This window comes from Helicoverpa armigera, chromosome 21 (genome assembly GCF_030705265.1).
Source record: "Helicoverpa armigera isolate CAAS_96S chromosome 21, ASM3070526v1, whole genome shotgun sequence".
NCBI lineage: Eukaryota > Metazoa > Arthropoda > Insecta > Lepidoptera > Noctuidae > Helicoverpa > Helicoverpa armigera.
Genome location: NC_087140.1, coordinates 3,917,878 through 3,989,966, shown reverse-complemented (window position 1 = coordinate 3,989,966; position 72,089 = coordinate 3,917,878). Strand labels below are relative to the sequence as shown.

At 35.7% G+C, this 72,089-nt stretch overlaps 3 protein-coding genes and 2 long non-coding RNA genes across 5 annotated transcripts; 3 read left to right on the top strand and 2 right to left on the bottom strand.

The window, feature by feature from the left end:
- The first annotated feature begins 1,011 nt into the window (after positions 1-1,011).
- LOC135118375 (uncharacterized) lies at positions 1,012-1,809 on the top strand. Its single transcript, XR_010277541.1, has 2 exons — positions 1,012-1,299; positions 1,410-1,809. It is a non-coding gene; the product is annotated as an uncharacterized LOC135118375 (long non-coding RNA).
- A 340-nt stretch (positions 1,810-2,149) lies between these two features.
- LOC135118356 (uncharacterized) lies at positions 2,150-3,762 on the bottom strand. The gene is made up of 3 exons (XR_010277534.1): positions 3,156-3,762; positions 2,890-3,067; positions 2,150-2,324 (listed from the first exon to the last, which is right to left on the bottom strand). It is a non-coding gene; the product is annotated as an uncharacterized LOC135118356 (long non-coding RNA).
- Positions 3,763-25,054: 21,292 nt separating this feature from the next.
- On the bottom strand, positions 25,055-36,619 carry LOC110374309 (serine/threonine-protein kinase pelle). Its single transcript, XM_064040200.1, has 10 exons — positions 36,414-36,619; positions 35,805-36,036; positions 34,227-34,306; positions 30,833-30,916; positions 29,801-29,960; positions 29,172-29,309; positions 28,070-28,196; positions 27,495-27,659; positions 26,527-26,720; positions 25,055-25,791 (listed from the first exon to the last, which is right to left on the bottom strand). The coding sequence occupies exons 1-10, from the start codon at positions 36,531-36,533 to the stop codon at positions 25,613-25,615; spliced, it is 1,479 nt and encodes a 492-aa protein (XP_063896270.1). The 5' UTR covers positions 36,534-36,619; the 3' UTR covers positions 25,055-25,612.
- Positions 36,620-37,588: 969 nt separating this feature from the next.
- On the top strand, positions 37,589-44,061 carry LOC126056318 (serine/threonine-protein kinase pelle). The gene is made up of 9 exons (XM_064040190.1): positions 37,589-37,889; positions 38,619-38,894; positions 39,926-40,000; positions 40,420-40,576; positions 40,666-40,797; positions 42,454-42,580; positions 42,954-43,121; positions 43,352-43,554; positions 43,838-44,061. Exons 1-9 carry the CDS (start codon positions 37,770-37,772, stop codon positions 44,002-44,004), a joined length of 1,425 nt encoding a protein of 474 aa, XP_063896260.1. The 5' UTR covers positions 37,589-37,769; the 3' UTR covers positions 44,005-44,061.
- Positions 44,062-44,420: 359 nt separating this feature from the next.
- Positions 44,421-67,296, top strand: LOC110374302 (uncharacterized). Its single transcript, XM_064040216.1, has 5 exons — positions 44,421-44,727; positions 64,922-65,380; positions 65,941-66,108; positions 66,518-66,653; positions 67,111-67,296. Exons 2-5 carry the CDS (start codon positions 65,155-65,157, stop codon positions 67,244-67,246), a joined length of 666 nt encoding a protein of 221 aa, XP_063896286.1. The 5' UTR covers positions 44,421-44,727; positions 64,922-65,154; the 3' UTR covers positions 67,247-67,296.
- The last annotated feature ends 4,793 nt before the right edge of the window (positions 67,297-72,089 follow it).

Here is a 72,089-nt window from a genome sequence, read left to right as displayed (position 1 = left end):
AGGTTTTATGGCGTTAGGTACTTATAAGATGCTTTATTTTAATTGACTAAAGCTGGTGATTAAAAGTTGTGCGGTAATAAACCTTTAGGTGAATGTAGCTTGAATGGCGTAGGTATCTTCAATTTCAGAGAAGACAACCATTTAATCTGAATTTAAGGAAAATGCTGAGACACCTATTGGCAGCAGTACGAAACCTAAAACTATGTGTGAAACATTTTCATACCGCTTTAAGTCTTTATAAGGACATTGCTAGATCAACTAACAATACGATAGTTTACAACTAGTTTAATTCAATATTTTTATTGAACTTTAAAAAACGGCTTCTCTCTATGCAATTTTTATCAAAATGCAATATTTTGTTCAGCAGTTAAACATTAATTTCCATAGCTTTCCATAAAAACAATAAATGAAAGTTTTCAAAGTGAACACGATAAAAGATTTATTTTCGACCTAATCAGCAAAAAAAGAAAACTATCCATTCCACAGCAAAAAGGTTACATATCATTCTAAAGAACGGTTTATTTTAAATTTTCGAATAAAGAACGGCATGCGTACAGTCAGCCAGCTCCACTGAACATGTGTACTAAATAATTGTGATTCCAGACGGAGTTAATTGATCCTCAGTTCGTGCCAGTCGCGTCTGTATGCCAGTAATATGAAAGATAGCTTTGAATAAGACTCGCTGAAGTTCGTCTTGCAATTTCTGAGGGATTATGTAGATAGTAAGTGTGGTTAAACAAGGCATCAAAAAGGACACATTCAAAAGAAAAAAAAACTTAATTTTGCGTTTTTTTTTTTGGAGACCGCAAGTAATTTACACTGGGTTAGGTATTCAATCAACAATTAGGTACAGAAATCAGGTGTTGCTTATAGATTTTTTTTTAACTTAAATTAGGTACATGACATTAACGTACCAAATGACCACTCGCAACTCAAATAAACACTAACACTTCAAACTCGCGAACAGAAAGTAAAAAATAAAAATAATCAACTTTCAGAGCACATGCAGGGGTGCGATTCACTAAGGAAAAACATCTTTACAACCAAGAAATCATCGTTGTAACATCAGATGAACAGTCGGCGGTATTCATTAGTTAAAATTGCGCGATCCTAGCGCCTCAACGATGTTGACGGCGTGACATAGAACTAACATTTGGTGCCAAATGTATGAAAATCGGTATTCAGCAACACGAAACATCCTCGCCTGCAACGACAACCTCGCCTTCGCCCTCGATTTTATCTGTCAAACCGAAAAGCTTGTAAATTGTGGATGTTTTCTTGGATGAAGGCGATTAAAATGTAAGTAAAACAAGTTATTTAATAAAATGCAATGTGAAAATATGTTTTTATGATGTTTTGTCTATCTTACTTTAATTCCTGAAACGTTTACGTCTATTTTAATGTTTTAGATGGCAGTTCGCCTTTCCTGTATGATTTTTTTTGTTGGAAGAAACTAAACATCAAGATCATTAAATAAATAAGAAGTCAGGCCTCCGTGATACGTATTATGGATTTACTAACTTCTGATAGAAACTATATTAAGGTTGACTGAAGAACAGATAAGACAGTTGAAAGATTTCTCCTTTCCTAACTAAGGCGAATCGTTAAGGAGGAATTAGCAACCACACCAATATATTACACTTAATCAATATAATATAAATCATCTTACAGTACAGTGGATAGGTGCCTAAAACTTACTGTCCATCAACCTTATGTACCTGTATGTACTGTAAATTTTTTGGTTAGTGGGATTTATGTACCAAATAATGCTATGTGACATTGCAAGAACAATGTCTCACAGGCATCTGCCTCAGGACTCAACAATATACAGTAGATGCCATCAACCATCCAGATATTATTCATAAGTACGGTAGAAGCAATGTGACTCGGTTAACAAACAAGCGGACTCTAGCAGTGACTTGGACAGTGGACGTCATGCTAGAAGTTATTTAATAAACAATAATATGTGTGACACCTTCTAACAATACATATGTATTTTACCTGTGTATGTTAAATAGTAATATAAACATTTTTAACATTACACAATAGTGTGCAGGTATCGAGTAATTTTATAAAAATACTTAACTTTTCTGTAATCATTAATTAATAAAACAATATTTTAATTCAACATGTCTTTTATTATTTTTGTATTTTATAATGAACATGGATTTATTTATCTAAATTCAGATTCCAAAACATTCTCCTCGCATAATGGAATGTATTGTTAACTCAATTACACCGAGTTCTGACAAATTCTTCATGTTGCCTCGCAGCTGCTATAGAACTGGACTTCCTCTGAACTGCTCCCTTTTGTCCTTCTAGTGCTGCAACACAAGCAAAAATTATATGATAATAATATATAAAATAAATAAAACAACTATTTGCTTGGTGTGGTTTAACTTTCAGTTGCAATTTCAAATGCCTTTATGATTGAATTTGAAGGATAGAGTAAAATCATTGTATATGCCTGCTGTAAATACTGATTTAGTACCTAATACATACAAAACACAATGTAAAAGAGTACCTACTATACTTACCATGATTCAATGCAACAGTAAACACACACTATATCCAAACTAATATTATAAATGCAAAAGTAACTCTGTCTGTCTGTCTGTCTGTCTGTCTGTCCGTCTGTCTGTCTTTTCTTCACGCCTAAACTACTGAACCGATTTGTGTGAAATTTGGTACAGACATAGTTTGAAACTTGAGAAAGGACATAGGATAGTTTTTATTACAAAAAAAAATATTATTTTTATAATTAAAATTATTCCGGACATATAGCGCCATCTATTGGTCAAATCAAAAATCTGCTGGTAGTCACTATTCCACGCGAACGAAGTTGCGGGCAAAAGCTAGTAGGTTCATAAATGATTATTGATTACTAACCTTACACCACTGCTCCAATATTTTCATACACCCACTACGTCACTTGTTTTCGGATCGTGCCTGATGACTGCTCGCATTGCAGTACGATCATGGCCCATCATAATCAAACATGGTTTGCTTTCCAAAAAGCTTACTAGCTCTTCCAGCTGACTCAACGAAGGCAGTGCGTTGCGAGACACTAAAAGATAAATATTTTAGTTAATAGACGTAGTTCACAAAGACTGTATTGTATATTAAAATGTAAATGTTACGTACTGTGTACTTACCTTCGAAAGTTTTGGAACCAAACTAAAACACAGGACAAGTAGAATGCCGTTGGTCAGGGGTACAACTTTTTTTAAAGTCCACTTGACCGCTTAAAGCCATTTGGAGCTTTGAAATCTCGTATTTAGATAAATAAAGATATAATCCAGTTATGAGCAAAATGTTTGTTTTGATTTTGATTGAAAAGTTTTGAAATGACACAGACTATATATTATACTACATAACCTAGATTATAACAAATGTCAAAGATTTGAGTCATTATTTTCTATGTCGAAAATGATATGATTAATTAAATATTCGTTGCTTATCGAATAGAATGTGTTTTATACATACATATTATGCATTTACATTGATTTAAAATGTCGAAATAACGCCAAAAAACGTTAGTCGAGATTTTCTCGATTATACTTTAAATTGCTTTAGAAGAAATTTGGCAACACTGTAAACATCCTACCCGTCATCGTTGTTCGGCAGATCGTCGACGAGCTTTTGAGCTAAGCGAATACGGTTTTCATCAACGTTGTTTTTAAAAGCGATGTCTACGATGCGACATCTGTGAACTCGTCGTTGTTAGCATCGATGATGTGTTTGTTACAGAATCGCATAGCAGTTCTCAGCGCCGAGTAGCACATCTTCACTTTTATATTGCTCAATTGATCACATCCGCGCTCCAGATCTACGAATCTATTAGACCCGGCCATAGAGAACAAAATGATGCCGCGGCTGCAGGATTGTTCGAAAGATTTAACGCAGCCCTGGCACGTAGAGGGCTTAAGAAGGAACATGATGGGTTTTATTCAGTGAGAGTCTGACACTCTCTCACGCTGTTAGCCCACAGCGGGAGGGGTCATTTGATGATTAACCATGAAAAAATGCCTAAGAAAGTAGCGCGCCAAAATGCGGGTGATCAGACTAGGAACGTTACTGTCTCTGACCTTACACGCCTGCTCTGGACCCGACCATTATTGTAATACCAAAAATCGTTGACAGACGTCTCAAAGAACCCGAACGCCTTGTTAGTTCACTCGTGACTAATCGTTTGGTTTTGCCCACCGTACGAATTTGACCTTGAAGAAGGCGGCTGACCGACCTGCAATATGGTATCTCCACTCATCTTTCCTTACTCCTAAGACCTAACCCGCCTACGGCTACTCAGTTGAACGTTCAACTAGTGTTAATTCAACTAATCTGATCAATTGTTCGATGTGAGATTTAAACGGTGACACCCGCCCTAGGTTCGCTAATTGTTCTATCTGACCATTGATCAGAGAGACGTTATTATTTGTCAGTATTTTATTGAGATTTTTTTTCTGAAGTAAGTAGATTTGGTATTTTGTTTTCAATGTACATTTCTTTTTTGAGCCGGATTTGGAGTGTATTAGTTATTTATAATGAAAAAAAAGTTGTGGTTTCGATTTTTGACACCAGTTTTTTTTGTCATTCATTGTAATAATAAATAAATAATTATTAAATGGGTCATTGTACCATGTACATTATATATATGTATATTATGTCTATGAATTGCTAACGATTGTTTCGTCCAATATTTCTGACTAAATACTATTGTGCTAAGTAATGTTCGCGGGGGACTTGATAAACAAAAGGTTATCTTTTGCCCCAATAAGCTAGGTCTTGTCTTCTCCTTTAAAGTTCTAAACTTAATGTAGACTAAATTAATGTAAAATAAAGGATGATGGGCAATTTTGTATGAACCCTGGCCTGATAACCAATAAAGTTCTAATGTGAATTAGATTATTGCTTATACCCTACAGTTACTGAAATAAAACCGTTCATGTCAAGAATCGACCGGAAATAAGTACAGTCGGGCACAAAAGAGTTATACTTTTTGCACCATTTTTTTTTTGTTAAAATAATATCCATAGTAGTAAAATTCATTGCATGATGTATTTTCGTCAACTTATCACTTATTTAAATAAGCCTAGGGTAGATTATCAATTAAAATCGGTCTTAACTAGGCATAATTGTTTTAATAGCAAAACAAAACATAAAAACTTTTACTTCTACCACCGTATATTATTTCCATTATTGGAGATAGCATTTCCTCGTGTGATATGTCCTGACTAATATGGACAATAATATAATGCACTTAAACATCGCTCCCATACAAAATGAAGTGGTTCAAGTCCATAGGCTGTCCTATGCTATCAAGTGTCATATCTTCGTTCTCCGGTGGTTTACAAGGTTTTGGCCATAACAAAAAATGAAGCTTAGGGTATAAGCTATCATTTGATATGCGAATAGTTTTTATTGGATTTACCGGTTAGACTCACCAGAACGGCGGAATACGTACACCATACGTTGTAAATACTACCTGCTAAATAATCTTTTTTTTTTTCAATAAACTTGGAAAATATGGGCACAGATACCTTCTGTGACTCGTTCTGACAATTATTGACAATAATAATGCACTTAAACATCCCTCCCATACGCACTGAGGTGGTTCAAGTCCATGGGCTGTCCTATGCTATCAGGTGTTATATCTTCGTTCTCCGGTGGTTTTACAAGGTTGTGCCCATAACAAAAAATGAAGCTTAGGGTATAAGCTATCATTTGATATGCGAATAGTTTTTATTGGATTTACCGGTTAGACTCACCAGAACGGCGGAATACGTACACCATACGTTGTAAATACTACCTGCTAAATAATCTTTTTTTTTCAATAAACTTGGAAAATATGGGCACAGATACCTTCTGTGACTCGTTCTGACAATTATTGACAATAATAATGCACTTAAACATCCCTCCCATACGCACTGAGGTGGTTCAATTCCATGGGCTGTCCTATGCTATCAGGTGTTATATCTTCGTTCTCCGGTGGTTTACAAGGTTGTGCCCATAACAAAAAATGAAGCTTAGGGTATAAGCTATCATTTGATATGCGAATGGTTTTCATTGGATATACCGGCCAATTTTACCCATCATCCTTTTCCCAAATATGTCCCAAATAACTAAATATGTTGGGGACGGCTTCCAATCTAAACGGATTCAGCTGAGTACCAGTGTCTTACATGGAGCCCTATCTGATCTGCTCAACCCAGTTACCCGGGCAACCCTATACCCGTATCGACTGCCAAAGATGTTCAATGACAGCCGGTCATCTCAGTATTATTTTTCTCCCTAAACATTTTTTTTCTTTACTATAACCAGCCTGTAAACACAAAGTTCAACCTCTAACTCTAATCAACACAATATTATTCGTAGACACATACTTCTTCAAGAAACAAATCCATATGCAAATAACACACGTGGCCTGTCTATACATTATGTCAGCATCGTGCGCTCCCATATGGCCGCGGGATGAATGACCAGTTTTCGGTAGCGCCAACTCAACGCAATTAAAAAATACGTTTAAAAAGTTTCATTACTGCGGTTATGTAGCGTTTGAAATAAGGTTAGTAATGAAATTTTGTTTATGGTAGTGGTTGGTTTTATGTTCGAAATTTAAATTTTGTAGAGAATTTATGAAAAAAATAAAATAAGTAGGTTCTAGTAGGTACGCTGCGTTACAAACAAAATTATTAATGTTATTAATTCCTTGTGCGAAAAATAGGTACTGACCTAATTAAATAGGCTTTTTTCTGCTCGAATTTATCTCGTTTTGATAACCTTTTCGTTTTAAGTTAATTAATATATCTACATGTACACAATTAAATTATTGTAGATCTCACTTATAGGGATAAATTTTAATACGTTTTGTCATAGATAGGTGATTTAACTATAAATAACTGGCCCGAAATAATAGATAAGTAGAGCGTTTACTCATATCGGGCCTTCACAAAGAATAAGAAAAAAAAAACATTCAAAATATAAAAACAGATTTTCAAAATTCGAAAACCAAAACGTAATCATAGATCACGCACCCATTATGAAGTAAAACAATCCTTAAGGCGGAGTCTAAACAATGCCAGTCGTGAACTATAAATAAATAATAAAGTGCTGTTTACTTTGGCCGGCAAGTTCATCACACTGTCGCGTTACCGTTATCTGAATAATGCTCATCTTTGACATTTGCTCCTATCGGCCGGTCGAGTTACCCTTTATCAAACGCCCATAGACAGTCTTCAACTTATTTGTTCATTGACAGTTCTCACAATGGGCCAATTTATTTTTGAAAATAGAACACGGTCCATTCATACTTTTTTAATGCCATAGTGGTCTATTGAAGGCGAAGATGCGACAATATTGTGCCAATAATGAGACCTCTGTGTGAAGAGTCGAGTTTCTCGTGTCATTAATATAATTTATATTGATCTTGTATAATGCAGTTATTGTTACTTTGTTGATTGTGACTGAACATACCATTAAAATGTTCACAAACATCACTATCTTAAATCTTATTAGTCCTTTCGACCTTAGCGTAAAAGGACCAAAAAAAATTTCACTACATTTCAAAAGTTAACGTACAAAATACAACTGCTCTCTAGAATTCGAATACCCGCCATAGTCGTGCTGGCCCACTTAAATTAGTACCTAATTGGCTAATTAACAAATGGTTAAGTCATGATAACAGCGAAGAACTCTTCCTAGTTTTGTAAAATAGGCCTGCGGTTAAAGAAAAAATATCATCTGTTATTTTTTTGTATGATAAAGTAAATAGGAGATAGTTTAAAACAATTTTTTATAACTCAAAATAAATAAGTATAATTCTACCTACATATTGTATGGTCGATTATATCTAGGTAGTTTTATTTTATTTTTTCACTCAGGAAACCACTTTTTGAAAATGGGCATGAGTTTATTTGAAAATAAGTAGTAGTATTTTTAATAATATTTATTATTTTGATCGGGGAATTACTACTGCCAATTTATTATGAAAGTCATCATTGTGGTTAAAACAAATAATGTCGGAAGCTACTATAATTGACACATGATAGTGGCATTCCTTTAAATGAGCAAAGTCCTTTCCCTTATTCATAAATAACTAAATGCAATGTCCAAAGTCAGATCACCAACAAATAAATAATTAACTAATACGACAAATATTTGAAAAAGTGTATGACCATGCTTGCATACCATAATGCTTTCACACCATAATGCTTTCACAGTAAAGATTGAAACTAAAGAAATATTTGAACATATGAAAGGATATAGTGATGATGATTTTAAAAAACAGCGAGCGTAAAAAAATCGAAAGGAGTTTCAGAGATCGATAAAGATACTGAAACAACTGGTAAGCCAACAATCCAAAGAACACCCAAGCAGACTCACAAATTACATTCTTCGACTGTAGAACACCACTGCAAATTAGCGACCGCGAGCCTCAGCATTCTACCACACTGCAGACTAAACAGTCGGCCGACAGTTGCCCGATGGTTGTGATTTTTAAACATAATCTTTATACCAATCAAAATGACGTGTTCAAAGATCATGGTGGCCTAGTGTTTGGTAAAGAACCAACCTCTCAAGTATGAGTGTGGGTTCGATTCCAGGACTTTCTGAGTATATCTTGACAACAATGACTGATTTAAAGGTGAAGGAATAAGTACATCTCGAGGAATCCTGGACTATATCTCTGAAATCATCAACCCGCATTGAGAGCAAGCGTAGTGATCAACGCTCAATCCCTCTCTGCGTGAGAGGAGGCCTGTGCCCAGCAGTGGGGCGATAAAAAGTCTGATGATGAATCAAAGTTTTCATTCAGTCTGATACGGGTAAAATACCTGATCTTCGAAATGTACGAACTACCATTCATCCTCATACTGATTTATGAGCCCAAACAAACTATCGGCCGACTCAAAGTTTGCAGTCTACTTTAACTAAAGTTGATTGATGAATGATTCACAGTAACAGTCGTTGTAATGTTCTAAATGGTGTGATCACGTCATACAATCGTGGAGCATTGTGGATCAACTTGAATGGACATAGCATTCCATTAATTTATTTATCCTCAAAATATTTTTCCTTGTTTTTCTGTTTTAGCGTGAGTGACGTCGAATCTTTGGATTTCAGTTTTGTCTTTGAGTCTGGTTTTATTGTTTTCTATTTCATGTCTATTTTTTATTCTGTCCATCTGCTGCCTATTCTCTTCCATTCATTTAGTTTTCTGTACTATCTATTTTCTATTCTATTCTATTTATCATCTTTAATATTCCATCTGCGGTTATTCAGCTTCTGACTCATCGTTATTTGTTTCTAAATATGTTTTATTTACATCTTTATGATATTTTGCATTGGTATCTTCAAAAACTTCAACCACGTTCTTGAATTAACTTCGTTATCATTCATCGACGAAATATTCATGAATGCCGTGGCATATAACTGAGGGCTTTACATAGGTTATGCTATTGGTCCATCCGCAGTGGTCTTGCTATATGTCTCCAGGAGTCTTCTGTCTTATATGACTAACTCCTTGTGTCGTATTTGAATTCTGACAAAGGTCTCAAAACCTAAATCAGTTCAGCAGTTCTTGCGTGAAACAGCGATGGACAGGCCGAGTCACTTTTTAAATAAGAATCTACAGACAACTGAGAAATTGATAAGAGTGATGGAGAATACGAAGATCATTACACTACATATAGTAACATTAGAAATGCAAGCAATTAGTACCTACTAACCCTAAGTAACATGAGACAAGAAAACAAATAACCCTTATTGAAACTCGAGTAAAAAAAGTAAACAAGTAGCTCAAACAGATGTGTTAGTTAAGTCAAACATTATAAGTATAAATTAAATTCCTCTGTCGATAATGTTTCATATTACACCCCTGTAACTTTGTTTATATTCCCTTACGCCCGTTCCAATATCATATCAATCTGTTAATTTGCTAACTAGAGATAGGATTTTGAAATTAGCTCCTTGTGGGCTGCGGGATTGTTCGAAAGAGTTAGACGACCGCAGCCCCGGTACATGAAGGGCTCCAGAAGGAACATGGTGCGTTTTAGTCAGTAAGAGTCTGACACTCCCTCACGCTGCACCCACAGCGGGAGGGGTCATTTGATAATTTCCCACCAAAAAAGCCCCATACAAGTAATGTCAAACTCCTATCTCCAGTAAGTTAAACAATAGATAGCTCGATTATTGGAAACGGTCATTAGACACCCGCATACAGATAACGCTTTGAAGCATTAATATTGTAAATTTTGACGTTTATTAATGTTTCTTATGTTATTTTATATACAGCTGACTTTTTGACCTCTCCATGTTTGTACTATACTTATCGCTGCGAAGAATTATAGTATTCACTCGTAGGAAAGTTCTTAAGTATTGTGATAATGTATGTGCCTGTTTATCCTACTGTAGGGCAAAGGCCTGGAAAAGGAAAAATGAGAATTCTAGTTGTTTACGATTTAAAGACTCTGCTGAATCTCGTCTATGTATCTTTAGTTTTCCTTAATTAACAAGCCTGTAGCGATATGCAAACAAATTATTGGAATATATACTTTCAAAATTTCAAAATTTTTGAGCGTCGTGACATTCTTACAAGGTACTTATACAGTTTGAGATTGCCCTTTGTTTACCGTCTTGTCAACAACTGGTGATTAAAATTAATAAACAAGAGCATTTGGAGCGCATTAATGTAAACTTAAAAGAATAATTTTACAGCAAACTTATAAGAAATCGTACATATATGAAACTCGGCTTACAAAATAATATTAAGTGTGTAGAGATTATCCTCTCTTCTTAGCAATTAAAATTAAAGTCGCTATCAAAGAAATATAAAGCTGAACAAATTCTGAATACATTTACAAGTGCACTGCCCTTTAAACATGCAGGCCACAAAAAATTCTAACTCACCATTCAATAAAAAATAAAAAAGATGATGCATAAAGTATGTATATCCATTTCCAACTGTCACTGCTTAACGTCAAACTGAACACTTGAATTTAGAACGACCGCCACGTTCGCTATTTGAAATGAAACTGCATGAGAGCCAATATGGCTGCGCACGACGCGCGTCGCCTGCGCACGGATGCTGACTACTCCTTAACTAACTTTGATTAGCTTTAAATAGTGAAGCCCACATTATCTACTTATTCCATTGAGCTCTCGCGGGGAGGTGTGGGACTCCCTTTATTTTGTGAATCGTTATTCAAACTGTGTAAGTCGACTACTTAAATATGAACCCTGATGTTTGTGCCAGGTATACTTAGGAGGAAATTTTTGTTTTTATTTGATATCTCAAGGAAAACAAAAGGATTTCCTTCATTTAATACGGGCAAAGTCTTACTTTATTATAGGATTTTGTGTTATTATTTTTTCGAAGAATGGTTGAGTACCTAACTTAACAATTAAAACTGAATCTCAAACATTTGTTCCTTCAGCTTTAAAATAGACAAGCTACTCATTAATTGGACTCTGCCAACATGCTGATGTTAATCGCGTAGGCGCTTTGTCGATCTATTGCTGAAGTGATCTGATTTGATATAATTAACCTAATCAAAAACCATTTTACACAGAGAGTATAACAATCTTACTTACGTATGTTTCGTTAGCCAAAATTATTTCGTTATATTTTTTTTATCTATTTCATGTCCTGTTAATTGTACATATGTATTTTTTGACACAGATTTATTTAAGTAATTTAGTAAATTATAGTATTTAAGATTAAATAAAAGCTTGTAAAAAGAAGTGTTCATTGAAAATTGCAAAAAAAATATGTACTGAAAAAAAAAGAAAATAACTTTCACGTGTTCTCCACGAAGTTGTCGTGTTATACCAATCTTTCAAAGTATTAACGTATAACAATATAATTTACATGTTAGCTATTATTTCTATTAGATCAACGTATTTATTTAAGAAACAGTCAGACTGCTAATTTTGGTCCTTCGATCCGAAACAACTTAATTAAGAGATGCTTTTGGTAAAAATGTTATATAGGAATTAAAGAGGGCTCCAAAATTATCGAAGGTCGGTTTTATTAAGAGTCTGACACTCCTTTCTGCTGCACACACAGATGAGAGAGGTGATATTTGCCCAAGTCAAAAAACTGTCATAGCTCTCGAATTCCAGTCTACTTTGTGGATTCCATTTTGATCTCTTTTTATGGTAGAGTCTTAGGTATATTGCATACTCTAGTAGGTAGGTAATGGTCTTTCATTATTCTCTGAAAAGTAGGTCCCTATCTCTTTTATTACCTAAACATTGAAAATAATTCATCAGAAGAATGCAACATACGTGTTTTGAATTTGAGATAGAAATTCAAGGAAATAGACGCTGCAGTTCTATGTAGGTAGGGCTGCCATCCGTCCGGGTTTCCCCGGATTTGTCCTCGTTTGGAGGCCGTCCGGGGGCCGTCCGGGCGGGGTTTCAAAGTGTCGGGGAAAACCCGGACACTTTTACGTGATGACCAATGGTGCAGGGTCCCAAAACTCAAAAATTTTCGCGCTCGCTTCGCTCGCGGCTTCTTCACTCTGCGGTTTGCTTTTATTATTAAAGTTTAGGTGCTTTAGTGAACCAAAACTCATTTTTTTTGCGCTCGCTACGCTCGCGGCTACTTTCAATATTTTTTCTGTAACCTATCAAAAAGGGAGCACCGTTTTAAAGTCCTTTTATTAACAAGAAATTAACTCCTAGTTTCCATATGAGCTTTCTTATTTATGATCTTCGAAGTAGGTACTCTAAGGCATAATCTTTCAACACTACTACTACATGAGCTAGAGACGGCCCTGACTTTTCATGTAAAGAAGCACCTCATTGAATTTAAGTATATGGTAATAAATGTAATAGTAAATGGATTGAAAATTAGGTCTTGTTTTAAAAAAAAAACGGATTCGTCCGGGGAAAAAATACGATTTACGCCAAATGTCCGGGTTTTTTTTCATGTTTGTCCGGGTTTGGCGAAATTCGAGATGGCAGCCCTATATGTAGGTAAGTATAAAAATATTTTTTGCATCTGAGAATCGATTTTCTTATTTAGGTCAAGCTATATTAACATGGGCATTTTGCAATTGAGAATGACAACCTATGAATTGAAAGATTGCTTTGTGAGTACAGGGATGGAATTAACATGCAAACTTTGTGAAATAAGGGATGGTTATTTGGCGTTTTGTCATTCTGGACATAAGGGACCGAAAAAATTGTAATTTTTCTCCTAACGAGCGCTTACACTCGTTTCCCGTGGAAACAACTTCGCGAACCCTGATCAAAAGTAGCCTATTAAATTCCTTGATAAATTAGGTAACTAAAACTAAAAGTATTTTCCAAATCGGACTAGTACTTTCTGAGCTTAGGGCGTTCAAGCAAACATTTATAATTTTCGTTTTTTTTTCGGAGATAGCCAAATAATCATTTCTTGACTATCGATTTAAGAAAAAAATTGCTCGGTTTATTTGTGAGGCTTTATCAATTATATAATTTATTTCAGTTTCCAATAAAAACTTCTCGATGAACATAAACAGTTCTCATGACGAAATTACTCTCAAATCATAGATATCTACTGAAATATTACTGCTTCTAACCGAATACAAAAATTTAAATAATTTGGTCAACCATAACATCCTCCTCATATTGTCATTTCCGGCGGAAGTATCTCGCTTATTCTTACATACTTAATTGAATTTAATTCAATTAACTTGCTCACTATACACCAGTTAAACGATCCCGTCGTATTATTTCGAATAAGTATTTATTTACTGAACAAAATAGTCCTTTTTAACTACTAAAACCAGTAAGTAGACAGAAGCGAGAAACTACCACCACCCTGAAAATGCTGGATGGATTTTGACGAAACTTGGTTATTTAATTTAAATATCGAAATAACAAAAAGATTACTTTCTATCTACGTGCGGGAAGTAGCTAGGAACACGGGTGAAAATTGCAGAAGACATTTCCTCAAATAGACAGTATCTAACCAACAAGCTAGCATTCCAATTTATTAATTAGTATTTGAGAAAACTCTGGTAGCAGGGCTTCTTAGGTGACTAAAAACCCGTAGCTCATTTGATAAGGTAACCTAGGTATACAAAATGCTGCTTAAATTTTTTTTTTTTTCAAATGATTAGGTACTTAAATTGACATAATAATATTGTTTACCTAAGGGCCTTCTCAAATGGATTATACCGTAAGGTCACCCGTAGCCACACAAAATAAATTATGACGTTCCTTTTTACATTGAATCAGGATGAATAAGATTGACATCGGACCCCTGACCTTTCTCATTTAAAAATGCATTGTCGTATTAAGATTTGATTGGTCCGGATATTTTAAAAAGGGAATGGATTTGGACTTTCAATCAATCTGGAGTTTACTTTGATAAAATATCCATCTCTATTAATATAATACTTTTATTTCATTGTTATTAACGTAGGCTTAGTAGATATTTTACAAGAAGTAGGATTTTTACAAAATACCTATAGGTTTTAAAAATAGTTCGAATGAATGAGTTAAGAGCATTTTAATATAAAAAAGAATTCGCCTTTTGAATTCAAAAATAAAATAGAGAAAAACAATTGAAAATGGTCTTACGAGTCAAGAATTTGTCACGTCAGTTTTTTTTTTCAAAAAGTCGAATAATAAAAAAAACATCTAAGGGTCAAAAAAACATTTTAATAACAATTTTAAATTCCAAATCCTACTACACAAAATATACATAGACATAACATAGCTACGGACCGATTCACACCGTGCGTCGATTTAAATCCATTAGGCTTGGTGCACAATAAGTGCTAACTTCCTTATTTGGGAACCCCGAGGTCTTTGTGATTCGATGCATCGCACAATACTGGGTATATTCTAGAAGCTGTATTGCAATCTGGGTACTGGGAACTTTTCCATTGCTTTGCTTGAATGGTAATAGGTAATTGGTGTGTCGTTGACTTGACACCCTTTGATGAGCTGGGATTAAAGGTTAGACTTACTTAGGTACTCTCTGCTCGCTTCAACTCTTTGTAGAAATTGAATAATATAAGCTCGAGTTTGAATTTGAATGATATTTGTTTATTTTTATGTCTTCTTTTTATTTGGGGCAAGAAATAATGATAAATGAAAAAATATAATAATAAAACATGCAAAAAATGTCTAAATTGCACTAACTTGGAACGTGACATCAAATAATTAAATAATAGGTAGGTATATTTTATAAATAAAATATGTAACATACAAATCTAAATCACAAATCAACATGGCAATTTTGAAAATAAAAACAAATCTTTAAAAAAGGTTTCAATATGCGGGAATAGTTCGCCATCAACTAAAGTAAGCGACGAAGGGCTGTATTTCAAAAACAGCCGATCGAAACGTACTTAAATTGATAGTGAATTAATACCAACTGAAACCGAATTAAAATATTTTCATAGTTTTTCAGATCTCTACCGAATTGCCCGGTAAGTAGATGCTTTAACTGGCCGTGATGATAAATAGATTTTGAAGGGCTTTAATTTAAAAAAAAAGCCAGACAATATCTACTTATAACCACAACCAAGTTGGATCCATACGTATTGCTTAATATCAAAAAATAATATACAAAATAAAAAATATTCTAGTTTATGCTGTGAGGAAAGCTGAAAATTTTCCTGCTAGTACCTGTAAGCGATCTAATAGTTAAAAAAAAAAAAACAAAATAATAAAAAACTTTTTGCATGGCTTTAGAAGTCATTGTCTGTAGATTGTTGGTTTATTTTTATTCCAACAACAAAGATATTCGCGAATACTGAAAAAATATACGCAGTGAAATTGAAAATCTACTAACCTACTTTGTGGGTTATCTGTTAAAAAAATATTTCAAACTTGTAACTTTCTAGCATTGTAAGTAGCATATTTCTCTATGTAATTTACTGACGTAAATCTAAGCAGAATTTGCCAAGCTTTAATTAAAAAAAGCTGGACATAATCTACTTATATCCACAACAGTTGAATCAAGTTTTCGCACCTCAAAAGCCACCATTCTCGAACAATTATAAAAAATGCTTGTTATTGGTACTAAGTAGAAAGTGTTCAGGTTTAAATATTTTTCAAAAAAATCCAAACAAAATCTACTTATACCGATAGCAAGACAATCAGATATGCTGAAATAATAATTAGTTAAAAAAATTAAAAATAAATATTGTGTAAAAAATACAAAAAAAAAATTGTAAAAAATACAAAAAAAAATGTTTTGTTAAGTCAATGGTTTAGAATAAATCTTTTGCCGTAATTATAAGCAGGAATATTTCGGCTTTTAGTTAATTAACAAGCCGGAAAAATCCTACTTAAGATCACAACAAGATTTTAGAAGTATGTATCAACAATTAATTGGAAATATCCTCCATATACTTAGGTGCTTATTTTTCGATCCCGTAGTTTTATTTTCTAATCAAATGTAAGCAGACTTTGCATGGCTTTGATTTAGAAAAAGCCAAACAGAACCTACTTATATTCAACTGAAAACCATCAGAAATATATTGAGAACGCGAAGTTTCTTCTGTGTAAATTATAAGTACACATTGTAAAACTATAGTTTAAAAAATAGTGATACAATATCTACTTAATTTCACATCAAGAATATGCTGAAAGAAACCCTGGTAAAATGTACAGATGACCGAATTAACACACTAGCTCCCGCCAGCGGTTTCACCCGCGTCTTATAGAACCTACTTAACGCTCTCAGATGAAAAGTAGCCTATAGCCTTCCATGATAAATGGGCTATTAAACACTAAAAGAATTTTTCAAATCGAACTAATACTTTCTGAGATAAGCACGTTCAAATAACCAAACTCACGATACACGAACGAAACGAGATTTTTCAAACTTAACTTAATATATGACTTTACACCTTGTTAAAGTTAACACGATAAGACGATGTAGTGAACTGATACATATTTATTTAAACCAAACCTATTTATATAAAAACAAATAATAAGACAGCAGTAATGAGCTGTTGTTTTGGTCCTAGTAGCCGAAACGGTATCCTTAATCGATTTGTTTTCATTGTCATTAGTGTTAAGGTAGAAAGTTCTAATAATGTAGTCAATAATACCTCATTAATTAATTAGTTGCTTTTATAACAAAAGTTTTCTTTGGTTTTCTTAATTTTATTGTAACGTTATTTGTGTTTTTGTATCACGGAATATTTTTGTAGTTTGCAGATATAGGGAATATTGGTCCTTTGGTCTATCTAATTATATCTATCTAATATCTAAGTATCTATCTAATTATATATTGGTACTTTTATCTGTGCATAAGAATGTGTTAATAGACATAAACTATGGATACTGTTTCTGAGGTTACTGTAACGTCTTTTCATTTTCATTAAAGTTTCTTATAATTAGACCCAGAATTCTGGGACGCTACACTCCCGTGATGAGGATGAAGATGTTTTTGTTATTAATGATAAAATTTATTTTACTCACAGAAATAGAGTACTCTGTGTTAAAAAGCTATTTTACAATTAGGTAATCATGTTTAGTAGGTAAGTGTTAGCATTCTCATCTTCAGTAAATAGTACTATCTTCAGTAAAAGAAGGCCTTTCCAGACCTTATATGATTGTATTTTCAGAACAATATTTAACTAAGTAGTTGCAGTCTTACTTGATGCAACTGAGTAGGTAACAGTGTTTTACATGGAGTGACTGCATAGTTTACCCCCATAACATATTAAGAAAATTAAGATATGTTTTTAATATTTGTATGTGTATCTAAATAAATGTTAAGAAGTCGTAATCGTAGCTTGTTACTATCCAGTAAGAAAATTACTCCTTCGCTTTGCAATAGAGCAATGAGTTTTGTCTTGTGTTGTCTTCTCCTTGCTGTAACCATTTTTACTAGGATCTCCATCACACCTTGATGAACATCTAAAATATGACCTACTATTTATCATTCAGCATTTCATTATAATCATTCGGTATAAATCTTTCTACTGTCCCACTATGCAGGACTGCGGAGTTTTCTCATACAGGATGACTGAGTATTAATCACCACGCTTGATCAAGGCAGATTTGTGATCTTTTGAACATGGGTTGTTCGAGAGATCGAACTCTTAAAGGTTTTACTTATATGGGACTCGAACCCATGACTTTTAATACTTAGCACTTTTTTTCCAAACTCCTAATAAGTAATTGTTTATTTAGAATATTAGGTTTCAAAATTAAAGTCAGACTATGGTTTCATCATATTTTATTACTTCGAGTAAAAGGTAGAATTGCAAATAAGTATGACACAGCAGAAACACTTTGCAGCCATAATATTATAAATAACAAAGTCGGAAATATAATACGATCCAAATAATTGTGTTAAGTATACAAAGAATCAATTAATTTTACACTAGACACACTTTATAAAATTCATTATCATTAAATGTTTATAGTATCGGTAAATACATGCATCCTAAACAATTGAACCTATATAAATAAATTTTGGTACATAGATAGGTAGTCTAGTTAGAGCTTGAAAAGGAGCTACCTATCTAGCTGCTTTTTACCCAGGTGCAGCAAGATATACACTCGCGACGATATGAAGTTACAGGTCAAGAAACAGCTAGTACCTCGTTAAAAAAATAACTTATCCTAAACTAGTAATTTTCTGGTCCTTCCGTCCAACAGTCGCATATTCAAAATATCTTCATCATCTTCGTAGACTGTAGAATATAGTCAAGCGAGTTCATTTTGCGATCATCAAAACGAGCAAATATTCTCATCACTGCCCGTTAGTGACGGTCACAAACCAACTTCGCTTAACAGTTTACTTTCTTCAATATGATCTTGGTTTCTTCACTTTTCAAATGGCCATCATTGTCTTCATCATTTTCTCGTGCGGTCTGGAATCAGTCTTGTTCCCTGGATAAGCTTCTTAGCCTTGATTATAGTAAAAAGATAAAGTGATCTAGAATTACTATTAATCAATAACAACCAGTTTAGCTATATTTTGTTATGGACAATCGAAAGGGATTTTAATTTCCCCTCAAAATCACACAACTATGTATAATAGCACTGGAAAGTTAAATAATGTGAAGTTTTCTTATATGTATCCTTACGTAGTACTACAAGAACATAAAGGAAGATACATTAACGTAAGAAACATCATAAAAAACAAACAAACAGATGAGATATCTTTTGGTTATTTCTTACAAATTCTTCTTCACCTGCCTTGATCAAACACCAATGGAGAACCTACCTGAAAATAGTAAAAACAATACGTTTAATTACATCAATTTGGAAGGAAATCCAGTCACTCTAAAGCATGATCCAGTTCAGCTTAATCTTATGATGTCTGAAAAGATAGTCTGACTCTATGCTGCAAACCGTAAAAAAGAGGTAAAGGCAGTCTATCAGAACCTCAATGTTTACGCGGGTTTGTCAAAACCGATAAATTAGGGCTTATGAGATGATTGGAAACCTGCAGCTTGCACAATAAATGTAACAATTCTATTCATACACACTAATGTTTTAACATAGATATCTATGGAAACACAACCTTTCGGAATCATAACACCTTTTAAACTGTCTTCAAAAATAAAATGTAGGTACCTAATGTCGGTTACCATATCTTTGACTGGAAACAGAATACAGACAAAGTTACAATAGTGAGTATAACACTTGAACAAATACTAACAGCCTTTAAGTTTGACTCATGTTTGTACAATTCAATAACGATGAGCATTTTCACCTTGCAATGAGGTTAAAAATATGAGCTATATGTATATCCATTTGTTGCCACGGCGGCTGTTCGCTCTAAGATCAGCCAACTGCGGAGGACATATTATAGTGCACAAGCATTTGTGCAGACTCAGGTGCACTCTTAAAGCCCGATGGGACAGCAACCCGGCATAACAGCAGAAAAAAGATCAGGTGCAGGACCGATATGCTCTCTGGTGCACAAATAAATGTATTAATTTAGCCTGACTCGGGTGCGCTGTGAGTTTCTTAAAAGCCACAAAACGATTTGACCAGATCGGGAATTGAACCCGAAACTCCATGCCTAATTAACAAGGCAGTCGTGATTCTAAACGTGGACATGAGCATATATACAAGATTTGATTAAAACATATCAGAATTAGGACACAGTTGGATGTTATTTTATCAAATTAGGGATTGAAGCTGGATTTTCCATACATTTCCTATATCTAACTTACCTGCATTTATAAACAAGCATGTGTATGCAACTGCATCTACGATCCATAAATGGTTTAAATGTGCAATTAGGTCAATAGTTGCAATAATTACTTATGATATTAAAGGACCTGTCAATGAAGACATGGAAGAGAAGAGAATCATTGTTAATTTAAAATTTGGTGGAACCTTTTCTGATTGGACTTCATATTTCTTCGACGTCTCTATAAACCACCATGCACGTACATATAAGTGTGCTTCAAATACCACGTGCTCCTATCAATTCAAATGCATTGAGCTTCAAACAATGATCTCCTACGCCTATCAATGTAAAATACCAAAATATACACACATAAAACTTACCTGTTCTTGATTATAGGTGTCCATATTTTATCCAAAGTTGAATTTAATTATTGATTAACAATGAGAGATCCGTTTGAAGAGGTGATCGAGTGAGAACTGATCGGGATATCGTTTGTGGTCCGACAATGTAGGTCTTGCGAGCTATACCAAGCTGCCTTGTAGGTACAGGGCTGTATTAGGCTGGGGGTTTTAAAAATTTATGATTTTTTTTTTGTCCGTCTTAGGTAGAGCAAAATTTTCTTTCGAAAATATGCTGGCTTTTTCTCGCTTCAGAGGAAGTTCTTCTGTTACCGGTAAATTATAGCCTAGGATTACGGAGGCATTAACGGAGAAAGTGTAGTAAACCTACAAACAAAGAAACAAGGACAATTTTAATTATATAAAAAAGAATTCACGAATGAAAAAATATAAACATTGTGCACCAAATTAATGCTAATGATGCTTTCTTGTTTATCTGTACTTAAGTTATGAAAGAAACAATAAGTTAAAACCAATAATTTCGTCTCGTTAATGAGAAAATATTTACTTTCATCTAATGAGCTTAGTTAATTATCATAATTTGTTTACGTTGCTAGGTTCTATTATTACTAGGCATAAGATTATAGGGCTCCTTAATCTCGCCTTACTAATTACCTAACCGAAAAAAAACGGCCAAGAATATGTTATTTAAAATTATAAAAAAAATCTCCAGTACCTGTAAATAATAAAGTTAAATTGATACAATATTCGTGTCGAATGTGGCATTTTAAAACATTTAAATGTATCGAGTACAGCCCTGTGTTCATGTGGTTTCATGTGTGTTCAAGTGTCTCCTATATTTGTTCTAATTCCTGCGTAAGAGTAACTCGGACTACGTAACATAATTTCTGTCTTCGACAATGATATCAAACTGCTATGGATTTGCTTAAAAGCTTCTTAGGTTTCAAATTATTTCTGCTGGGCTGCGGGATTGTTCGAAAGAATTACGGTGGCGCTGGTACACAAAGGGTTGCAGAAGTAGCACGGTGGATTTTAGCCAGTAAGAGTCTGACACTCCCTCACGCTGCACCGACAGCTAGACATCTGATCATTTCCTTAGCAAAAAAAAAGTCTCAGATTCGCAGTGTAACTACAAGTTGGACTATATTCACAAGTTTCATGAGTGTCGAAGGCAGCATTTTTAAACTATTTATAAATCACTAGCTGTTGTCCGCAGCTCCACTCGTAACGCTAGGTAAAGTACCTCCATCCCGGAAAGCCTTTCTCAGATTCAATACTATGCGGGTACCTAACTTCAATTAAATCTGTTCAGTAGTTTTGGCTTCAAAGTCGGATAAAAAGATAGACTTAGGTACTTCTAATTTGACAAGTTTAGCAGTGGGTGGCGATTTGATGATATCGTTGATATGATTGATGGTGATGACTTGGAGATCAGCGGTAGCTAGGTACCCATTAGACAAAGATATGCTTATCCGATTGTAAACGAAGTCCAGAGCATATTCTAGAGGTAGTTAGAGTTTAGATGAAATTAAGTAACAGATTTTTGAAGAAAACATTGCAACAGAAATACATAGGTACTGCTGTTATTTGTGTCAGTCGCCATTAGTGAAAATTGGAATGATCGAAACCCACAATGAAAAACCGGCCAAGTGCGAGTCGGACTCGTGCACGAAGGGTTCCGTAAATTACAGTTAAATCAACCTATCTCAAAAACTATAAGAGATACTTTGATCAAACCAAAAATCGTTGAAAGAGTTAATTAGCATGCATCACCTCTATTTTTTTTAGAATTTTATACCCCGTAGTTATAAAAATAGAGGGGGGGGACATACTTTTTACGACTTTGAGAGCTGATATCTCAAAAACCGTTCACTTTAAGAAAAATGTTTTTTAGAAAACTTTATATCATTTTAAAGACCTTTCCATTGATACCCACACGGGTATGTACATCGAAAAAAATTTCATCCCTCAGTTACATGTATGGGGGGCCCCACCCCCAATTCTTTTTTTTACTATTTAGTGTCATATTTTTGTAGCGGTTCATACAACACATATTCCCATCAAATTTCATCACTGTAGTACTTATAGTTTCCGAGTAAATCGGCTGTGACAGACGGACAGACGGACAGACGGACATGACGAAAAGGGTTCCGTTTTTGCCATTTTGGCTACGGAACCCTAAAAAACTGTGCCAGAAGGTTAACCTCGTTTGAACTCAACCCAGTTACTCGACTACCTACCCTTTACCCCTTAGTTAGACTGGATGTCACTTTTCGGCTGCTGACAACCCGAAAAAAATGCTAACGGTGTTCAGGATCCACCATTTAATGTGAATTCTGAAATGAAGAACTCTTAGGTAATTCCAAGATGATCAGCCATCCACAGACCAACCATGCCATGCTTATTTATCTTCATTAAGTTAATACTCAGTAAGTCTGATGTTGATCTTCGTAACTTTTTCTGTGGTGTACAAGCCGAACTGTTTACATCGTAGGAGGTACAATTGAACAAATATTTCAGTATGTTTGCCTCCGAAATGTCCTCTTTCCCCTTCCAAGGTTCGCTTTTGTATGTTTTAATTACAAAATGTAACTTCTAACAATAGTTTGTAATTTTGCTATTGTCGTTGTGTGCCTAAATTTTACCAAATTAGAGCAGTGATGAAATAAGTTGCCCAAATTAGGAGGGCCTGGAACTGGCCTCCTCTGAAGCCACAATATTTTGTACCAAAGTTTTGTTAGTTTCCTGGTAGGTACCTAATACCGAAACTCATCTAGATAGTATTTTGTGAAATAAATTAGGTACCCGTAGTCTAATATCAACTAATAGTTCACACCATTCTTAATGGCGCGGTGGCTTGAAATATCGCGCAAATACATTTTTTAGGTAGGCATAACTGGCGAAGGAGGGTTTGTAAGGAGTATCGGGCCACATACTTGCACTCGGAAAATAGTAGAGCACCGCCAATAAGATTGGAGAGAACTACCTATTCAGCTTAGACCGGTCATTAGACATTTTGGAGTTTTTGGCCATTAAAGACATTGGAGTCTATACCTTGGATCTATTAGCATGATCTGATCAATAGGTAAGTAGTACTTATAACAAATTAGCACATGGCTACATTAGCTACTTCTTGCGTTACGCGGTTTCACTGAGCGACCGCAACTGGATATGGATTACTTTGTACCTATGTGAGTACTTCAAGTACAGACCTAGTACACGATTAAATACCTACCTTTTAGATATTCATTCACTGTCGAGAATTTTAAAAAATTCAACGGCAGCGTCCAGGGGCATGATTTTCATGCCTGGGCTGCGGGATTGTTCGAAAGAGCTACCGCGGCCCTGGTACATAAAAGGCCTACGACGGAACACGACGGTTTTTAGTCAGTAAGAGTCTGACACTCCCTTACCGCTGACAACCCACAGCGGGTGGAGTCATTTGATGATTTTTGACGTCCTTAAAGGAAAAGGGGGAGGGCGTGATTTTATCTCAGCCTAGATAAATAAATATTTGTAGACCTCAATATTTTATGATTTTTGCTTTTATGATATTAAACTGCTGGCAGAAGCTGGGTTACCTACGTTAATAATAAAAAATGAAACAACTTTATTAGAAAAGAACACTCTTTTTATTAATTAACACTTTCAACCCATAATTAAAATGCAGATTAATTTCATAAATATTATGAGATCTTACACTTAATTAAGGTAATATTATCGTTAATAAATAAAATGTACAAGTAGATATGTAACGTAGACAACGAAAGAAATTATAATGACCTATTATTTAATTACAAATAAAACATAAAAATCTTAAAAAAATATTATTAATATTTTTAAACTAACATTAATGTTTCAGTCATTTCGTTTGAATTAATAACAATTCCTGAATTCGCAAAAACAACATCAATTTCTTATTAAACTTAAAAAATACACATTCAATACATAGGTAATTCTTAATGTCTAAGTTATACAAAAACGTATAAAAATATATTTATTTATGCATTTATTTGTGCTGTACATAATTATTTTTATACAAACTTCACGGTATAACAAATGACAAACGTTCGAAATACAAATTGTTAAAAGACCTATTACTATAAATTATATTACTTATTGACTAACACAAACTTGACTATATGCTCTTTCATGTATCGCAAAAAAGAGGGTAGAAAAGTATAAGCAATTTTGAAAAAAAACATTATTGATAAGAACATAATTGAGTCGTGTTAAAATTTTTAATCAAGCAGAAAGGACGGTCGAAACGAAATACAAGTTTACAATAAATAGAAAAAAGTTGAGCAAAGAAAACAAGCTCTATTCACATAGAAAATGATTTTTTTATGCATGCAAGTTCGTCAAGTTCAAATTAAATTAACAACAATTAAAGACATACTATAGTTAATTTAAATATAGCTATATTGGCACGAATTTTAACATAAGTACAGTCAGCACCAAATAACTTTGCATTTCTAAAGTCATCCCTTTGATGCCTCACGAATGCCCCATATCTTTGAATATGCATATTTTTACTATTGTAATAATCAAGGTTTTCAGCAAGATCTGTGAAAACTGTGTGAGGAATCAAATAGAGTTCAGAAATGCAAAGTTATTTGGCGCATCCTTTTAAAAATTCTCATTTACCATAATACTGTACACTACAAACCAGGCACTTAAAATGACAATACTTACATTTCCATTTACACCTAGATTTGACTGGAAGACATAATTTAAAGTACAGACACCAAACCATCAAGCTACCCGTAAAATAATCCAACCAACATTGAACCTTAAATTATAGAGATAAAGTTGAAAATCTATTAAAGAAATCTGAGAAATTATAGTAGCTTGATATGCTGGCCACTATACGTACATATGACAGAAATATATAATCTACTTGAAAAATGCCACAAAGTAAATAGCAAATGGAGGGCTAACACTATGTTTTTGAAAATATTTTCCAACGTTTTAGTTAGTAAAATAGCAACCTCTATATTTTTGTTTTGGACGATTTGACAGATAAATGTTCATTATATTGGTTGGTCAATTCGTAATCTCCTTGTAGCTTTAATATACGTTTTTTATTTATATTTCTTTTTAATAATGTTAACACTCCATCCCCCAACCAAAATCCTCAAGTAAAATTATTATTATTAGGCACTTCCATTTCTTTAAGCTTCTTATACACATCCAACATGGTAGGTCTCTGTTGTCGCAGGAACTTGGTGCAGTGGAGCCCGATGGCGACGAAGGCACGACACATTGTAGGACTCGCGTGTACTGAACCACGGAGTACTGGGTCTTCTAGGGTTGCTGGAATTTAATTAAAGTTATTTTATTACAAGTTTTTAATATTTATTTATTAAAGGGTTCACCAACAGTTTCTGTATAGATATAAGGCCGGAAACAGTGCTCGACCGACACGGTCAGCGCTGACGTAGCTATATCTGTGCAAGTCTATGAATGCGCACATAGCTACGCTGACGGTACGCGCGTTATTTGGTATGTGATTCGGTCTGGACGTACGGTCAGCACTGACCGTCGCCGTCGGCCGAGCACTGTTTCCAGCCTAATATTAAAAAAAAGATCCAAAAACCACTTATGCATTTTATTTTAAGGAATAAAAAAGTGGTTCTGCGTAATAGGCGTCGACTGTACCTAACCGAATTTAAGTTGGTTAAAATGAAAAGTGTGTGTTAAATTGAAAAGAGTTTGAGAGAGCGATCGTTATAACTTACACTGATGCACTTTCGAAACTTCGACCTCATTTTCTGTCTAGAGCCTTTTCCCAACATAGTTGGGGTCGACTTCCAGTCTTAACTTTATGCAGCTGAGTCCTAGTGTTTTATAAGGATCCACTGCCTATCTGACCTCATCGACCCAGTTAATCAGGCAACCCAATACCCTTTGGTAAGACTGGTTGACAACTAGTAGCGAGTGCCGAAGATGTTCAAATGACAGCGGAGACCTATAGTTTATCGTGCTTTCCTAAACAAAAATGAACCTTTTGCTGTAAGAAATAAGATCTAAAATAGCCTACAAACTCACCCATATCCAAGCCCTGGTTATAGAGCTGATGCATGTACATGCTGAGCAGATGCTCGGGTCTTGCCTTGTCGATGGCAGGCAGGGCGGTGGCCACCTCCAGCATGACGACGCCGTAGCTGAACACGTCGACGGCGGGGGAGAGGGAGCGGGCGCGGAGGTACTCGTCGGGGAGGTAGGGTTTAGTGCCGTATACTCTGTGGGGTAAGGTGCGTTTTAGAATGGCAGGTACGTAGATAGAATGTTGTTAATGGCACACCAATATGTTAAAATTGGTAGGACGTAATAAAGATATATGTGTACAATAATTAATATTTTTTACAGACAAACTTTGAATGGATTCAATTCGATTGTATAGAATTTTTATTATTTCAACGTAGCCTATTAGAACTGCGTTATAATGTATAGGTAGCTAGTTGCACAGTTCTAAAGAGTCTTATGTAGAAACATAGACATGAAACTCCATGGAAACTTTCTCATTGATTCGTAAGTAAACAAAGGGGCAAAATTATACAATGGATGTTAAAACATAATGTTGTACTAGTCCTACTAATATTATAAACGCGAAAGTTTGTATGTATGGATGTATGGATGTTTGTTACTCTTTCACGCAAAAACTACTGAATGGATTTTAATGAAACTTTACAATAATATAGCTTATACATCAGAATAACACATAGGCTACAATTTGTAAACATATTGTTCGAAATACTAAACCTGCGCAGACGAAGTCGCGGGCACCAGCTAGTTAATCATAAAACGAACTAGCCATGCCAGTGACTTCACCCACGTCTCGCGAAATCTACCCCACGCGCCCTGATAAAAAAACCTAACCCAATAAATCTATCTAAAACTGAAATATTATTTTTTATTTGACCAGAAGTTCCTAAACGCACCCTCAAATAAGCAAACAGACTGTTCAGCTTTGTAATATAACTAAGTATTCAAGTTAGTAAATAACAGTAACTTACTTGGAAACCTTAACATCAGACCGCTCATCCCCATAAGGTCCCTTCCTGGCCAGTCCAAAGTCTCCAATCCTGGGCATGAGGCATGTATCCAGCAGTATGTTCGCTGGTTTTATATCCCCGTGTATTAGAGGAGTACCGGCCATTGTGTGTAGGAATGTTAGTCCTCTGGAAATGGGAAAGTTAAATTTGTGTTATGTATTTTTTTTATTTTTATTAAAAGTTGAATTGAAATAAGGGTAACTTAATTAGTACTTTTTCACGTGAAATTACATTGGATTGCACTCAAAACATGACCCCCTTTCACAGATTTCAAGGACAGAAATGTCAGAACAATTTCTGGGATTCATAAGAGTATACATGTAGGTTTAGGTTTCGATAAGCTAATTGTAATGATATTCGTATGGATAATCCGGAGGTTGACAAATCAATGCAAAGATATGGCATTTAAAGCAGGACTTGACTTTCAAAAACACATGAAGTATTCTAATTTGTAAAATATTTATATTCGTTATGGGAAGTGACTAGAATGTTGTTGCCATATAAATAAAACAAAATTCAAATGTCAAATTTCTTACCTAGCAACACCATGAACTATGTTATATCTTTGAGACCATGACAAGGGCGGGTGATGAGTTTTACCCCTTAATCTCTGTTCTAATGAACCGCCAGCCATTAACTGGTATACTAAGCACGCTTCAGGGCCTATAACAAAAAAAAATATTTTGGATTAACAAATCATAGAAGAAAGGTAAGATGAGCCGAAATGCCATAAGGCAGGTAGGTCAGACGCCTTCTTGTATGTCAAATAATGTAAGGTAATTTAATGTAAAATAATCACGCTTAACCAAAACGATCAGTTACTAGTAACCTAACGAGGCGTTTGGGTTCCTTGAGACATCTGTCAAAGATTGCACTTGATTCATTGGTAATTTGGTTTAATAAAAATAGGCGGGTTCTAAAGAAGGCGTATGAGGACGGAGCTAGTTACGTTCCTCGTCCCCTGAATACCCGCATTTTAACAACGCTACTTTCTAAGGAGATTTTCTATTATGAAATCTCCGCTCGTCATTTTGTTCTCCATGAAAAAAATACAGTATGTTGTCGTCTTATTGAGGTACATCTCGCTCGCCACTAGTACATAACTCAGTATGAAACAAGCTTACCTCCGAGCGAGTACCCGTAGAGCGGCAGTATGTTGTCGTGCCGGTACTGGTTGAGGCACATCTCGCTCGCCACTAGTACATAACTCAGTATGAAACAAGCACCTCCGAGCGAGTACCCGTAGAGCGGCAGTATGTTGTCGTGCCGGTACTGGTTGAGGCACATCTCGCTCGCCACTAGTACATAACTCAGTATGAAACAAGCTTACCTCCGAGCGAGTACCCGTAGAGCGGCAGTATGTTGTCGTGCCGGTACTGGTTGAGGCACATCTCGCTCGCCACTAGTACATAACTCAGTATGAAACAAGCACCTCCGAGCGAGTACCCGTAGAGCGGCGGTATGTTGTCGTGCCGGTACTGGTTGAGGCACATCGCTCGCCACTAGTACATAACTCAGTATGAAACAAGCTTACCTCCGAGCGAGTACCCGTAGAGCGGCAGTATGTTGTCGTGCCGGTACTGGTTGAGGCACATCTCGCTCGCCACTAGTACATAACTCAGTATGAAACAAGCTTACCTCCGAGCGAGTACCCGTAGAGCGGCAGTATGTTGTCGTGTCGGTACTGGTTGAGGCACATCTCGCGAATAAGTTCTTTGTTTCGGTCATTATTGTCGCGAAGACGCTTTACTGCTACCGTAAGATGCTTCCATTCGCCTGAAACCACCATAACTTTTATGTACGAGGAAAGAGAAATGTATTTTGCGTAGCCATCAATACTGCCCTCGTGTTGCGGGATTGGTATATAATCTAAAGAGTTACAGCTGCCCTGTGTAACATGGCAAACACAAATGGCTCCAGAAGGAACAATGGTAGGTTTTAGTAGGTAAAAGTCTGACACTGCAGACACAGTGTATAATTCATTTGATAATTTCTCAACAAATACAAAAAAAATATGTAGCACCGACTTCCAAAAACACTAAAAGGCCAAAAAAAAGAACTAATTTTAGGTGCATCGGCCTAGAAGTCGGTGTCTAATGGATATTCTATGTTAATTTCGCCACCGACTTCTTGTTTGGCTCAACCCATTCTGACGCGGATTTCAGAATAGTATTTTAAGAATTAGGAGAATGCTGAAATTATATTATTGAAGCAGTGTTTTAAACTTTTCTAAATACTTAATAATAAACCATAAGAATCAATCCTACCTTTAAAAACCTGCCCAAACCCGCCTCTCCCCAACAGGTTACTATCAGACCAGTTGCCCGTCGCCTCCTTCAACTCTTCATAACTGATCCGAGGTACGGCAGACACGTTGCGCATGATCTCATCATCTTCATTGCCTTTCTCGCCTTGCGTTGATGATGTCTGGATTTGGGAGATAGAAAATAGAATTTATTTGTGTATTCCACGGAATTCTGTTGTTGAACGATTTTGAACTTTATTGCGATGGATTTAAGGTTGATTTTTGAGTCTCAGTTGGTATGTTGTGTATTTGTAAAATTTTGTGTGGCAGTTATTGTGAATTGTTATTACAGATTTAGATTTGTGTTCATATTTTTAGTTGGATATACTTTGAAGTTACATGTTGAATAATCCTAACATTATTGAAGTAACCTAGCCACATACTAATTTAGAAATTAAACAATAGACATTAAATTTAAATGAAATAGTGAAGAAATGTTGTAAGAAAGCTACCATTTATATTCTGAGAACTTGGGCTAAACGAACAGGAAGTTAAAGTGTTCATGAGTACAACTTTAAGCATTTTAGTTCCAACGCAATTCAACTACAAAATACAAAGAATTTCAATTACTCATCAGACCACAACAATACCAGTACAAAATTACATACTTTACCTACATACATACAAACACAAAGCCATTGAACCGAATGATTCACTACAAATATGTATTTAAATAATTGAATTGAAATTCATTGAACAACAATGATATCATAGGATCAGTGAATGACTAGTGTGACCACGAGTTACCTCTGCCCTGGTACGGTAGACTGCACATCAGTGGTAATTGTCATGCACCTTAACTCAATAGTAATAAGTACGATTTTCCTATAAAAGTGTTACCACTGACCTGAAGTTGACTGTACATAAAGGGCTTAAGAAGGAACATGATGGGTTTTAGTCAGTAAGAGTCTGACACTCCCTCACGCTGCTCACCCATAGAGGGAGGGGTCATTTGATGATTTCCTATAAAGTAGTGTGACCACAAATGTCTTACCTTGCTTATGTCCGTGCTTGTTTCATAGTTAGGCGACGGTGAGTTGCCGTTCTGTATCCTGCTTGTCGTTGGAAGATGGACACCCTGGAATTTAAAACAAAAATATTAGACATACTTATAGAAATCGTGGTTATATCCACGCTCAATTGACCACCTCATCATGACGAGTTCGTTCGTGCTTCGAACGGAAGGTATGTTAAATTGGTTATTTAAATACTTTTGGCAGTCAAAAGCCAGAAGGTCTGAAAACCAGTCTTAGCAAGAAGAAACTGGACCGGGTTATTACTCTGGAGGTAGATACGAATATTCGAGAAAAAGGAAAGGCTGAAGATGAATTGGAGAAATGAACCCTTGGGTCTTATCTAAGGTTAAGCGAAGGACATTCCTACAGACAAACAATTATAGCTACATTGTTAGCAAAATACACTACCTACCATTATCTACTTGCATTATTCGATTAAAAAATAACGAGAATGACCATTGCATTTGTAAAGTATGCACTCATAATAACGATGTCATTGAACATATTTTATCTCTTCATGATACAAACAAACAGGCAGCTGTGTTTATTATAATCATCATAAATATATCATATACACTAATATTCGTATCAAAACAAAAAGAAAATGACAAACTCCTTAATAATAATTATTTTTAAGATGCCTTAAACCAGAAATCAGGTTATTAAGTTCAAAACTCAGGTAAAAATGGCTGATGCAATATTTTTCTCAATGTTTTTTGGTCGGATTTTGTGGTTGTATATTCTAAAGAGGGAATCTTATCATTTTATTAAGAACCTACATCATAGTTAATTTAAAGTATTGTACATTCGTGGTTTGTGGTCAGCGATGGTGAATTTAAATTTTTGGGTTTTTACTTTTAGGTACTCAAAAACATCCCAACAAGGCAAAAAAATCTAGCTAGCACAAAAAATGTTTGAAACTAGTCGTCTCCCCGCGGTTTCACTCGCGTCTAGTGGGAAATGTAGCCCGTACCCGGATAAAACAATATCTATACATTTTTTATTGGCAAACAATTTTGGTGGAATTTTTGAGAGAAACCTAGCTTGAACAAGTTCCTCTGCAGTATCCTTTACCTCTATATACGAGTATATAACCTATAATTATGTTTTATAACCGCCAATAACAGATAGTAAAGCTTTATTCCACGAACAGGTCAGGTCAACACAACAGGCTGTGGAATGACGCCATAGGCATTCCCAATTTCCTATTCTCTAATAGACAATAATGTTTTCCTATAAATACACATATCCGACTTCGAACCTAGGGTTTGTTGGGTGATTTAACCTGCAGCTCACTCGATTAGAATTGCATAATTTTGTTTGTTCTCAAGAAGAAAGAGATATTTATTTGCAGAGATGTGCATAAATCTTTTTTTATTATTTCACAATTAACTAGCTTTTTAACGCGGTTACAGATAAGTTTCGGGGCTGTTCTTCCCGTGCCCTGATAAAATATATGTTACTCGCAGAAAATGTAGCTTTTCAAGATTTTTTCAAATCAGTTCAGTAGTTTCGGAGCTTTTAGTGTACAAACAAAAAAATCTTTTAGTTTTAATTAATATATTAGTATACATTTTGGTTCCGCCCGTTCAGTGGTATCGTTGAGCGAAGAAAGTACATTGGTGGTATAAAAACTTCTCCGCTACGCTTTAGTCGAGTGTCATCCTTAGTAGGTGCACTTTTTTGCAAATGTGATCTCAAACATTAAACCGGTTTTGATTACTTGGATTTATCGCAAATTTTCCTGTTATGTTTTTGGAATGGCCTAAGGAAACTATCAATGTGTTTTACTGGCTTACAGCCAATTAGTTTACTGTGGTATAAACAATGATGTCAATGTGTTAGGGACGCTAGCTAGTAGATTTATTTTTTTACAAAGAACTTTTAGAGGTCTATAAGGTACTTTATACTAATACATAGAATTAAAGAATATTTTTTATTGTTTGTTTGTTTGAACCCTAAAGGCTCCAGAACTACAAAACCAATTTGAAAAAAAATCTGTAAATAACAAAGACTGTACCTACGCAACATTGCTAATCCACCGCTAGCATGTGTTCGCGCACAGTTTCACAAATGTTCGCACGCAATTTGTTACTGTTTGCTAGAGCGAGTAGACCAAAAGAAACATTTGTGTGCCTTGGCACCGATCGAATTTCAAAATACTAGAATCGTTTACCATATTTCGTAGAAATATTTTTGTCACTGACTTCCTTAGAAATACGTCAATACATACATAACATGAGTACCTATATACGTCATTTACCTATATCTTACATTTATATGTTCTGCTAAGGGAATACCAGCCTACAATTCTTTCCTGTATGATTCTGTAGAAATCAATGACACACTGGCTATCGCTGAAGACGTAAGTACAGTTTGCGTAAAATGAATTTATAAATAAAGCAGGATAAATGCAAGTATCAATGAACATAATTTACTATGTACATATTTATATGTAAGTACCTATTTGGATAATTTTCTACAAAGAGTTGTACCTACTTCCTACATGTAAGTAAATGGTTATTCTTCACGTTTCACCTTCGTTCAAAGGCAACTATTTCCAGCACATGGATAAAAAGTAGTCTTTATTTTACTCCGTTATGTATGTAAGCTATATTGTTGCCAAGTTTCATCGAAATTCTATCAGCCATTTGAGCGTGATGAAATAACAAATACGCACACACACAAACTTTCGCATTATAAAACATTACATAGTAGGATTTGCTGTTTAAAGAGGGTAGTACAGCTTACCAAATGTGAAATAATTTTTCAAATCGTTTCCATGAGCTTATGCAATCAAAACAAACAGATCTTTCCTTTATGTATATAATATTATTATGTAAATATAAATAAATATAACAAGTAGGTATCTAGATTTCAACCTGGCAACTCAGATTGAGTCAAAATACCACTTTCTCACCTTCATTTCATCTTGAGCAAACAGGTTTTAATGCCAGATGGGTAACTTGTTGGCGGGTTGACCTTCTTTTATTGTTTTAAGAAAATAATTATAAAGATTCATCCTTACTTTTTACTGCAGTTGTATAATTAATTTACAGTGGCTTTTCAAATCGTTATAATCAAATAAGAGATGGCTATGTTTAATTTCCATTTTTACCTAAACCTTTTTGTGAAAAAAAAATATATTACAAGAATTTTTTTTTTTGCTTTTTGGTCCCCAAAGGGTCTGAAACTACTGAACCGATTTGTCCCAAAAAGGTTTTATGTCAATAGAATTTAAAAATAATGTACAGAGGTACTATGTCAATAGGTTTCAGAAATAATACTGGTAATAATATTAATACCCTGGGATCCAGTTGCCTAATTAAGAATGGTGTAACTTTATTACTATTTAATAAACATAACACATACCTTTTCAATCAACATGACCGGCAGAGGAATTGAACCAAAGTTGCCATCACTTTTCTGTGAACTCTTCTTATATGAACTATCTGAAATTAAGAAACAAATTATATTTTTGGTAACTATCATTGTAAATATAAAAAAAACAATTGAAAATAGTTATGTGCTGGGAAAATAATGTTATTGCCCAAATAACTTGGGTACAGAGCAGCTAGAAGAACGTTATACCTAGTTATTATCATATAATTAATTATTAATTTAAGTTATAGCAATCTCCAAAACCTGTCTTCTGGCAAACATTACCGGATAACAGTGATATGAAGGAGTACTATATCATTTTATTTTTGTAAAATGTATTTCTATAGTGTGGATTTAATGTTTTACTTAAATAAAATATCTCCAAATGAGTAAATTTTTAAGCCCATAAAAATATTTTATATAAAAGTGTTTAGCACTTTCATGTTGAAAAAACAAATTTTCTAGTCCTATTAGATTTATTAGGAACATTTTTCAAATTATTTAAGTGGTGTGAACATACTTTATCATGTGGTAGAAAAATTTGTATTTATTAGCATAATTCCTGAGCCTAACAGTGATAATGAGTAAATAACATACTGATATATCTGTGGTCTGCTTGTTGTTATGTAATATATTCTGTTTATATATGTAATACATATCTACATTGTTAGTATAATTTTTTATCAACCACCTTTGGATATTGATATTATATTACTGTAACAGATTTTACATATCAATGCCTTAAGGTGAAAAAGTAAGAAATGCAATTCTGCTCAATATATTTTGTTTCTAGGAATGCAACATTGCAAAACATGTCCTACTTCTTCCTACTGAAAAGTTGAGATTTTTAGATTTATGTACCTACCTATATGGGATTTGACCTACATGCCTCTGTTTCTCCATCTATTGAATCAGTATCAGAGATGGTGTCATTACATTGCTAATTTAGGCCAAAAAATTATACATGATTTAAATATTACACAATACAGCATGATAACATTATTTTTTTCAACTATTCATCAAAACTTGCATTAACTTGTCTAATCATTTAAACCGAACTGAACACAAACATCAACATTATAAAATAACTGGAATATAGAGCTATATAATATTGATATGATATAATGATAATAATCTTTGTTTTGTCATGGGCCTTTGTTAGCCAATTTTTATCACCTAGTGATACACCTGAATTATCAGGAGTTCAATGTATGAACTCATTTTTTTGACTCTATTTATGATGTTTCTGTTTGACCAAATTAAAAAAAGGAGGTGTTAAGTTCGACCTGTATTAAGTGTGTGATTTGTCTTAGTTTGGTTGAACCAATTTTGATGCAGTGTTCAGCATAGTACTTGTCAAAGTTAGGAGGTATATTTTTATTTAACGCTCAGGTTTTACATATACTATTGAGAACAGTTTAATTTTTTTGTAGAAGTAACTCATATGTTTTCTACTGCTTACAAATTTAACAAAATAAAATTACTATTTTAATATTATTAGTGAAACTATACATGATGTACCTTTTTCAAACTGGTTTTTAGTAAATAAAAAAAATATAAGATACCTACCATGAATAACAGCAGTTTTCCTTTCCCTCGCACTGTTAGAGTTTATATGTTTACTTAATAATTTATGGAAGTCACTATTTACAACTGGCTTCAGGCAGATTAGCGCTGGCATGTGCTTCATTTTGTATAGTAAAATAAAAAGTTCTTCTACTCTATGGTTCAGCTGACCCCATCTTGTGAATAGCTGGTTAGTTGGCGATATAGCCTGGCGCCTTGCTGTTTGTTCTATGTCCTAAAAATGTATTTATTGGAATAAAAATATATAAAAATAACACATGACATGGTAAGTGGTCTAATTGCATAGAGTACATTTTTTTTATTTTTTTTTTCATGTTTCCAATCCAATTTAATCTATCAGTTTAAACTACTGAACTGATTCGCAGTGTGGGCTTCAATGAATATTGAGTGATAGGAACAGATATACATATGAGGTAATTAAGATAATAATCTACGTTTGGGTTTTTTGTCATACTTTAACCGCATGGATGTTCTCTAGCACCTCATGACGCACATAACATTAAAGCAGTTGGAAATTCCGAGAAAGCTCGTTTTAAAGACGTTTTGCAGCGAGGAAATACCCAATCTTTGCAATTTATGATCATTACTTACGTTTACTTCAAACGCCGAATATTGCATCCAATTGCCTGCTAACTCCTTCCAATAGTCTTCTATGTCGAGGAGTCTGCATAGTTCCTTATTAATCTCGAAAGGTAGCTCGTAAATGTACATTTTTGTTGCCACAAAACTACGTAATTTGACCGCAATAGGTCATCAACACAACCACCACACAAAATCACTTGTTGCACACTGTCAGTGTCACCTGTCACTGGCATGTATTTGACAATGACATTTGACGATGACACAACTGACTTTGACATTACATTACATGACAATAGTGACACTCAAAACATCGTTCAAAAACTCTAGAATGATCGCATGCGTGGAATGTTTTATACATATAGTGAGTATGAGCACTCTATTCGTTTTATTTAATTAAAACATACCAAAACAACAAAAATATTAAAATCTGTACGGTTTTGTGATACACGTCGTTCCGATTTTATTCACAAGAAACTTATGTACAATACAAAATGTCAGTGACATTATTTTAGGGGTCTGTATGTTAACACCAAATCCCTTGAAATTACCTTAAACTTCTAAGAAACTATAAAACATGAAATCAGTACCTGGCTAATACAATTTATTACAACAATCTTCCCGGACACATACGCCTAATATGTGTATTCACCGAACAAGTAAGTAAAAGAAAATGTTATTAACACGTTCGCGTAAGCAACGTCTTACAACGTCGTATTGATATAAGTATGAAAAGGCCCAACGTCGTACGACGGCCTCTAGATTGTCATATTTATTTTGACGGACCATGTCAGACCTATGTGGTGGCGACAACGTTTATAGACGTCGGACGTGAAATAACGTTGCGCCACATAACACAGATTATAAGACTACGTATAACGGCGGGACGTCTTAAGACTTGGTTTAATTTTGTGTGAGAAAAAGGTGCGCCACAGTACCAACATTTAAAAATGAGATTGCTCACGCGAACGTGTTAAGAACATACTTACATAATAGAAAACTTGCTTTTCAAACGATACACATATTAACAGAAAGTATGATGGGTAGGTAAAATGTTTAACCAAACCAAAAAAAACCCTAATAAATAATTTTAAAATAATTATAGACGGAACCTGCATTCGTCATACATTGACCTCATTTCGTAGGGTTGACTCATGACTAGTGATAATCATAATCGACTGTCAGTTAGTGTTCTATCAGCCCACTCGGGACTCCCTGTTACTCATACATAAGAAACTACGAGACCATAACAAACGCAATTTTTATTTATTTTTCGCAATATTTTTTGGAAAAAAAGTATCAAATTCTAATTATTCGGTAATAAAATTGACTTTGCTGCCCCTTAAATAGATGGGACAATAAATAAAAATGTACACTAACGAATTGCCGTACGAAATAAATAGGGAGTTATGCAGACTCCTGGATTTCGAAAATTTGTGGAAGGAGCTTGCAGGAATTTGGATGGAGTATTCTCCTTTTGAAATTACGGTGAGTACCTGTCATCAATTAGATTATTATCTGTATGTACACCGAATTTTAATAAATATGGGGCGTATTGGTGGGAATTTTGAACTTTCAATAAGTATCTCGTTTTTAATACCTAATGACACATATTAAAGAATACTAATGTGTAACAATAAATTTATCATACTGTGTGTTACTCAATATTAAATACCAAAGTACCTAACGTGGTCTGTCTGATCTCAGAGGCCCGGGAAGGAACAGCTGAATGAGGAATGGCCCAGGAATGACCCCTGTTTTAACAAAATATGTATGTTACGCAGTTAGCGCTGACTTTTTTTTTAGATTTAACGTCGAACAGTGAAGACTGATAAAAAAAAGAAATGATAACGTTGGGCAAGTGAAGCGAGCGCAAATATTATTTATTCTTAGGACAAAACTAAATTTGAAATCACTGCAAATGTAAAACTGGTCGACAACGTAGCAAGTGCGATTTTCTTTTTGTTAGTTTGAGGACTCAAAATGTCTAAGCACATTCGCTTTTAGGATTGTAATCAGGGGAATGCGAAGGCATTTGGGGGCACCCCAATACCGGAGGTCTGGGATGGGACTCCTCTTCCACATCCAGTAGTCTGCCACTGTTACCTACTGAATCGCGTTTATAAATAGGTACATAGGTCTTTTGCCGCGGTTCTCCGGGAAAAAAGAAAAATATCTACAAAAAAAAAACTGCTATAAATTATGTGCTTTTTTCAGTACATGGAACAAACAGCACATGGACAAGAGAGATCACCATCAGAATATTTATTACAAAAATGGGGACAAGGTGTACATAAAGTAGAAGAACTTTTTCTTTATTTGTACAAAATGCAATACCTGGATGCACTTGTGTGCCTAAAACCTGTCGTGAGAAAAGACTTGCATAGAAAAATTATTAAACTAAAAAAAAGTTTAAATGAAATGGATAAGGGCTCAGAACAGACAAATGGCAGTATTAACTCAATTCCTTGGATTGTAAAGCAAATAGAAAGGGTAAGTGCGAACGCGCATACATAAAAATTACTATTATCCAATTCGTTATTTTTCTCTCACATTTACGTCAATCATGATAAGCTAGAGCAGGAGGGGTGCCAAAGAGGTATTATATCACATCCCCCTTCCCCCTCGCTGCTCAAATACTTCATTCATACCAACAAAATATATTTAATCAGGGTTTTCCCATTTTTCGAAACAAGTCTCGTCACTTACATACTTAATGCTTCCTTATCTAATATGGGAATTATAAATAAATACTAAAATTGAGAATAACAGTTAATATAATTAATTATTGTAAAATCCATTTCTTAAATAGATACCTATACCTAGAAGTTCGGTTTGATCAACATGTTTATCAGAATTTAGGTACAATAATATTTTGATTCTATGAAATTGTCACCACCCACAGTCTGCATCTATAAAAACAATAGGCAATAAAATGACGTACATAGATGGTTCCTTATTAAAACGATGTCCAAAGCAGATGATCTGCGTTTGAAAACCATCTTTAATCCAGTTTGAATAATGTATAAATTTCCAAAAACACAATCTATTTTTAATATTCATTCACGCTAAATAGCTTATCGGAGTTCGGTTCAGGGTTAAAAGTAACAAAACATCAGTGGAGATAATGTTTTTAGGAATCAATGTTTTGTGAATACAAAGGGCTACACATCATCTTGAGGCCCAAAGTTATCTCGCAAGGCCCCGAAAAAAATACATAAGCGTAAAACGTCACTCGGTAGCCAAATAGGTAGGTCCATTGGCCACCTATGGGCCCTAGCATACAAGCCCTAGCATACAAGCCCTAGCATTTTTACAAGGCCTCGAATTCTTATAAGGTTCACGAGGCCTTCTCAACTAAGCCACCTCCACTAAGCCCTTACATAGCTGGCATAAAATTTATTTTTGTTATCAGAACATCACACCACGTAGGTATCATTACGAACAGTCGTAATGGCTAGTCACAATTACCTACAAAAATCTAACAGAAGTCTGACAAATAGTCTGAAATATGCTTTTTTTAGGGTGAGAAGCTGCCCAATACATCATCTTTACAACATTTTTCGTCGATGAACAACGACTCTATGAACTTTAATGAGGTAAGCCACTTAATATGGTCACTAATTTTAATAGCGCACGTTTCAATTGTTACTCAATGATAATTATTTCTACGCAGTCAAATAGTGGTATAAATATATTATTACATGAGTCGAGATTTGACCTCTAACCTCTAGGACTCATTAAGCTTCTGACAAATCTGAATGAAACGCTTTTTCGATAAGCGTGGGTTTTTACCCGCGCTGTTTTTACTTTTTTGTCTGCATACATAAAATTATCCTATTTATATGTAATGCAGATAAATGTGCCAATGTTTATTTTTATCTTTAGTAGGTGGATACACCAATTTCATCTTTGTTGATCGGTTTAAATTGTAGTATTAGTGAAGACAGTGAAGCCGTCCCTTCCAGAATTCTAGAAACAAACCTAATCTTCGAATCTCCTTCTAAAAATCCCACAGATAGCATCAGAAACATATGGCATATCAACAGGGGAGATCACGACTAGACAAGTGTTCGCTATTCCTAAGATCAGCTATAAGGAACTGGAGGAGGCGACCGACAACTGGTCTGAACACAATCTATTGGGATCTGGTGGCTTTGGACAGGTGTTCAAAGGTATCTACCTACTTATATTTGAGTCGCACCATTTTGTTTCTCTTCTAAACTTTCGTTCGCTTATATCTATAGAAATGTGATATTCGCAGGCGAGTGGAAGCACTTGACGGTGGCAGTGAAGCGTCTTCACAACGATCGTAGCAGGGAACTGCTAAACGAGTTGACCCTTAATAACGCCCGACACGACAACATACTGCCGCTCTACGGGTACTCGCTCGGAGGTAAGCTTGTTTCATACTGAGTTATGTACTAGTGGCGAGCGAGATGTGCCTCAACCAGTACCGGCACGACAACATACTGCCGCTCTACGGGTACTCGCTCGGAGGTAAGCTTGTTTCATACTGAGTTATGTACTAGTGGCGAGCGAGATGTGCCTCAACCAGTACCGGCACGACAACATACTGCCGCTCTACGGGTACTCGCTCGGAGGTAAGCTTGTTTCATACTGAGTTATGTACTAGTGGCGAGCGAGATGTGCCTCAACCAGTACCGGCACGACAACATACTGCCGCTCTACGGGTACTCGCTCGGAGGTAAGCTTGTTTCATACTGAGTTATGTACTAGTGGCGAGCGAGATGTGCCTCAACCAGTACCGGCACGACAACATACTGCCGCTCTACGGGTACTCGCTCGGAGGTAAGCTTGTTTCATACTGAGTTATGTACTAGTGGCGAGCGAGATGTGCCTCAACCAGTACCGGCACGACAACATACTGCCGCTCTACGGGTACTCGCTCGGAGGTAAGCTTGTTTCATACTGAGTTATGTACTAGTGGCGAGCGAGATGTGCCTCAACCAGTACCGGCACGACAACATACTGCCGCTCTACGGGTACTCGCTCGGAGGTAAGCTTGTTTCATACTGAGTTATGTACTAGTGGCGAGCGAGATGTGCCTCAACCAGTACCGGCACGACAACATACTGCCGCTCTACGGGTACTCGCTCGGAGGTAAGCTTGTTTCATACTGAGTTATGTACTAGTGGCGAGCGAGATGTGCCTCAACCAGTACCGGCACGACAACATACTGCCGCTCTACGGGTACTCGCTCGGAGGTAAGCTTGTTTCATACTGAGTTATGTACTAGTGGCGAGCGAGATGTGCCTCAACCAGTACCGGCACGACAACATACTGCCGCTCTACGGGTACTCGCTCGGAGGTAAGCTTGTTTCATACTGAGTTATGTACTAGTGGCGAGCGAGATGTGCCTCAACCAGTACCGGCACGACAACATACTGCCGCTCTACGGGTACTCGCTCGGAGGTGCTTGTTTCATACTGAGTTATGTACTAGTGGCGAGCGAGATGTGCCTCAACCAGTACCGGCACGACAACATACTGCCGCTCTACGGGTACTCGCTCGGAGGTAAGCTTGTTTCATACTGAGTTATGTACTAGTGGCGAGCGAGATGTGCCTCAACCAGTACCGGCACGACAACATACTGCCGCTCTACGGGTACTCGCTCGGAGGTAAGCTTGTTTCATACTGAGTTATGTACTAGTGGCGAGCGAGATGTGCCTCAACCAGTACCGGCACGACAACATACTGCCGCTCTACGGGTACTCGCTCGGAGGTAAGCTTGTTTCATACTGAGTTATGTACTAGTGGCGAGCGAGATGTGCCTCAACCAGTACCGGCACGACAACATACTGCCGCTCTACGGGTACTCGCTCGGAGGTAAGCTTGTTTCATACTGAGTTATGTACTAGTGGCGAGCGAGATGTGCCTCAATCAGTACCGGCACGACAACATACTGCCGCTCTACGGGTACTCGCTCGGAGGTATATAGGTACTAGCGGCGAGCGGGATGTGCCTCTACCAGTACCTTCACGACAGTTTATGGTTTTTGATAAATATGTATTAATTTTTGATTTTTCAGATTCAGACGAATGTGTTTTAGTATGCCAGTTCATGCCGGGAGGATCGTTGCTACAACGATTAAAAGGCAGGACTCACCCACCGCTCACTTGGTTGCAGCGATATAACATAATGCATGGAGTTGCTAGGTGAATTGACAGTCTTTGTTTATTCTTTTGCCATTTGATTTTACGCTATATTGATCTGATCTATAAAACCCATATTAAGGGGCTGAATGCCGAAATTGGCTTGCCTCCAAAATTTTTTTGGCTAAATTTATACAGTTTTTGACGCTGAAAATATATATATTAATCTTGAACATATTTCTGAGTATCCTGTTAATTTCAAAACACGTTTTCGAAAACTTTTCTCGATACAAAAGTGTTTTGGGTGCATTCAGCCTCTTAAACCTAACCTGCCTGGGCAACACTGAAATCGCGCAAAAAATTAAGCTTCTTTAGGTTTTCTGGTTTCACTCAATATGTCTATGTAGTTTGTAATGTCTACCATTATTTATTTCAGAGGACTTCTGCACCTGCATACAATGCCGGATCCGATCATCCATGGTGATATAAAGCCAGCCAATATCTTATTGGATGGAAACTTAACACCAAAGATTGGGGACTTCGGTGCAGCTACTGTCTATAGTAATAAATCGAACAATGGAAAAAAATCGAATAATGTACCAAAGTATGTATTATTTTTCTTTTACCAATTAGTAACCCAATATTCCAAAAGGAGTCGCTGTACATTGAGGTACTTCGGGCTTTCAAGATTTTTTCTGAGATCATGTGGTCGGAAAAACTATACCTACCTGAAAAACTGCGGAACCCTACAATGAGATGAGATGATGGCCAGACTCGCTCTTGGACGGTTTGTTAACTGTTCCAAAATCAAATATTTTTTATTTCTATCCAAAGGAGCAAAAAACTAAACGGTTCATGGCCGTACCTTCCTGGCGAGTACCTTCGCGATCGTGAACCCGACCCAGCGGTCGATGTGTTCAGTTTCGGCGTGGTGATGTTTGAGGTCGCTACTGCACTACGCGTGATCGACGCGACAAGGCCCCAAAAACTGCTTTTACCACACATAAAGGAATTGCTGAAGAAAGATGTTGATATGGGTAAGTTTAGGACAGTTCTCGCCAAATACAATGGTAATTTACAACTAACTTAAAACTGACATAACAGTCCCCTTAAAATGGTTCTTGCACAGCGACTTGTGTGACATTATGTTTGCTGTGGATTACTAATAATAAATAAATATTATTCCAAAGATCACATAGTTATAATAATACAAATTTGAATTTGTTTCTTAGCTGCGGTAATGGTACGATTTAACATGACTGTGAACTTCATCACTTTCATATGTTTTTTTGATCCTAAAAATAAATACATAAATTCCAGCGACCCTAGAAGACCCGGTGCTGCGCGGTTCTATGCACACGAGCCCTGCAATGTGCCGCGCCTTCATCGACTTCGGCCTGCACTGCACCAAGACCCACAAACTACGACCCACCATGCTCGATGTGTTTAAAGAACTTAATGAGATGGAAATACCTGTTAATGACTAAAAAAAATGTTTGAAGATAGAATTTTTCATAAATAAAGTCTGAATTCTTCGATGAAAATGTATTTATTCCTATCCTATATGAGGATCCACTGGCAGCATTTGAAAGACATTTGAATTTCCCGCTCCAGTCGTCGCAAAATTCTTGCCATGAAAGTAGTTTGTTACTGGTGACCGCGTCATGAGTCAAGTCCGTCAGTCAGAATCGATTTTTGCATGCAGTTACTAAGCAATCACGGCACAGGAGGTACTTCTATGTGTAAATATTTTAAGCAAATAAATATTATGAGTTTAAATTCCATTATTAGGGCTTACTACATATAATAATCTTAAATGTTGCTGATATAAAAAAGTGCCAGATATCATCATTATACAATCTGTGGTCGTTTCGAGTTGGCTCGCTCGTGGCTCGACTGTGTGATCAATTTCATTGGCTGACAAGCTGAGTGAGTTTCCGAACGCAATGGTTCACGCACGCATGAAAGTTCGACTGCTTTAGTTTCGAAAGTTTGTGTTAAAATCTTAATAAATTCAGTGTAAAAACAACGAAAAAGGAACGACTTTAATTAATAACATAGCTTATGTTTATTCTTTGTTTGGACGGAATGTGAATATTAATACAAGTTAATTAAAACGAAGTGAAGCTAAGTGATCAAGTTTAACTTTTTGTGTCAACAAGTTTATATCCTTTACTTGAAAGTTTTTGAAACAAGGCCGTGATTCAAAGGTAAGGATAACAACTTTTATAAAATAAAACCAGGATACGATGGCATTTACTGGAATAACAATCTCAAATTCTCAAGTTATGTTGTGTAATTTGCAAGTAAGATATTCCGTTATTTTGTTCGTAATATTTGACTTGAGAAAGTGCAAATAACTGCCTAGTCGGAGGTTTATCGAAAGTTATGAGCGTTTAGTTAATTTTATAAGTAAATTGTGCGTTTGCTGTTTGAAATAGTAGATGTGTATCTCGTTGTAATTACTGGGCACGCGTATCTTTTGTGGGATCTCTAGTGGGTCAATGTGTCTAACCATGGGCGTAGCCAGCTTTGGGCTCAGGGTGGGGCAGCAGTCAACAGTCAAAGGGCGGGGGCCCTCCGATTTTTTGTATCTTGACCCGTTAATCTCAAACTTGTTAATCTCTTAATTTGAGAGGTTTATATTTTCAGATACAGAAAATAAACAATCACACATAGGACAAAAGCCAAAAGTAAGGGCATATGGTTTGTAAATACGTGAGCGAAGCGAGCGCGAAATTTTTATCGGACTTAAACCAAATATAACGTAAAATTTTGCCCAAACGTACTTAACTTTTTGTTTGTTAAAAAATGCAAAAATAAGGGCATATAGTTTCTGAAACCGCGAGCGAAGCGAGCGTGAAATTTTTATCGGACTTAAACCAAATATTACGTAAAATTAAGCCCAAACGTAGTACTTAACTGTTTGTTTGTTGAAAAATGCAAAAATAAGGGCATATAGTTTTTGAATACGCGAGCGAAGCGAGCGCGAAATTTTTATCGGACTTTATTACGTAAAAAGCCCAAACGTACTTAACTTTTTGTTTCTTGACAAATATAAATATAGTTTCTGAATACGCGAGCGAAGCGAGCGCGAAATTTAATTATTTTTTAAGACTCAAAACCAAAAACTAAAATGTCGCCCAAATAAACATTTTCATGAATGGGGGGACTAGGTACGACACACCCGATTTACGTCCATACGAAAACCAACTCGCTCGCATAGATAAGTCGATAAAAATAAAGTTAGATAACGTATAGCAACGTCGCGCAGCTAAGCTTCGCGGACCACTCGGAATGCCTCCAGGGACCACCAGTGGTCCGCGGATCACCGGTTAAGAACCACTGTGCTAAACGATCGTTCTATTGTACAGGTCGTACATGGCTGGGCAAGCAAAATAGCGAGCGCGGTTTTTACACTAGGATAAAATTGCATTTCCGAAATTTTGATCACATCTACCAGATCCATCTCCTTCAATGCATTATTTTTTGGATTAGATGGATGGCTCGGCTCGCTACGCCACATAGCAACTATTCTTTTAGGGAATACTGCTCGCTTTCAAATGACGCGCGCACCGCGGACGTTCGGGAACTCGAGCGTGCATTTTGTTTTGATCACGCTCTTTTCAAAGTCGAATTTTTTTTGTGCAGTAACTTATGGATAGTACATATGTTGTTGATGTTGTTAGTTAGAGTTAGTAAAAAAAACTTTGTTTAATCAGACACCTTATAGGTCAGAGCCAGGGCCCAGTGTGGGGCAAGTGCCCCAGCTTGCCCCAGTGTGGCTACGCCCATGTGAAAGAGTTATTCATATCCCAGTGATTGAAAGATGCATATCTATCTTTTCTTTTCAATAAAACATTTTGCCCATGTCTAATGCTTCGCCTCTCGCGGCTCTCGCTCGCTCGACCCGCATCCCGCTCAGGGGGGGGCAGCTGCCCCTCCCTGCCCGTACCTCGCTACGCCCATGTGTCTAACTATGTTCTATGGTAAAGTTAGCTACCGTAAATTTTATTAAATAGCTAAGCTAAGCTACAACATCACAGGTTCTGTAAGACCATATGACATAGTATAATAGTAGGTTTTTTTCTTTTTTAGCACTCCCCTGTTTGTGGCAGGCCACATTTTATGAGTTCTTAATTCAAAATTTAAAGCCTACCTCTTCAGTGATTATTTTTGTTATGCTTTCAATGGATTATTGTGAGGTTTTATTATGAGCATTGGTTTTCATTTTTTGTTATTTGTTTGTTACATAAAAAGTTGTACTAATTATATAATTAAAAAATATAAATTAAGAAACAAACTTTTGATGGATTTGACACAGGCCATTTAAAAATTACAAGCTCTTGAACTTTAAAACTAAGCCATTCATTGAAGTTCAATTATTGCAATATTGTAACGAAACAATTGATTGCACCACTCATTCACAATTTACAATGATAGATATAGGTGCCAATCTTTTGAGATGTTCTGAATGACCTTGCTAAAGCAAAGCAGTAAAACTTGCTTTAAAGAATTCAACTAACTTGAGATGCCTTGCCTTCCTTTCTGCCAAAAGTATTAGAGCGCCACTCATATTAATTTCGACTAGCTTCTGTCAGCAGTTTCACCCGCATCCCGTAGGAACCATGGCACAACCCCGGGTAAAAAGTATCCTATAGCCTTCCTCGATAAATGGGCTATCCAACACTGAAAGTATTTTTCAAATCGGTCCAGTAGTTCTTGAGATTAGTGCGTTCAAACAAACAAACAAACTCTTCAGCTTTATAATATTAGTATAGTTAGATATGCATGTGTGCATCAAGTTAATGTGTTTGTCTTCTTCTTATGTGTTCCAAATTCGAATTTGGGGTTTGCCAATATGTTTTCCGCTTCCCTAATTTCCATCCATAACTTGTGAGTTCCTCTCCCTCTCTCATTCTACCACAAACCATGAGGCACCTTCTATGCTGCCCACTATGCCCAGACAGCTGCATAGTGGATGACCTTTATAACGCTACTGACAATGCCGTATGCGTAGCGAAATATTGGGCCTCCAAAATTATAAGTTGCCATCGACTCGCCAAGAAGAAGAAGAAGATTCTTAGCAATCCTACTTAACCAAAGAATTAAGTGTTTGTGTTTGTCATAATAATGCAAACAAAAATGAATTGCCATTATATGCTGTGTTGGCTAGCCTTTAGCACAATTGGATGTATTCATCAATATTTGTGTTCACGTTGTTTAAAATTGAAAAGAATATCTAACATTCTTTCTTTTCACATAAAGAAGTAACACCATTTGAAGAAACTTTTCGAGTTCAACCGTGCAATAGATGTGCTGATATAATTAACACATCTATTAACACTTGTATCTCTCTTGTATGAACATACTTTACATCTCTCTTAAAGGCAAAAAAGTAATTAAGTAATAACAGATTCCATGATAATTTTTCTCTGTTTCAGTTATAGCTACTTTCTGTTAAGTACTTCAGAGAATTATTATGACATACTTTACATTTGTAGTAACTATATACAGGGTCAAATTTTTGGAAATTGAATCTAAAAGGATGCTCTGTTGCTGAATAGAGTAGGTAACTCAAACGTTTTTGGTAACTTCAATTAAATAATTACTTGTAGTATTCCGGCCTTTAAGTACTCCAAAATAGTTGCAACATCCTTATCATTTTAATGGACTAAGTTATAATAAGTCAGAGTCACAGTGGCTATACTCCCTAAGGAGATCCAGAAGAATATGTATCGTATATTGTAGGGTACAAGTATTAATTTGCTCAAAGACAGGTGCACTTGTATAGACCAATGGAATGACAATCCAGAGGGAGATCAGGCACAGGACTAACATCCACTGGGTCTTTGAAGCACGGTTGTACCACCACCAAACTCCGGGTCACTATCCAGAAGTTACTTAAAACTCACACAGCTATTTCTCCCTGACCCGGGAATCAAACCCGAGATGCAGTGCAAAGTAGACGCCTATGGCTATTTTACAGTAGATACATACAGTAATGGGTCTAAAGTTATGTAATCTACTTATGTATAAAGTTGAATATTGGAATTTAACTGGATGCATTCTGCCTACAAAAAGCCATAGTTAACTTGTATGATCTGTTTAATATGGGCGTATATTCGTGAAGTAGTTTTCACCATGCTTTTTACTTTCCACTTTCTATTAACTGTTTGAATTATAATGAACACTATTATTGAAGGTATGGTCTGAATTTTTTATTTATTTATGCTGCATATGATTTGGAAAGGATTTAAATTCAACCGTCTGAAACAACCAAAAAAGGTACTCTTCCTGAAATATTTATATGCTGATTGTCTTGGAACAGTCAAAACTCTAAGCCATGCGATTTTCCTTACAATGCATTTAGTTACTTATTTAGGTACATATGTATGTACTATTTATTGAGTGACTGCTGCCTTGAGAATCACATTTAAACATCTTTGTATTTGAAAACAAACGAGATACCTACGTCATTTGGGCGCGTTTTAAACAAATGATGTTTTTCCTCTTTATGGAAAAAATAACAAATGACATTCGTGATTACAATAAAACCACCGAAACTCATCTGTCATTATGACGTAACTTTTTAATCACAACACAGGCATGTAGGTACTTCCTTGAGTAGATATTCTGTTTTCCTTCCATTGTTCGACATTCAAAATGCGTATAGACGTCTCAAGTTCATAAAAGAATAACTTGATGTGTTGTTCTTTTGGACAGAAGCCCCTAACCCCTATCGTTTCTCATTCTTCTTCATCGGTAGTCATAGTTTTCACAACCGTCGTCCATACTCCCATATAGGTAAGCCAAGAAAGATATTGACTAGCTTACAGTAGTTTAGTGTACCTATAAAATATAATTTGAACTAAGATGAAACCTTTCTTGATTCTATTCTTGAAGTCACTCGTTGTGACTTTGCCATTACGAATGAACACCAGATGAAACAAGATCAGGCTCAACAATACTTCCCTGTGTTTGCCAGCAGTTTCCTTATGAGTTACGCCATCCAAAAAAGGTTTTCAACAACCTTGTTTGTTTTATTTTAGTCATTACACATCTCCGGCGTCAAGTTTTTACATCTTGACGACTAACTCTTAACGTTTGCAATATAAAATTCAACGTTGCACAAAAAATGTAAGTGCATACGAACCGTACCTAAAATCTAGAGCAATAAAGTTTATAATCGCTTGAATTTTGTAATTTAAAATGTAGCACACTGACTATTGTTTACAAGAATCCGTCATGGCACTAGTTTTGTCCACAAAGCGAACTAATTTCTTTATTTTTTTGCTCTTCCTATGTTGTAACTTAAACGTTAGCTAAACATCAGATTACGTGTGCGTTATTGTTGACGCGAAGTTTCGCGGTTTTTTTTTGTCAATGAAATAAGAAATCGGTCAAGAACATTAACAGATGGATGGTAATTTGTTGCTAAATACATTGTATGTAATGCTGATAGAGGTTTTTATGAAATGGGGCTTCCATATAATTCCACCTCCTACACTGGTACTGATTACATCAACATTAGAAGTACATAAGCCAAATAATCGCATATTAACTCAAGAAGATTCTCTACAAGAATGGACCTGTTCGAAAAACTTGATGTTCTTAAAAACCTCAAATAGGCAAGAGAGAACGATACCATCCATAAGCTCTCAATAATCAAAGAGTCAAACGCAAGAAACATAAACAATGTTCGAAGTCTAACTACTTAATTCAATTTGAATAGTCTTCTAAACAGTGAAGGCAGTTCGTGAGAAAAATCACACGCCAATTGTATGTGCAGGTTGCAGACATGCACTGTCCAAGAACAAATATATTGCTCCACAAATTGGTCATAATTGTAATCAGGCTGGCAGATTTATCTTTACTAAGCTTGCACTCGGTAGAGAAGAAAAAATACACGAGCATACTAATAAGCAGGATAAAGTTAAACATTTGCAGAAACGAAACCGGGATGAAGAGATGATTGGATTACTTAACTTATGAATTGATTTTGGAACCTACACCTAAAAATAAACATAGCTATCAAAATGAGAATGGATAAGAACTGTACATACAACAGGAATGAGTAATTAAGTGAAAGATGATGAACGAGATAATCAACAAGATACAGTGATAATTAAGTCCTAAAACTAAGACTTACAACATAAAAAATGCTCTTTGCACCACTCCTATACAAACCATAACCATAAAGACACTTTACACTAAGGACCATTTAAAACTGTCACTTTCCAACTTAAACATAGACGTAAAAAGAAATTATAATACAGCAGCAATGATTTAGAAATTTATCCAGTAATACTTTCCAATGGCTTGCCGTTCATTAAATTTGAAACGTCCACGATGTTTTCACCCGATTTCATTGAACGGGGATCAGGTGTGCCTAATAAGGTAAATTGCGATGGTTATGTAAGAGTCCGTTGGCTGAACGAACTGTTTCCGCGGTGAACTGACCTTATGAAGATAGATATCTTCGATTGCAAAGGAATTGTATTGTGATTTATTCGTCTGGGGTACGTAATGTGATACACTTAAGTGATCCATATTTGGAACAGATGCTTGCGGGACGTGTAAAAAGATCCCATGGAGAACCTTTCCTCTCCTTTCCGAGATAAATGCTTATTTTGTTCCTTCTAAGTTTATTAGTGCTTTTGGCGATAATATCAGGCCTTGTCTGTCAGGGACTACTCTGAGACACTAGCATGAATAATTTAAAGCAATTTTGAAATTTGTCCCAATAATTTGGAATTCGTATTATTTAATGTTTTAGAAAATCCAAATTGATCTGGGATGTTGATCACAATCGGTGAAAGACCCTCAGATGTGCAGAAAATCCTTCAACTAAAATTAATTTGTCACAATTGACAAAATCACCGCTTCGTCCACTACATACCAATTCATTACGAGATGGGTTTGTATTTCCATCTCCGTTACACTTGCTCTTGATTCAACAAGTACACAACATGTTGAACGAGACTTCAATGAATGAAGCAAAAACAATGAGAGCGGATTTATCGTGCAACTTAGAATCTTCAGCTAATTGAGGTTAATGTATTGCTGTGCGTAAAGCGATTAATATGACATTAGTTTGCTGGTAAATACTTGTTTGCTATCTTGATTGGTCGTTAATAGGTTTCATCTTTAGTGAGGCCTTGTTCTCCGTTTTGATTGCTTGATTGTCGATTGCAGTGCCTTTTCTTATAATTTGATACCTCTAGTTAGTTTCTTTTGCTTTTGTAATAACTTGTGCTTTCTCATTTCTTTTGTCAGATTTAATTGATCTTTAGTTTGCGTTATTTTCCGTCAAGATACTATTGTGAATTGATTTTATCATCGCTGTTAACCATGTCTATACTTTTGGCGAATAAAAAAATCCCTATATCCGTTTGAAATTTTCATAAAAATTTTACCGATCGTTGGTTTCTATAACCATCGAAATCAATTTACAACCACTTAGAAGAACTACATCCAATCCAAATTGACCATCGGCTCAGTTAAAGCACGACAAACAAAATGTACCGTAAACCGATGCTTAACTGCTGTGAGAACTGTTAACTCACTGTGAATAATTAACTGGTTATGACCAGTTATACAATAAGTTAACTGAAAGCATGACTGAGTGAACAAAGACTTGAACTGACTAACAATGATGGACTGAGGAAGTTAGTTGAGAAAAGCACCCAAGGAAATGATTTTGTAATAGCTGATGGAAATGAAGTAACATTGTGATTGAGGAAACTCGTTACCTAAGAGGTGCTAAGCTGCTCATTTAATAGGTGAAGTGCTTGAGAAATCATTATTGACACTGGACTTCCTTGTTTCTAGTATGGCTAATGTGGAAATAGCTTCCGCCAGCGGTTTCTCCCGGCTTAGTGGAAATTTCTTTGCGCATCCGAATAATTGGACCCCAATAAGTGGGCTACCTAACGCTGAAAGATTCATCAGAGATTAACGCTTTCAAGCCAACTCTTCAGATCCATAATAGTAATATACACTTTCTATTTCATCCATCTCGCATATAAATTGTATTGAAGGATAAGATCAGTGTCAAATTATTTTGAAAATATTTACAAGTAACTGTTCTTGAAACTATTCTAAAACCCTTCAGAATCTCGCATAAATTCGCAACAGTCCAAGTGCTACTAAAATAATTGTTAACATTAACCATCTCAATTCATTACTACAACAAGTCTGTTTAATCCATTACCAAAGAATTTCAATAACACTAACGTGTTGTAGCAATATCTATCAGTAATTGGTGTTATAAATGTAATTAAAATTGCCGTGTAAAAGCTTTGCAGGCTCACTATAGTTGCCAACTATAATAGGGGCATCAATATGTATTGTTTCATAGACGGGAAGGTCATACGTTATGAAATACATGACGATACAATGGATGGTACAGGTTTGTACGTATAATTTGGATCATAATTTACTTTGTTCGGGGTTAGTAATGGTACTGTTATTTGTGAACAGTGGCGGCCCTAGGGGTGTGCGAACTGTGCCATCGCACAGGGCCTCGCGCTTGGGGGGGCCTCGCGCTACAACCCACACTAATATAAAAAAAATATAGTCCTCAATTTAACAAAAAGTTGGAACACCAAGGTAGCAAAAACAACTGGCTATCGATCCAGTCACGGATTCTTTTTATTTTTGCTTAATTTGAGAGTCTTTAAACAAACAATTTAAAAAAATTCGCGCTCGCTACGCTCGCGGCTGTTCACTTGAATGTACCGTTCCTTCTAACTGAATTAGAGTACCTTCATGTCCTAAAACTCAAAAATTTTCGCGCTCGCTTCGCTCGCGATCTCACCTTGCACTGTTGTTTGTTATACATGTTTAGGTGCTTTAGTGAGCCAAAGATAGAAAATTTTTGCGCTCGCTACGCTCGCGGGTGCTTTACTTTCCACTTGTTTTATTTTTTCATCCTTTTTTAGGCGAACCTAGTAGCGCCGCTTTTAAGTGCTTTTATTAACAAGAAAATAACTCCTAGTTTCCGTATGAACTTTCTTATTTAAGACGTTCGAACTACTCAAGTCACAATCTTTCAATACATAGGGGGCGCTTGGTTGCACCCGGGCGTTACATGAGCTAGAGACGGCCCTGAATCAGTTATACGAAGAGCTGAATATTATCTCGATGCTGAAATATATATTAGAAAATAATTTAACTGAAATTTATCCCACTACCGAAATACATAGTCTTGAGAATTCGAATAATAAAATAATAATATCGAAAAAGCAGTTTTCGAGGCTTAAAATTATTAAAACATGTTTAAGGAATTCGATGACACAAGATATATAAACTGTAGTAAAAATAAATGTTATTAATTTGTTTAACTTGAGCATTTCTCCTCAAACATGACGATTAGCTAAATCAAAACACTAGCTTACTCTCGCAACACATACTTTTCACGTAGGACAAAGGGCCTCGCATAGACCTGCCGCACCTAGCCTCGCAATGGCTAGGGCCGCCGCTGTTTGTGAAACATCATTAAGTTGATTGAACTCATCCTTTGCTGCTGTACCTAATACAACTGCTCTTAACGAGCATTTCAGAACTATGTGTTAAATGACAACTGATGTCTACATAGAAACTGGCAAAGAATGATAGAGTGTGGACTTACTTAAACAAACCCTGGTATATATGATGACGAAGACCTTACTAGAATAGGCTATCCTAATCTCCAAAAAACATAAAATCATCCAGATAAAACTAACAAGAAATTGGATCACTCCCATACATGAGATACAAGTCATCAGAATCTAGAAACTGTCCAGTGCATATAAGGAAACGGTCGCAAGACATCTCTTCCGCAATGTAAGCGATACTAGGAAAACTGCATGTAATTTTAGTCATACGTTACGTGAGCTGGTTTTAAGATTAAGAAAGGTGGCCTTAAAGGTTTTTGAGTGGCACCAACTACAGTTCTTATTAATATTTGTTACATTTTATAATTCTAGCTTCAGGCTTAGATACAGGTGAGAAAGATACCACCGACATTCGAGCATTGATTTCGCGGTCATTTTATTCACCGCAGATTGGCCTCAAGATTAGTACCCGATCGAAAGCTTGAAAAGAAATTCCATTTAAATGGATTATTGCATAACTTGATCGGGCCTACAATCGATACAAATCTTCCGCATCAAAAGAAAACTTCGTTTGTTTACATTATCTGGTTCAAAGATCACCGTTTACTCCATGATGTTGAATTCGTTCTGCTTGGTTCAGCTACTTCATAAAGATTTCTTCGGGAGCCATTAAAGTAGCCATATGATCTAATTGATGATGCAAGGGATTAACTCAAAATTGGAGAACAATTGACTCACATGTCTCCAAATCATGATTGTTTTATGGACAATGGCTTAGGATTTGGTCCGGTTATGTAAGTTTCCAAAGCAGTTGCTGCAATACTATGAATCAATACATTGGTTTCGAAAATCTGATATCTAGAACAGCTTTATCGATACCTGAAATGGGTAGTGTCGTGTTTAGAAACGTGTATTGTATTGCCCAAATACAGGTCCTAAATGCGAACGCCGTAATGAAATCTTGACCATTCATAATCTTCAGAAACCGTTACGGTTCTTATTAACAATCAGATAAACTTCTAATTCAAAGTCACGGTCGTAATTTTATACGAATTACTTTTTTGTAGTTTCATTAAAATCATGTTTTTGTTGAGACCTCACTTTGTTCTGAACATTGAAATCAATAACTCCACACGCAACTTCAAACCCTGAAATATTTTTGCCGAAATGTTTTACTGGCAGCCTTAATTGCATTCCATTTGGAATTTCGGTTGAAACATTCGGCTGTAATAACAATGACCTTACGTTGTGGGCACTGAACCATGGTTTGACGCATGGGGTGCAAGGGAACGTGTCATCACCAGTTTTATGGAATTTTTGGGGTCGGTACAATATGCAGCTTGTACAACCGTCTGTTTTAATTAACACGTTATCTTTTGTTTAATTGGCCACAAATGCCATATTTAATTAATATGCTATTACTACCACTCGTTGGGTTTTTTATTGTGGGCAGCGGTGCAGGATTTGACTCATTTCTAGAATCTGATTGAGTTTGGTTATGACGTATGTATTGGTCAATCTGACTCATGATCTTTAACATCATTGGCATTTTATATTAATTGATTCAACGCTGATCCGGGTATCTACAGCTCTGATTTTAGACCCTACAGAGTCTCCATGTTATAACCCAGCTTTAAAGGATGTCATTGCACATTTGTTTCAAACGTTCTGCATAACAATGACCTTATATCATGGTCAGCCATGTGGAACGCGACGCGTATACTCCACGTCCGTTACGTCTACCCATTGTCAAGGTTGAAAGGATTCATTAGGTGGTGGCATACTGATTTGCGTAATTGGCGCCAATTATGTAGCTGTAAGAAATGTGAGTATAAGAATATAGGTTGGCTCGTCATGCTATGTGACTTTGTAAGAACTGTTTCTTGTACTATGATCAGGTTATCCAATATTGTTCTCATCAGGGCTTCCTGCTCTTGGGCCATTCCAATCATGACAGGCATTTCTCGTACATACTATGCCTATATTGGTTAAGCAAGCCTAGGATTTGGTACAAAGTTATCACATTTTAATCGAACTATTTGGCAATAATGGAATAAACATAAGTAAGAAGCAGCAAGTTTTATGAACTCACTGCAGGAAATCTCGAACCGGTTAGACATCAAAACAAAATGGTTTAACGAGTTGAATGCACGCAAATATGGTATTTAATCTTAGATGTACAGTATACATACTGAAGATATGAAATCAGCGTTAAAGAAAACTGGTTTAAGTATAGATAAATCTTCGTCGGTTCCACTTACACTTTCATCAATATAGGAACTCTCTAGAAAATGTGCCACAGAATCACCGTAGGCGCAGCTTTTTCCCCGCATTCCTTTTAGAATCATTTTCCAATTAAACTGTCTATCTTACCCGACTTTCCCACATCGTATGCGATACTAGAGTTAGAAATGAATTAAACATGTATTTACACATGGAGAACAAAATGATTAGCGGAGGTGCCATAACGGAAAATCTCCCAAGTAGCGCCAAAATGCGGGTGTTCGGAAGACGAGGAACATAACTGTCTTCACCCTTATACCTTTTTCTTGCAACCGACTTTATTTTGTAATACCATAAACCGTTGACAGATATCTCAAAGAGCCCTAAAGCCTCGCTGGTTCACTCGTAACTGACCGTTTTGATCATGCTCACCGTAAGCATTTGACCTAGAAGAAGCCGCCTGACCTACCTGCATTATTGCATCTCTGCTCATCTTTCCTTACTCCGTGTATTTACATCATGCATGGGGTGAAATCGTAGTTACAATGTGTTACATGTTGAAAGAAAGTAGTCCAAAATTTTGATATTGGGCTCTTTTTGAATGGCGTGAAATCGACATTGATGGCGCGTGAATCGCGATTTTATTTGGTTGTTAGTGTTTAGAATATTCAATTGGGCGCATATGAAGTGTCACACTAAATGTGAGTCAGTTGAAAATGGTTATTCTATGCTGATTGTTTTTAGGGTTCCGTAGCCAAAATGGCAAAAACGGAACCCTTATAGTTTCGTCATGTCCGTCTGTCCGTCTGTCACAGCCGATTTACTCGGAAACTATAAGTACTACAGTGATGAAATTTGATGGGAATATGTGTTGTATGAACCGCTACAAAAATATGACACTAAATAGTAAAAAAAAGAATTGGGGGTGGGGCCCCCCATACATGTAACTGAGGGATGAAATTTTTTTTTTCGATGTACATACCCGTGTGGGGTATCAATGGAAAGGTCTTTTAAAATGATATAAAGTTTTCTAAAAAACATTTTTCTTAAAGTGAACGGTTTTTGAGATATCAGCTCTCAAAGTCGTAAAAAGTATGTCCCCCCCCCTCTATTTTTATAACTACGGGGTATAAAATTCTAAAAAAAATAGAGGTGATGCATGCTAATTAACTCTTTCAACGATTTTTGGTTTGATCAAAGTATCTCTTATAGTTTTTGAGATAGGTTGATTTAACTGTAATTTACGGAACCCTTCGTGCACGAGTCCGACTCGCACTTGGCCGGTTTTTTGGTATTGTCTTGGTTCGTGTTCGATATATGTTTCTTTGACTGAAGTGCAGTGAAACGATTTCAATTTCGACAAGCATTAGTGGTATTTTGTATTTATGTTACGAGGCTGACCTGACGCAGCAGTGCTCAAAGCCTCATTAAAATAAATGATGAAAAGAACATTAGTGTTAACTGAAAAGCAATCGGTGAAGTCAATTCTAAATTCTTTATTTTTTCAATCTTTTGCTTAGATCAGTCCGTCTTGATCAATAAGATTGCTTTCTTCAGAAAAATGTACAATTTTTAGATCATTTGTTGCAGCAACTTGAAAATAATTAGGTAAACATATTTCACACTACATTATGTACTAATCTAAGTTTCGAGAAGTTGCAACTTCAGTTTGCAAAATTCTTCAAAGCATCTCTTTTAATGGAAATATCATAACAAGACATCCATATTCATTGGCTTGACCTTGTTTATCAGAAAATAAACAAAAATCAATATTTTAATCGTATGTTCTAGTTTCAAGCATTAGTCAGCAATCAAATTATTAAAGTTCATTTGTGTCAGTGTAATAACTGGATTCGGAAGCCAGGCAGACATGTACAGGCAAACAGAGTTTTAATATTAGTAAGGATTTAGTTTCAATCATAAATCATGTTAGGTGTAAAAGACATTGGGGGATATACTTGAAGATCCTTAACTAATCCGGATAGTAGTTAAGTCTCATTTTCGTCGAGAGTCAGATTATAGTTTGACTCTCTCATCTTTCTCCTTGTCATCACCTCAACCATTTGTCTGTGAAAGTCAAGCAAACAAGTGAAAAAAAGCATTCGCTGTTCTAATGCTATCATTTAATGACATATAAGACAGTCTGAGGATGTATAATTCAGAATATTGATAAGCTCTTAAGATTCGTAAACATTTCTGCTTAATTGATTTATTCATCTTCGTCTGCCGTTTACAAATCCGAGACGTTCCGATTTGCAATGACCGGTTTCATTTCCAATAATATGAATATTAACACATTGCTAGCATGTTACGTCAACGACAACGTCTTTTTAACCTTGAATATGGATGTCATCATAGGTATGTGCTTAGATATTTGTATTTATTTTTCTAATCAAAGTTGTCTATTTTTGCAAGGTCAGGATCGATTTTCATACGAGTTGTACAAACTCGATACTTGATTGAATGTCACCTGAGCCTTGTTACTCCACTGTAATTTGGTAATCCAATACATATTGAATCTTTGGAAATAAAAATATGAGCTTGCCACGTATCTGATCTATTATCATTATTTGTAACAAAAATTGGCTTTAAGAGTAAAGAATATTCGTCAAGCTTGGGATGGTAATGGATGATGTTCAATGATCGATGTCATCTCGATGATCGAAATTCTATCGATATGCGCAATCGTGATGCATATGCATAATTCTTGTATAGGTAAATCATGTGCTTGTGTCTATGTTTTCATTATTTGCCAAGATGATTTATACTATCTCAATGAACGTATCTGTTATTATGTAAATAAAAACTACTGATACATAAACAACATTAATACTATATTATTCATATTATACTAGCCGTTTTCCTGCGGTTTCACCTGCGTCCCGTGGTAACTACTGCCCGTACCGAGATAAAATATAGCCTATGTTACTCGTGGATAATGTAGCTTTCGAATGGTGAAAGAAATTAAAAAAACGGTCCAGTAGTTTTTGAGATTATTCATTACAACCAAACAAACAAACAAACAAAGTTTTCCTCTTTATAATATTAGTACAGAAGTATAGATTATTTTTGTAGCGGCAGCATAATTCTTACTGTTAAAATAAATATCTTGTTTTTAATCATCTTTTATTTTCACTTTTATATAACCTAGGACATACATTATCTCTTAATTACTTAATATTTAATATGCAAATAACACACAAACAAACGTGGCGAGGAGAGAGAGCCTTGGCAATAGACAACAGAGTGATACCATAACTAATACAGAAGAAATATAAATGTACCACAGATACTAACACGCCTCCTTACATTTATATTTCTAAACATCAATACAAAGTTTCTTATCATACCATACCATATTATGTCATACCTAATCAATTTAACAAACTTTTAACTACTTTAAATTTAACATTTCTCTAAATTTAATGAATTTAACATTTCCCAAAGCTTTTGTAAATATATCAGCAATATTATTTTCAGACTCTATTTTTACAACATTAATTCTTCCTTGCTTAACATTTTCATGTATAAAATGATAATGAACTTCAATATATTTAGAATTCTTTGTAAAGTTTCCATATTTTGAAATAGCTACAGCTACTGAATTATCTTCATAAATGTTAACTGGTTTACAAACTTTAGTAAAGACTTCATCAATTAAACAAACAAGAAAATTTAATTCTGTTACTGCTTCTGATAGGGCTACATATTCAGCAAATGTTGAAGACTTTGTTACACTACTTTGTTTCTTTGATTTCCAGTATATAATATTTCCAAATAATCTAATGACAAATCCAGTAGTAGACTTTCTATCTAAAATATCACCTGCCCAATCAGCATCCACAAAACAATCTACAATATCAGTGTTACTATTATTACAATATGTTAACTTAAGATCTTTTGTCAAATACAAATATTTTAAAACTCTCAAAGCATACTTAAAATGTGTTTCGTTATAACAGTTTTGAAATCTACTTAAATAATTAACACTGTAGGATATATCAGGCCTAGTACCTGAACTAATATATAAAAGTGCACCAATCAAATTTCTATACTTAACATCTTCATTAACATCACATTGTGTCAATTTTAAATTAATTTCCATAGGAGTTTTAAACAATTTTGAATTTTCAATATTATAACGTTTAGCTAATGACTCTATATAAGATTTCTGACTCAAAGTTAAGACATTATTTTGATTATACATGTACTCAATCTCAATACCAATATAATTTTTTACTTTACCAATATCCTTCATTTTAAACCTTTCAGATAATTTACTTTTAATGTCAGTAATAACTTCTACACTTTCACAACATATCAATAAATCGTCTACAAATAGAAGAATATAAACAGTTATATTGTTATCTTTTCTAACATACAAACAATAGTCATATTTACTTCTACAAAAACCAAAATTAGTCAAGAAATCATTAAAACATTCATACCATGCCCGTGGGCTTTCCTTTAAACCATATAATGATTTATTTAATTTATAGACTTTATCAGTACCATTTTCATAGCCAATTGGTTGCTTTACATAAACTTCAGATAATACTTTACCATTAAGAAAAGCAGTTTCCACATCCATTTGATGTATAATCAAAGAATTTTGACAACAATAAGATAATAATAGTTTAAGTGTCGGCATTTTAGCAACAGGAGAATATGTGTCATCAATACAGTTTGTTTGTTGAAAACCTCTAACTACTAACCTTGCTTTATACTCATTTTCACTCTTCTTCTTGTACACCCACTTTACATCAATTACCTTTTTGTCTTTGGGAGGTTTATTAACTAGAGTCCATGTGTTATTTTTCATTAAACTATCCATCTCTCGATTCATTGCTTCTTTCCACTGCATTGCCTCATTACATGAAGTTGCTTCCTGAAAATTAGATGGTGCCGAAGCATCACAATAGTTACAGTATATGCAATAATAACCGTATTCTTCATCAAAACGAACTGGAGGTTTGACTTGTCTTGCTGAATGTCTATTTTGCTCTTTATCTTTCCTTTCTACTACACTTGTTTCATCCTTTTCCAAGTTTTCTACCTTATCTGATTCCTCCTCAGTCTTTTTATTTTCTTTTTCAATTTCTTTTGTATTACTCTCATTATTATTTTCTTCCTCATTTTCAATACCACATAATTTAACATCTTCCTCTATTACATCACAATCTCTAGCAATAATAACTCTGTTTTTAATCAACACTCTGTATCCAGTATCAGTATAACGAAGTAAAATTCCAACTTCAGCTTTCTTATCCCATTTAGATCTTCTCCGTTCTTCCGGAATTCTTACAAAAACTTTACTTCCATACATTTTTAAATTTTGAACAGATGGCTTCCTTCTAAAAAATATTTCATATGGTGTTTTTCTCTCAATAGTATTTGTTAAGGTTCTATTCTTAAGGTAAGCTGCGGTTTTAATTACTTCTGGCCAATATCTTCTTTCCACTTTGGCCTCTGCTAAAAGACAACGACCCATATCCATTAGTGTTCTATTATACCGTTCTGCTGTTCCATTCAATTGATGAACATATGCTGGACAAGGCCTTATAATCATTCCTTTCTCCTTCGCGAACTGAAACAATCTAGCATTAATATATTCTCTTCCATTATCACACCGTAGTTCCTTTACTGTCTTTCCTGTCAAGTTTTCTACCTCATTAACATATTGCACCAAGTAGTCATATACCTCATCCTTTGACCGAATACAATAAACTTTGACCAATTTGCTATAATCATCAATAAAGCTCAAAAAATATTTTTCTCCATTATATCCCGTTGTCTTATGTGGCCCATTCAAATCTGTATGTACTATATCCAATATACCCTCTGTTCTTCTGCGATTATTTTGAAATGGTAGGTTATGCATTTTATTTTCAATACATATGGCACATTTTAAATACTCATATTCAATCTTTTTAGGTAATCCTTCTAATGATTCATTTTTACACATTAACTCCAAATTATTAAAATTTATATGGCCCAAAGTACGATGTAGTTTTTCTTTTATTGTCATATCCTTTTTAGTTATATTTACTTGCGATATTTCTTCACACATGTAACTTTTCATCTTATAAAGTCTTTCATCCTTAATTGCAATTGCTATAACCTTCCCATAATTGTCGTAAATTTTTGTCAACTTTCCTCTTGATGTAATTGAATATTTATCAGTAATTTTAGAATAACTCAATAAATTTGCTTTCATTTCTTTTACAAAAAATACATTTGTCAAAGTCACTTCAGATTTCTGTCCACAGACTAAAAAATAAACTTTAATGTTGCCAATTTTTGTAGCCTCTAATATTGTTCCATCGCCAATTTTAACTTTAATAGGTTTAGTTAATGTCTCAAAAGTGTTGAAGTACTTGTCACTATTAATAATATGGTCTGTGCAGCCACTATCCAACAACCAAGTTATTTGACCATTCTCAGGTGTATTCTCCTCCTTCGTTGTGCAACTATTGTGTACAATAGTAGTGTGAAAGTTGTTACCTGGATTTTCCGGACTATTCTGGTGATAATTTCCTGAACCTCGTCTTCTATAATTATTATGATTATATGAATGTCCACGATAATTTGGCAAACCACGTCCTCTATAATTTGAAACTCCACGTCCTCGGTTATGGTAAAAACTATGTCCTCGACCACGGTTTACATTGACAGATCTACAATCTCGGCTTAGGTGACCAGGTTTTCCACAATTAAAACAATTATATGATGGCTTGGCTTCTGCCTTAAAAGTATTTGATGTATCATTAGTAACTTCACTTACGTTTTCTGTATGTTTCAACTTTATTTTACTTTTTAAATAGTCTACTGTCTTTTCACCCTCCGGCAAGACGTCAATCAGATCACCTATATAGCTGTAACTCGCTGGTAGTGCCTTTAACATATAATTCAGCTTTTCTGTTTCAGATACCACTGCACCTGCTTGTTTTAACTCATTTACAGCTTTTTCAAACGCATCGAAAAATAGAGACACTTCAGAATAATTTTTCAATTTGATATTTTCAAGATTATGTCTGCACACTATTTGTAACGCTGTAGATTTCTTTAAATACATCTGGTCGAATTTCTTTATTATTTCGTAGGCTGAATCAAGTTCACTTACATATTCCAACTGCTTGTTGCTTATTGCACTATATATGTAATTCGTTGCTTGGACATCTTTGTCGTCCCACTCATTTTTGTCGGCTTCAGTTTTCGCTCTCATAACGACATCCTTACATTTTTTGAATTGCAGAAACTTGAGAATTCGTATTTTCCAATTACTATAATCCGTGCCATCGAATATGGGAATATTTATATCACAATTTTTCGAAGCCATCTTTTTCTATTTTTGTAACCACGCTCTGCTACCATGTTAAAATAAATATCTTGTTTTTAATCATCTTTTATTTTAACTTTAATATTAACCTAGGACATACATTATCTCTTAATTACTTAATATTTAATATGCAAATAACACACAAACAAACGTGGCGAGGAGAGAGAGCCTTGGCAATAGACAACAGAGTGATACCATAACTAATACAGAAGAAATATAAATGTACCACAGATACTAACACTTACAAACGTTCATTTTAAAGAAGTCAAGCAATTTAATTTTGCTACTAAAAATATTATTTGTAGCGTCTATTACTGAATAACCTTATTATTTAAGTTAGAAAACCTAACAGAGCGTAAAATGTGCTACCGTAATGATTATAAAACTAAACTTTCGTCGCAAATTGTTTTCGCAGTTAATGGCAGGGCAGATCAAATCCCGACACGCAATATTAGATCGTGAGATCATAATTAACATTTATTTTGTACGGAAGGCTGTTTGAAAACGGTTTTAAATCTTAGATAATTTATGGTTGTAGTTTTATGTAATCTTGGTCGGACATGTATTTAAAGTTAGCGTAAATTACGCATGGTTAGACGAAAACTTCGGGGTCTTCGTTTATTAAAAACTCTTTACAATATTCATATCTACCTATCTACCTCTAGTATCTGATATCTCCTCTACCCAGACAGGTGGTCAGAATTACTTGTAACGACTGCCAAAGTTGTTCCGATGACAGCCAGGACCCACTAATTTAACGTGCCTTTGACACGGAGGAAGTGTTCATGATGCTTCTCTTCTCTGTTGCTCTGAGAAGCTCCTATTCTCTGTCATATGGCAAACACGCCGATAAAACCAATATGGTGCAATAAATATTCGGAAGATCATAACTTTTACAACATCTACGAAAATAAGGCGGATGAGGAGTAACGTAAAACAGAATAATATCTTGCTTCCATTTACTTTCACCCATTCAATTTTATGGCATGGTATTCATTGTCGATAAGTCTGTTTATTGATTAAGGATATCCTTCCAGTAAAATTTTATGTGTATTCTTTTCCGGACTTTTTTAAGTGTATCTACACGGGCTAATGTATTTTTACATAATCTTAACTAAAAAGTATATTTTTAGACGACTCTTTCTTTCATATTATTACGAAACACTTCATCCGAGTCCAATTAAAATACAATTTAATAGATAATAAACCGTTTGCATAATAAATTTTCTTTGATTGTTTCAGATTTTCTTCTCACCCCGTGCGAAGATCAACCAAGGGAAACTGTTATGACGGTACTCAAAGCTGCTAACAATGGAAGTATCAGAGAGACAATCCCACAACTTGAATAGCTAGAAAACATAATAAAAACAAACCAATTACCGCGCACAGCTATGTGAAAAAATATAATGTGACATAACGCCATCTAGCGGTTTGATTACGAACTAGGTTGGACTGTGAAAGTGTTTTGAATCAAGATGAAGTTGAATTTGTTTAAACGGTCGATGATTTTTGCGACTTTTTTTGGTTCGTGTTTGTGTATAGCGTTGATAGTGGCGTCTTTGGGGACTACGCATTGGATCGATGCGCGCGCACGGAGAACGTCAAATCCTTTGGAGTCAGAAGGCCGGATCAGTTTTGGCCTCTTTGAAGGACGGAAGGAGCTGAACTTCGGATATGGGTGGAGGAACCATGATTTTAGTAGTAAGTTCACTTGTATTGCATTTTTCACGCTACAAACATATGCAAACTGTTGCAATTCAATATTACATTCATATGTAGACATGCAAACTCGTACTATTTCATCACCTTGTAAAACTTGTCTTATAAGTAGATATAATCTTGGAACGTGTAATGTCACGTATATGTACTCATAGACATTACATGGTTTAATTACATGCATACTTATAATACTAGTTGCTGCCACCGACAGAGAAGTAAACATGCTAAACTTTAGAGTGTGGGCTCTAGTAGACCTGACTCCCACTGCTCCTAGTCTTACACTTCGTCATCGATCGAACTGTGTGCGCTACCACCGATTACCTAATGAACTTAGACTAGACCAACCGGCTATACTCTATAGAGCTTTAAATTCGAATTAATATATGAAGGTTTAAAGCTGAAGAGTTTGAACGAGTCTTAGAATATAGTAACGTCTAGTGATTTGAGGTTTCAAATAAACCAACATACTCTTCAGCTTTTTAATATTGATAAATGTATATTAACGAAACATTTCCTCTAATTCTTCTTCCACCCTGTTACAGTAAAAGCGGGTACACACCCAGCTCGTCGCTGGGCGTGGTGCGGCACCGCAGCACTGCTTGGCGCAGCGGTGGTGTCGGCGGGCGGCGCTTGCGTGCTGGCAGCGCTGGGATCCGCAGCGAGAGCGCGGTGCTCGCCTAGACCGCTGCTGATTAGTAACTCCTTAGCAGGTGGGTCTTTAACAACTGCCTCGTTTGTCTAGCTATCACAAAGCAGCCTGCTAGTTGGTGATTGATACTCCCGTGCATCGGAGAGCACGTCAATGTCGGTCCTGCGCCTGATATACTCTCTCCGGTCGTGTAGGATTGCCGTCCCATCGGGCTATGAGAGTGAGGGAATAGTGATTGCACCTGTGTCTGCGCAAATGCTTGTGGCTGTGTGGATTTTTGTTTACTACTAGCTGATCCCGCGAACTTCTTGTCGTCTAACGTTCCCTATGCTGGGCTTCTGGGCTTCCCTATGTGGTACCAAGAAGACTTTTTTCTTGAAGTTCTAAAAATTGCTACTTGTATGTGTATTCACTTCTTCATAGAACCTTGTAAAGAAAAGTTACTCAAACACAATATTCTCATATTCCAGTGCTATTCAGCCTTGGAGCGATAGCAGTTTGGCTGACGGAGTACTTCCTGAGACTGCAGCACAACGTCATGTCCGACGAGGATCTGGCCAATACCTGGTCTTCTGACGACACTGCTGACCTTGGACTGTCCTTCTGGTAAGCAGAAGTAGGCTAAGTAGTGTAGATTACCAGTGTTATCCCCCTGGGAGGGGGCAATAACAGACAATCCATGAAATTGATGACCTTGAACTGGTAAGCAGAACTAGTCTATTAGTTAGGAGCGCCCAAATTAACGGGTTTTCAGTGACTAGAAAAGCAAGCTCAAATTCTGTTTTCTTATTGTGCATGCACTCGCTAATATTTCACATAAGGACATACAGACTGTAAAACATCAGCTATTTTCTCACTAATGAAACCCAACGTCCGAATCGACTTTATCTTATGTCACTAAGTTTAATTTCTGAGAAAATAAGTGATATCTGGCAGTAGTTGGATCTCACAATACTGTATGGGACCGAAGGAATACAGTTAGTTAAAATGAGGCGATATTTCTCAAATGAACATACAGAAAATAAAACACAATTAATAACAATATTCTTTCTCCCAATTCCAGGTTGGTGGTATCAGCAAGCATAGCGGCATTCATCAACGATGTTTGCATTCTCATAGCAATGGCGGACGGGCGGGACATCGACACTATCGCGCCGGCACTAGAGGAGAAAGTCAACGGAGCTATCATGTTGTATTAGTCATTTTCAACCTTAAGAGACGTTGTTAAGGTCTGTTTTACCTTGTCGCGTACATACAGAAAGCCAATCTAGAAAAATATCGATTCAAAAAAAGATGATAATCAACCCTTTTATCAGATGATAAAACAAGAGCGTTGAGGTCTGGTTTTGCTTGTCATTAACAAACACCAATCTTGAAGGCTTATGATCCAAAATAAGACATTGGTAATCAACCTTAATACGACAGCGTTAAGGTCTGGTTTTGCTCGTCATTTACATATACCAACCTTGCAGGTTTCTGATCCTAAAACAGCTATCTGATATTTTCCTGGGCTCGCCGATAATCGGTGAACGATTTTTTGTAGAAGAAAAATACTGCAACACACTACTGTCCTTCAGCTGGCGGTCAGAAAATCCTAATAAGAACGTCTTACCAAAAATCATTTTGGTATATCATACACATGATTTGCAATTGTTGTATGTAAAAGACAAACCGTTCTACCGCACAAAGTTTACCTTATTGCATGAATTTAATAGCAGATTTTTCTATAGTTTGGACTAAAGACCTAAGTTGGCCAAAATAGGAACTAAAGTTTGATAGACATGTAAGTACTACCGGACGTAGGAAAATCAATCTTCGATACAAAAAATAATGGAATTTATAAATTCGACATAATTATATAACAACTTGACAAGTAAGTAGCGATAAAGGCCGATTTCAATGTAGTAAGTATAAACAAATGCTCAGACTTTTCCACTAGATTATAATTTCCCCTTAACTTCCCCAAACTGTATTATTTTATTCCCCAAATAATTTATAAGTTGTAAGAAGGCTGAATGTTAGGTTAAGTTCTAAACGTAACTTAAGTTGTGATTAACTCCGTCCATTTTTATTATGTTTAAGTAATTATTATTGTACATGTGTTATTATAAAAATGTGTAAACGTGATTAACCTTATACGTATTTAACTTCTTACCTAAGTAATAAACTTAAAATAAAATAGTTTGTGACAATTTCTACTGCGCAAGAAGCAAACTTGCTGGTATTATAAAAGTGTAAAATCCTTTCTTCATTTGATTTTGTTAAAGACTTTAGAAGGATCAAGTAGATATCAAATATTTTGCTTATATATAAATGATAAGTGAAAAGTATTTTATAAGCATTCCATAATTACCTCATAAGAACAAATTCATATAACATACTCATGAAGGAACAAAATGTATATCTATGTTTTTTAAAAAGTCGTTTGTCTTAAAAAGCCTACTTATGAGCATAGGTTCAGTTAGTGCCTACTCAAATGGAGTATAAGAATGGTTTCTGCGCAATGATTCGCGCGATCACACAAATACACATTAATACTACCTTCTCAAAAACACTAGCCCCCTTATTATAAAACGTGTTTTTAGAAAGTACCCGCTTTAGTTCTATGTTTTGACCAATAATTTTGTTCGCGGCGATGGTGCCAAAGCTGGTATTTTTTAAGTCAACGTTTTGTAATAATCTGGGCGGTGTCTGCAATATTCTCAGGAACTTAAGTAACATAGAGGTAGTATACTCTTACTTTTAACATTATTTCCGTCCAAAGGTTAAGATAAATATTTACTCAGCACATTATTTTTGTTTATTAGTTGTGCCATTAGGTTAAAACACACCTCTTATGTATTAATTTTATACAATGTAACAATCTTATTTTATTGATTTTGTATAATTTTTTGGAATAAATATTGATTGGTAAATTATTCTATTCTTTTATTGTAGACTTATGGCCAGTTTCACTGGCTTTCAGGAATTTATGTGACAGATAAACTATAAGTAACTATTGGTCTCACCAGTTCTCGCATATCATATGTGGCAGGTATTATAAACAGCATTTATCTGTCAGATAGCATTAACTAACGGATAACTGACTAACGTCTAAAATCGGCATAAGATTGTCTGAGACCCACAGAAATAGCAAGAAACAGTTTTTCATCAATCCAAAATCTAAAATGCATTTTCTACTTAAGTACCTAAGTTCGTGAAATTATTAAAATCTATGTAGGAGGGATTTATTATAGCCATTTCCCTTACATAAAACAGCATTAAGTAGGTACTTAAACATTTACTTTTAAAACCTGAAATAAAATCCAATAGCCACGTAACTATTACAAATAAAAGAACCTATAGGTACAATATCAATAAACCGATGTAAGAAACACAATTTCCTTGTTTCCCGTAAAAGCTTTCTGAATATGAGTTCGTTTTAAAAGAGGCTTACGTTCGAACATTGTCTGATAAATGTTATAGGGTGCTGTTTGGAGCTCCGCAGAATCTTGTTACGACTTAAAGTAATTCGGTGAGAGAATGGTGATAAGAGGCAGCGATTAGCGGTGTGTCCACACTGCGAGCCTAGCGCGGTTGCGACGGCGGGCGCGAAATATCAAACATATGAAAAGCGCCTTTGCGTCCATATTGAAGTGACTAAGGCGGAAGCCTAGTGCGATGGGTTTGAGCGACAAAGCGAGCGTAAGTTTCAAACGCTTCTATCCGCGCGTTCTGGCCACACTACGGGCCTAGTCATCGAGCGACCCAATGCGCGGACGGCGGGGGTAACAAACCAGTTCGATCTTGTCGTTCGGCGTATGTGCATTTATATTCGTTTGTCTAAAAAATGGCGGTGAATACTGAATCGTTCATCACCGATCTGGCAAAGCAAACATCCACACCACAATAATCGCACAATAACAAGAAAGTTATGGAGTGAAATAAAAGAACAATTTCCTATAAGTCAAGGTGTTGCACTCCTGATGTACGTCACACCGCTACAAGAGCTCGCGCCTTCACTGTGGCCACCCGACGCCACCGCTCGCCGCGCCCGCCTAGGCTCCAGTCACCGCGCTTGCAGTGTGGACCCACACTTAGAAACAAGTTTTTGTGTAGTACGTAAGTAGTGTGTTCAACGAAAAGAGGTAGGTAAATAAGCCTAAGTACTTATTATTTTTGCTTTATTTAAATCCAGCACCCGGATAGTAAGTAGCCATACCATTTCTCAGATTGTAGCTATCGTTCATTTTCATTCTCAGGAGTCAGGATTATCTGTGTGGCTAAGCACTATTTCGTTTAGGCCGGTTCAGTAGCTTTGGCTTAAAATGCGACAAACAGCTGAAACAGCCAGAGTCACTTTTACATTTACCTACATGCCTATTATAACGTTAGTTTCCAGTTATTCATTTCAGATATCTAGTTATAATCTCGAATAGCATCGTTGTTGGTTCTATAAGCTCCTAAACAGAAACGCTACCACCCATGAACCCGCTACCGCTTATCACTATAACCGCATCACTCGCATACAAGTGCTATTATATCCCCGTAGAACTTTATGCGGGTACAGCAGAAGCACTCGTGCTGCAAACAATTTTATGAACACAACATCATCTCCCGAGCCTTTTTCCAACTATGTTGGGGTTGGCTTCCAGTCGTACCGGATACAGTTGGGTACCTACCAGTGTTTTACTGCCTATCTGACCTCCTCAACCCAGTTACCTACCCGGGCAACCCAATACCCCTTAGCAAGACTGGTTGTCAATCTTACTGGCTTTTGACAACCCGTAACGACTATGCCAAGGATGTTCGGGTAGTCAGAAGCCAGTACAGCCGGGACCCACAATTTAACGTGCCATCCGAAACAGAGTCATTGGTGTCCAAGATATATACTATACCTAGACTTAATTAGTTAGCATCTATAAGCTCCTAAACAGAAACGCTACCGCCCATATACTCGCTACCGCTTATCACTACAGCCGCATCACTCGCATACAAGTGCTATTATATCCCCGCTGAACTTTATGCGGGTACGGCAGAAGCACTCGTGCTGCAAACAATTTTATGAACAGAACATACGCTTGCAAAACGGTCGGGTTTGTAAAACATGTAAGTTTAGTGTTCCGGATTTTTTTTTGTATTGTTGGGACTGGAATTAAATTGTATGGGGGATTTGTTTCGTTTTGCGTATTTTTTTTTTCTGTTTCTCGTGGGCTAATAGTTATCTATTAATTTCGACAGTTCCTATAGATTATTTTTTCTTGTTGTTTTATTTGCAAACGTAATGTTTTTGTTAGGAATCTATGTACAATTTTAAATGTTTTCAATAAAGTTGGTTTTATGATTAATTGATACTCGTACCAAATCAAAATGAAATTCCCAAGTATAAATAACACAATCTATTTTACCCGACACATACAACAAAATGAGCTAAATCCTAATACAAAACTCATTGCCAACACCCATAGCCATTGGCCCTTTTGGTCCTACGCTTAGGCCGTTGGCCGTAAAAACGGCCATGAATAACCCAACTTGGATTAGAAAACATCACGTGCAGGGAATAAACTAGGTAGCTGCAATAGGTACACACGGAGTACGGAAAGATGAGCGGAGATGCCATAATGCAGGCAGGTCAGGTTCTTTCTTCTAGGTCAAAAAGGTGCGACGGGCATGATCTAAACGAACATATACGAGTGAACTGACGAGTCGTTTGGGTTCTTTGAGACATCTGTCAACGATTTTTGGTATTATAACAAAATGGTTGGGTCCAAGAAAGGCGAGGACATTAACGTTCCTCGTCCCCTGCATTTTGGCGCGCTATTTTCTTAGGCGATTTACCGTTATGGCACCTCCGTTAGTTATATATTGTTCTTCGAAGTATCACTGGCCATATGCACGTAGGTACTTATGCCCTTTTGTTAGCAACCAATCCTGAGAACTACCTTGGAAAGGACCGCTTGTAAGCTTGAAGGTGTTCCAATGAACTTTTAGGCTTAAAAGGAGGCACGAAAAAGGTTGCATTGTAAGTACCTGTTCATGAAACTTTTTTTTTATTTAAATGAT

What these genes read in the sequence shown, in the direction of transcription:
- LOC110374309 (XM_064040200.1), bottom strand. Translation starts at nt 36,533, where the DNA reads ATGTACATTTACGAGCTACCTTTCGAGATTAATAAGGAACTATGCAGA. An exon ending in GAAAACTGCTGTTATTCATG is followed by an intron (nt 34,307 to 35,804) that starts GTAGGTATCTTA and finishes TCTTAATTTCAG; the next exon opens with ATAGTTCATATAAGAAGAGT. An exon ending in CAAGCACGGACATAAGCAAG is followed by an intron (nt 29,961 to 30,832) that starts GTAAGACATTTG and finishes TCCCAAATCCAG; the next exon opens with ACATCATCAACGCAAGGCGA.
- LOC126056318 (XM_064040190.1), top strand. Translation starts at nt 37,770, where the DNA reads ATGTACACTAACGAATTGCCGTACGAAATAAATAGGGAGTTATGCAGA. An exon ending in ACTCTATGAACTTTAATGAG is followed by an intron (nt 40,001 to 40,419) that starts GTAAGCCACTTA and finishes AAAATCCCACAG; the next exon opens with ATAGCATCAGAAACATATGG. An exon ending in CTACGGGTACTCGCTCGGAG is followed by an intron (nt 40,798 to 42,453) that starts GTAAGCTTGTTT and finishes TTGATTTTTCAG; the next exon opens with ATTCAGACGAATGTGTTTTA.
- LOC110374302 (XM_064040216.1), top strand. Translation starts at nt 65,155, where the DNA reads ATGAAGTTGAATTTGTTTAAACGGTCGATGATTTTTGCGACTTTTTTT. An exon ending in GAGGAACCATGATTTTAGTA is followed by an intron (nt 65,381 to 65,940) that starts GTAAGTTCACTT and finishes ACCCTGTTACAG; the next exon opens with TAAAAGCGGGTACACACCCA. An exon ending in GATTAGTAACTCCTTAGCAG is followed by an intron (nt 66,109 to 66,517) that starts GTGGGTCTTTAA and finishes CTCATATTCCAG; the next exon opens with TGCTATTCAGCCTTGGAGCG.